This window comes from Elephas maximus, chromosome 5, assembly GCF_024166365.1.
Source record: "Elephas maximus indicus isolate mEleMax1 chromosome 5, mEleMax1 primary haplotype, whole genome shotgun sequence".
In the NCBI taxonomy this organism is placed as follows: domain Eukaryota; kingdom Metazoa; phylum Chordata; class Mammalia; order Proboscidea; family Elephantidae; genus Elephas; species Elephas maximus.
In genome coordinates, this window is record NC_064823.1 from 137,758,520 (window position 1) to 137,830,608 (window position 72,089).

The window sequence follows — 72,089 nt, forward strand, 5'->3', positions numbered from 1 at the left end:
GGACATGTTTCAGTGGAGCTTCCAGACTAAGACAGACTAGAAAGAAAAGCCTGGTGATTGTGACCCTAATACTCCCCAGCATGTTTTCTCCTTTACGAAATGGTAGCTGAGAGCTTGACATAACTAATGCCATGATGAACCTATAAATTTTTCCCCTTCCTTTTTTCTGCCTGCCTCTTCCTTCGCATACCTTTGTTAATGCTTTTGTTTTGACCTGATATTAATGACTTTGTTCATTGTTTGATCTGATGCAAATAACTTTCTTTTGTTCTGTCCAACCACCTGTGACTTACACCCCCCACCCCCCCACAGGAAAATCAGAGACCAGGTGTCTGATATGTATGTCTTTAGCCTGATAAAGAGATGTTCCGGGCATGTGTCTCTTTAGTCTGATAGTCTTTTGTCACTATCTTGTAATGAATAATTCCTCTGGCCAGGCCATCTGCAGACTACAAAGACACTTCTAACTCTTGTAAAATTCTATATAAGCTCTAATGTAAAATTGTTCTTTGGGACTCCATAGAGACAGCTTATGTTGCAGCTGGGTCCCCAGTGATGTATAAAAAAAAATACATCCCCTTAATAAACTTTCTCACTCTTTCTGACTTGTAGTACATTTCACTGGCTCAACTGCTCCAGGGAACGGACCCTAATTGGGTAACAGTGATCAGCTTCCAAAAATATACCAGTGAAAACTGTATGGGTCACAGAATACCGTCAAAGGCTTCAACTCACTTACTTTGGACGCGCCATTACGAGGATTGCTGGAGAAGGACATCATGTTTGGTAAAGTGGGGGGTCAGTGAAAGGAAGAGAAACCCTCAATGAGATGGATTTACACAATGGCCACAACAATGAACTCAAACATAACAACAATCATGAAGATGATGCAGGAACAAGCAATGTTTCCTTCTGAGCTAGAGCTAACCTGATGGCAATTAACAAAAAAGTGTTTTCAAAAGTGTGGGAGGTGAATAGCACCATTAATCAGAGCCCAGGCTCCAGACTCAGTATCTGGGTTTGAATCCCAACTCAGCCTTTTACCACTGTGGGTCTCTCCACCTGCCTCCAAATCTCCATCTGTAAAATGGAGATATCTTAGCTACCTTGTGCTGCTTTAACAGAAATATCACATGTAGATGGCTTTAACAAACAGAAATTTATTCTCTCGCAGTTTAGGAGGCTAGAAGTCCAAATTCAGGACACCAGTTCCCGGGGAAGCCTTTCTCTCTCTGTCGGCTCTGGGGGGAAGGTCCTCGTCCTCAATCTACCCCTGGTTTAGGAGCTTCTCAGAGCAGGGACCCTGGGTCCAAAGGGTGCACTGTGGTCACGGTGCTGCTTTCTTGGTGGTATAAGGACCCCCTGTCTCTCTGCTCGCTTCTCTCTTTTATATCTCAAAAGAGATTGACTCAAGATACAGCTTAATCCTGTAGATTAAGTCCTGCCTCATTAACATAACTGCCTCTAATCCTGCCTTGTTAACATCCTAGAGGTTAGAATTTACAACACCGGGATAATCACATCAGATCACAAAATGGGGACAGTTACACAGTACTGGGAATCATAGCCTAGCCAAGTTGACATACAGTCTGGGGGGACACATTCAATCCATAACAGGAGATAACGAAAATAATAGCAAACACTTGCAAATCTCTTTTCCCCGTTAACACTACTCTAAGCACTTTACATATATCAGCCCAGCTGATCCTCACAAAGCAATAGTAGAAGTCAGTACCATTATTCTCCTCCTCCTCTGCCTCCCTACCTCTCTCTGAGGATTAAATATGATCATGCCCATGAAGGGCTTGGAATAGTTCCTGGCCCACAACACTCAGTAAATCTTAGTTATTAATGGTTTGCACTTGACTACTAACCTAAAGGTTGGCAGTTCAAAAGGTTGGCAGTGTGGTGGAAGAAAGGCCTGGTGACCAGCTTCCATAAAGATTACAGTCAAGAAAACTCTATTGAGCAATTCTACTGTGTAACATATGGGGTTGCCATGAGTTGGAATTGACTCCATATTTTTTTTTTTAATTATTACACGATTTTAAAGGTCACATAGATAAGGTTTTTTAAGTCAATGATGTGCATTTATAGAAATAAAGGCTTATTAGAAAAAATATAACTTGCCCGTGATTTCATTGATATTATTGACTAAATTGAGGACAAAGGCGGTATTTAAGTAAAAAACATAGACAATTAAAAAAAAAAGATTAGGTAAACAATAGTATAGGTCTCACGAGATTCAGCAAAAATGGCAAAGCAGAATGCAAATACTCAGAGACTGGGAAATACTGATTTAGACCCAGAACAGCCAAAAAAAAAAAAAAAAAAATGCCCGTTTTTACCAGCTGTCTTCCTGCTTTCCACCCTTACAAATGCCCACCTCTGCAGGGCTCAGCATAGTCCCCGGGTGATACAAACTGTCAACAAGCTCAGCTGCTAACCAAAAGGCTGGTGGTTCAAGTCCCCCCAGAGGTGCCTCAAAAGAAAGGCCTGGCAGCCCACTTCCTAAAAAATAGTCATTGAAAGCCCTTGGAGCACAAGTTCTACTCTGACACACATAGGGTTGTCATGAGTCGAAGTCAACTCAACAGTAACTGGGTTTTTTTTTTGTGTGGGGGAGGAGGTTCAGCAGGCAAGAAAGAAGTTGGCTGAAACTCATCTCATTCCCTTCCAGAAACGAGCCTGTCCTTTCAGCTCATGCTGTTTCTGGGTCAAGGCTGTCCCTTCAGGAAGAGGTGAAGGGCATGTTTCCCCACACCCTGATCTGGGGGTGAGCTGAAGGGAGCTCCTCCTAGACCATACCTGTCAGGCAGGTGGATGATAACTGCTTGAGTGAGGAATGAAAGGAGGTGGCACCACTTGTCTGACTAATGACAGGATCCCTTGCAGCCAAAACCCCTAACTGCTCCTCTGGCCCTTTAAGACCACTCCCAACTTAACTCTTAAGAAGCTCCTTCTCAAGGAAATTGGCAAAGACACTTAAACTGTGGGTTAGAGCTCTTAGAGACAAAGACAAGGTACTGGTGGGGTTGGCTCCACCTGCCTTGAAAATATTTACGAATAGGCAATTCTTTAGCTTTTCAATAAGATACTGACATAGAAGGAAGTTGTCGAGCCTCTGGTAGACCTATAAAAACTGTGGTCAAGACTTTTGTTTCTATGTGAAGCAAACCCTTGGGTGCCTCAGTCAATCCAGACTTCTGCTTGGGACTGATTAGGAACCCAGGGTGTGCTGGTGGGTTTTCACAGAACACTGCCTCCAAGGTCTGCCTTGTAAATGCCCAGGCCAGTATCTTCCAAACTTGCATTCAATGTAATCACCTTCACAGATTTAGTTTCATTCCCAGAGGAAAACATATACAGGAAAAAAAAAAGAAATAAACTTTCTTTAAAGAGCTCCAAACCTGTACCACCCAAAAACTGGAATTCCTGGTCTCTTGGGTTTGAGGTCTCCCCACGTTGTCATTGTTTTCACTTCCTCCAGTAACATTACAATTAATCCCAGTGGTAATTGTTGTTGTTGGGTGCCATGGGGTCGGTTTCAACTCATAGTAGACCTGTATATAACAGAATGAAACGTTGCCTAGTCCTGTGCTATCCTCACACTTGTTGCTATGTTTCAGTCCATTTTTGCAGCCACCGTGTCAGTCCATCTTGTTGAGGCTCTTCCTCTTTTCCCCTGACCCTCTACTTTACCAACCATGATGTCCTTCTCCAGGGACTGGTCCCTCCTGATCACATGTCCAAAGTAAATGAGATGAAGTCTCGCCATCTTCATTTCTAAGGAGCATTCTGGCTGTGCTTCTTCCAAGACAGGTTTGTTTGTTTTTCTGGCACTCTATATTCAACATTCTTCACCAACATCAATTCTTCTTCAGTCTTCCTTATTCATTGTCCAGCTTTTGCATGCATATGAAGCAATTCAAAATGCTTCAGGCAGACCTTAGTCCTCAAAGTGACATATTTGCTTTTTAAAACACTTTAAGGAAGTCTTTTGCAGCATATTTGCCCAATTCAATACATTTTTTGATTTTTGACTGCAGCTTCCTTGGGCGTTGGGTACCTAAGAAATGAGTCTGAGCCTTAATTTCTACTGCCCTGTGGTTCAGACTCATTTCTTAGGTGCTTGTGCGAAGTGAAAGTACCAAAGACTCCATTAAGTGCTTTTCAAACATCATCTCATGCAAACTTCACAGCCACCTTGTGAGTTTGGGTATATTTCTTCCTGTGTTACAAATGAGGAAGCTAAGGCTCAGTGAGCTTAAGCAACTGGCTATAAATCATGGTTAAAAAAAGGGATGGGATTTGAACCCAAGACTGCCTACCCTCAAAACTCTTTCTGCCATGTGGATGGAATAAGGGGTCAGAGATGTCAGGGACTTGCTAGGTCAGCCTCAGAGGCACTGGCAGTACACTCGACCCACATGCCCTGCCCGAATCAAACATTTAGAGCCCAAACACAGGGAGTAACTAGGAGTCAGGATAGGGTCTGTGGATCTGCCAATTTCTTGGACCTGGCTCACACGCTACCAGGTACAGCTTGGTTCTTTCGGTTCCTACAGATTTGCTTGACCAGAACTCCAAACTCCAGACCCGCCTCAACTAGGGTTGCCCGATTTAGGAAAGGGAAAAAAAAAAAACTCCCAGTTAAGTTAGAACTTCCGATGCACAATGAACGATTTTTTTTAAGTATAAGTTTGTTTGTTTTTTTTAATAAGTATGTCCCATGCAATATTTGGGACATACACTATAAAACTACTTGCTGTGTATCAGAAAATTGTATTTAATTTTTGTTGTTGTTGTTAGGTCCCATTGAGTCAGTTCAAACTCATAGCAACCCGATGTACAACAGAACAAAACATTGCCCAGTCCTGAGCCATCCTCACAATCTTTGTTATGCTTAAGCCCACCGTTGCAGCCACTGTGTCAATCCATCTCGTTGGGTGTCTTCCTCTTCTTTGATGACCCTCTAATTTACCAAGCATGATGTCCTTCTCCAGGGACTGGTCCCTCCTAACAACATGTCCAAAGTATGTGGAACATAATTTCACCATCGTCGCTTCTAAGGAGCACTCTAGTTGTACTTCTTCCAAGACAGATTTGTTTGTTTTTTGGGCAGTCCGTGGTATATTCAATATTCTTCATCAACAATTCGAAGACGTCAATTCTTCTTCAGTCTTCTTTATTCATCGTCCAGCTTTCACATGCATAGGAGGCGATTGAAAACACCATGGCTTAGGTCAGGCTCAGCTTAGTCCCCAAGGTGGCATCTTTGCTTTACAACACTTTAAAGAGGTCTTTTGCAGCAGATTTGCCCAATGCAATGAGCCTTGATTTCTTGACTGCTGCTTCCATGGGTGTTGATTGTGGATCCAAGTTAAATGAAATCTTTGACGAAAACTTCAATCTTTTCCCTGTTTATCATGATGTTGCTTATTGGTCCAGTTGTGAGGATTTTTGTTTTCTTTATGTTGAGGTATAATCTATACTGGGGGCTGTGGCCTGTGATCTTTATCAGTAAGGGCTTCAAATATTCTTTACTTTCAGCAAGCAAGGTTGTATCATCTGCATAATACAGGTTGTTAATGAGTCTTCCTCCACTCCTGATGCCCTGTTCTTCTTCATATAGTCCAGTTTCTTGGATTATTTGTTCAGCATACAGGTTGAATAGGTATGGTAAAAGGATACAACCCTAATGCACACCTTTCTTGACTTTGAACCACACAGTATCCCCCTTGTTCTGTTCAAATGACTGCCTCTTGATCTATGTACAGGTCCCTCATGAACACAATTAAGTGTTCTGGAATTCCCATTCTTCTCAATGTTATATATAATTTGTTATGATCTACACAGTTGATTGTTTTTGCATAGTCAATACAACACAGGTAAACATCCTTCAAATATTCCCTGCTTTCAGCCAGGATCCATCTGACATCAGCAGTGATGTCCCTGGTTCCACGTTCTCCTCTGAATCGGGCTTGAATTTCTGGCAGTTCCCTGTTGATATACTGCTGCAGCCGCTTTTGAATGATCTTCAGCAAAACTTTACTTGCGTGTGATATTTATGATATTGTTTGATAATTTCTGCATTTGGTGGGATCAGCTTTCTTGGAAATAGCCATAAAGATAGATCTCTTCCCATCCATTGGCCGGGTAGCTATCTTCCAAATTTCTTGCCATAAACAAGTGAGTACTTCCAGAGCTGCATCTATTTGTTGAAACATCTCAATTGGCATTCTGTCAATTCCTGGAGCCTTGTTTTTCGCCAATGCCTTCAGTTCAGCTTGGACTTCTTCCTTCAGTACCATTGGTTCCTGCTTATATGGTACCTCCTGAAATAGCTGAACATCGATCAATTCTTTTTGGTATAGTGACTGTATGTATCCTTTCCATCTTCTTTTTGATGCTTCCTTAGTGAACCGTTTAATATTTTCTCCATAGAGTCCTTCAGTATTGCAACTCAAGACTTGAATTTTTTTCTTCAGTTCTTTCAGCTTGAGAAATGTCGAGTGTGTTCTTCCCTTTTGGCTTTCCATCTCCAGGTCTTTGCACATATCATTATAATACTTTACTTTGTCTTCTCCTGCCACCCTTTGAACTCTTCTGTTCAACTCTTTCATGTCATCATTTTTTCCTTCTGCTTTCGCTACTCGACGTTCAACAGCAAGTTTTCAGAGTCTCTTCTGACTGCCATTTTGGTCTTTTCTTTCTTTCCTGTCTTTTTAATGACCTCTTGTTTTCTTCATGTATGATGTCCTTGATGTCATTGCACGACTTGTTTGGTCTTCAGTCATTAGTGTTCAATGCATCAAATCTATTCTTGAGATGGTCTCTAAATTCAGGTGGGGTATGCTCAAGGTCACACTTCGGTTCTCATGGACTTGTTCTAATTTTCTTCAGTTTTAACTTGAACTTTGTTGTTGTTGTTGTTAAGTGCCATCAAGTCAGTTCCGACTCGTAACGACCCTATGCACAACAGAACGATACACAGCCCATCAATTGCTCATACCCAAGATGAACGAATCTGTCTTGGAAGAAATACAATCAGAATGCTCCTTAGAAGCAAGGATGGTGAGACTGCATCTGAAATACTTTGGACATGTTGTCAGGAAGGATCAGTCCCTGGAGAAGGACACAAAGTACAGAGTCAGCGGAAAAGAGGAAGACCCTCAATGAGATGGATCGACACAATGGCTGCAACAATGGGCTCAAGCATAACAACAATTCTAAGGATGGTGCAGGACCAGGCAGTGTTTTGTTCTGTGGTACACAGGGTTGCTATGAGTCAGAACTGACTTGACAACACCTAACAACAGCAACAACAGGGAAATCACGTCAGATGACAAAATGATAGACAATCATACAATACTGGGAATCATGGCCTAACCAAGTTGACAGATTTTTTGGAGGACACTATTCAATCCATGACACCAGATCAGCAAAGATGATTCATTAATATAATACTATCACAGTTCTTCTATTTTTATATTAATTTTTCTTGTACCCTAAGTGAAAGTTTACAAATCATCAGTCTCTCATACAAAAATTTATACACACCTTGCTATACACTCCTCATTGCTCTCCCCCTAATAAGACAGCACACTCCTTCCCTCCACTCTCTCTCCTTGTGTCTATTTGGGCAGCTTCTGGCCCCCTCTGCTGTCTGATCTCCCCCCCAGACGGGAGATGCCAACACAGTCTCGTGTGTGTACTTGATCTAAGAAGTCTGTTCTTCACCAGTAGCATTTTCCATCCCATATTCCAGTCCAATCTCTGTTTGAAGAGTTGGCCCTAGGAATGGTTCCTGTCTCTCTGCTCACTTCTTTCTTTTATATCTCAAGAGATTGCCTCAAGACACAACCCAATCTCATTATATTGAGCCTGCCTCACTACCACAACTGCCACCTATTCTCCCTCATGAACATCATAGAGGCATGATTTACAACATGTAGGAAAATCACACAATACCAGGAATCATGGCCTAGCCAAATTGATACATATATTTTTGGGGGACACAATTCTATCCATGACACTATGGTTCCAGTTGTTTTGATAAACACCAGTCTAGTCATTGTTACGGAAACCCTGGTGGCATAGTGTTTAAATGCTAAGGCTGCTAACCAAGAGGTCAGCAGTTTTAATCAGCCAGGCGCTCCTTGGAAACTCTGTGGGGCAGTTCTACTCTGTCCTGTAGGGTCGCTATGAGTTGGAATTGACTCGACAGCAGTGAGTTTGGTTTTTTTGAGTGAGTTGTTGTTACGGAGTAGTTACATGTAATTAAATCAGTTGGCCTTAAGTAAATCGGATTACTTTCTGTAATGTGGACTGGTCTCAATCAGTTGAAAGCCTTAAGAGCAAAAAAGGAGTTTCCCTAGGGTGTGTTCTGCCTCCAGACTATAAACAGATATTTTGGCAGAATTCTCTCTCCACTCTTTCCGTCACCTCACAAAAGGATTTTGGGACACAAGTCTGCAAGAGTCTCCAGCCTGTCAACTGGATTTGGACTTCCAGTCCCCCCAAATTGTGTGAGTCAATTCTTTGAGGTAAATCTCTCTCTTTCTCTCTCTCTCTATATATACTCAACTGCAATAGGTTTGGTATTTGTTTGATTATATATTTATAAAACCGGTGATACTGGTTCTGTTTCTCTAGAGAACCCTAAGACAGAATTTATATTAGCATATAAAAAGCCATTGCCATAGAGTTGATTGCAATTCATAGTGACCTTATAGGACCAAGTAGAACTGCTCCATAGGGTTTCCGGGGCTGTAACCCTAATGGGAGCATATTACCACATCTTTCTTCTGTGGAGTGGCTGGTGAGTTCTAACTGCCAAATTTTCAGTTAGCAGCCAAGCACTGTATCTACATTACTATATCTATCTATTTATCTATGCAGCTACATGTTAGAGAATTATCATTAACTTTTTTGACTTTAAAATGCCCATCTGTATGTATTTAACTAAATTTATAGAAAAATTTACTTTTAGCTTCCTTCGAATTATGGTATTGGCAAAGAATATTGAATATACTATGGACTGCCAGAAGAACAAACAAAGCTGTCTCGGAAAAAGTACAGCTAGACTGCTCCTTAGAGGCGAGGATTGTGAGATTTTGTCTCACGTATTTTGCACATGTTATCAGGAGGGAATCATCCCTGGAGAAGGACATCATGCTTGGTAAAGCAGAGGGTCCATGAAAAAGCAGAAGACCCTCAATGAGATAGACTGATGCAGTGGCTGCCAACAATGGGCTCAAATATTAGCAATGACTGTGAGGATGGCACAGGGTCAGGCAGTATTTTGTTCTGTTGTCCTCAGGATAGCTGTCATGGATTGAATTATGTCCCCCCAAAATCTGTGTATCAACTTCGTTGGGCCCTGTGTGGTTGTCCTCCATTTTGTGATTGTAATTTTATGTTAAGAGGATTAGGGTGGGACTGTAACACCTCCTTTACTCAGGTCACCTCCCTGATCCAAGGTGAAGAGAGTTTTCCTGGGGTGTGGCCTGTACCACCTTTTATCTCTCAAGAGATAAAAGGAAAGGGAAGCAAGCAGAGAGTTGGGGACCTCATACCACCAAGAAAGCAGCACCAGGAGCAGAGTGCATCCTTTGGGCCTGGGGTCCCTGCGCCTGAGAAACTCCTCGACCATGGGAAGATTGAGGACAAGGACCCTCCTCCAGAGCTGACAGAGAAAGCCTTCCCCTGGAGCTGATACCTTGAATTTGGAGTTTTAACCTATTTTACTGCGAGGAAATAAATTTCTCTTTGTTAAAGCCATCCACTTGTGGTATTTCTGTTATGGCAGCCCTAGATGACTAAGACAGTCCGTATGAGTCAGAACTGACTTGATGGCACCTAACAATGACAACAACAAAAAGAACTATTAAATATTAATCCGCTATTATGTGTCTAGTTTTTTTTTTTTTTTTTTTTTTAATGTGTCAGGCACTTTGCATGTATTTTCTCCCAATCTTCCAACAATGCTTCAAGGTGGGTATTATTTTATCTTTTTTCATCCAGGAAGGTTAAGTAAGTTGCTCAAGTGGACTGGAACCTGTGTTTCCCTGATGCTCGTGTTTGTGCTCTGTATATAGTAAATCACGCTAGCCTAAATGAACATAAAATAAAATAAATCATTAAAATAAAAAACATGACTTCAAGTGTTCCTTTACCCCAAGACTCTTCCTTCATGCACATTACGGTTCACAAATTATAGAAAATTTCTCTTTCATTGTAAAAAGCCGAGTGAATCTTATACTTACAGCAAGAACCATCTAACAGTGAAAGAAAATTTAGAGATTTTTTCAAGAAGATGTCAGTAAGATTCCTGGGACTTATGTCTAGTTATAGGTCTAGAAGCAAAAATGAGTGGTGGGGATGTGTTCTGAGAACATTCAGCAACATCTTATAAGGCATCTGCTTCAGGCAATACCCTAAGTAATGACTCAGACAAAGGCTCTTCAGACACAGCTGGGTTAATGTCATCAGAAGGGGATGGACAGGCTAATGGTTTTACTGGGGAGCGTGGCTTAGCAGACAAAGAAGGATTAATTTCTTCAGATGGAAGTCAGATGGCTGGTTCTGTTGACAGGAGTGATTCAATGGAATTTAGAGGCTCAGTGTCCCCAGCTTCCTGATTATCTGCCCATATGTCCCCATGCCAAGTTTCAGGATCCCATGTTTTCCCAATCCATACCTTCATTTTAACCTCAGACACCACTTGAAGTTGAGAATTCAATTGGTGTTGTAATTCAGCCACTCTTACAATAAGACTATGTGCTTGGTTTTCAGCAATATCAGCTCTGTTACTACATGAAATAAGACTTTCTTTCAAGGCACAAGTGGAAACTCTGAAGTAATTTATGAAGCACTTGAGCTGTGACTCTGAATCCCTGAGCTCATCTCTTTCAACACTTTATCTAGCAAAAGTAGGACCAACCAGCTTCCTTATACTTCTCATTCTGACAAAATTATAGAAAGGTATTAAACATGTGATCACCCAGAGCCTTGTCTCTGACCACTACCTGATCTATTGGTGGTCATATTTTGTGTATTCCTATTGCCACCTCAAAGTAGAGTCGACCTTAATGACATGAATGGAGTAAAGCTTTCAGGACCTTCATTTGCTGATGTGGAATGACTCAAAATGAGAAAAAACAGCTGCAAACATCCATTAATAATCAGAAGCTGGGATGTACAAAGTATGAATCTAGGAAAATTGGAAATCATCAGAAATGAAATGGAACACATAAACATCGATATCTTAGGCATTAATGAGCTGAAATGGACTGGTATTGGCCATTTTGAATAGGACAATCATATAGTCTACTATGCCGGGAATGACAACTTGAAGAGGCATGGAACTGCATTCAGCGTCAAAAAGAATATTTCAAGATCTATCCTGAAGTACAACACTGACAGTGATAGGATAATATCCATATGCCTACAAGGAACACCAGTTAATACGACTATTATTCAAATTTACACACCAACCACAAAGGCCAAAGATGAAGAAACTGAGGATTTCATCAGCTTCTGCTGTCTGAAATTGATCAAACTTGCAATCAGGATGCACTGATAATTACTGGTGATTGAAATGTGAAAGTTGGAAACAAAGAAGGATCGGTAGTTGGAAAATATGGTCTTGGTGATAGAAACAATGCCAGAGATTGAATGATAGAATTTTGCAAGACCAAAAATTTCTTCATTGCAAATACCTTACTTTATTAACATAAACAGCGACTATATACATGGACCTCGCCAGATGGAACACACAAGAATCAAATCGACTACATCTGGGAAAGAGACAATGGAAAATGGTCAATATCATCAGTCAGAACAAGGCCAGGGGCCACTGTGAAATAGACCATCAATTGCTCATATGCAAGTTCAAGCTGAAACTGAAGGAAATCAGAGCAAGTCCATGAGAACCAAAATGTGACCTTGAGTATATCCCGCCTGAATTTAGAGACCATCTCAAGAATAGATTTGACACGTTGAACACTAATGACCAAAAACCAGATGAGCTGTGGAATGACCTAAAGGACATCATAGATGAAGAAACCAATAGGTTATTGAAAAGACAGGAAAGAAAGAAAAGACCAGATGGATGTCAGAGGAAACTCTGAAACTTACTCTCATAAGCCGAGCAGCTAAAGCAAAAGGAAGAAATAATGAAGTAAGAGAACTAAACAGAAAATTTCAAAGGGCAGCTGGTGAAAACCAAGTAAAGTATTTTAATGACATGTGCAGAGCTGGAGAGAGAATAACAAAAGGGAAGAACCCGCTAGCCCTAGCTGTTTCTCAAGCTGAAAGAACTGAAGAAAAAAATCCAAGCCTCAAGTTGCAACAGTGAAGGATTCTATGGGAAAAATATTAAACGACACAGGAAGCATCAAAAAAAAAGAGATGGAAGGAATACGCAGAGTCATTATACCAAAAAATTAGTTCATGTTCAACCATTTCAAGAGGTAGCATATGATCAGGGACCACTGATGGTACTGAAGTAAGAAGTCCAAGCTGCACTGAAGGCATTGGCGAAAAACAAGGCTCCAGGAATTGATGGAATATCAACTGAGATATTTCAACAAACGGATGCAGTACTGGATGTGCTCACTCATCTATGCCAAGCAATATGGAAGACAGCTTCCTGACCAACTGACTGGAAGAGATCCCTATTTATGCCTATTCCCAAGAAAGGCGATCCAACCAAATACGGAAATTATAGCACAATATCATTTTTACACGCAAGCAAAATTTTGCTGAAGATCATTCAAAAGCAGCTGCAGCAGTATATCAACATGAAATGACCAGAAATTCAGGCTGGATTCAGAAGAGGACACAGAACAAGTGATATCACTGCTGATGTCAGATGGATCCTGGCTGAAAGCAGAGAATACCAGAAGGATGCTCACCTGTGTTTCATCAACTATGCAAAGGCATTCGACTGTGTGGATCATAACAAATTATGGATAACATTGCAAAGAATGGGAATTCCAGAACACTTAATTGTGCTTATAAGGAACCTGTATGTAGATCAAGAAGCACTTGTTTGGACAGAACAAGGGGATACGGAGCAGTTTAAAGTCAGGAAAGGTATGTGTCAGGGTTGTATACTTTCATGTTACCTATTCAATCTGTATGCTGAGCAAATAATCTGAGAACCTGGACTATATGAAGAAGAACGGGGCATCAGGATTGGAGGAAGAGCCATCAACAAACTGGGTTATGCAGATGACACAACCTTGCTTGCTGAATGTGAAGAGGACTTGAAGTACTTACTTATGAAGATCAAAGACCACAGCCTCCAGTATGGATTACACCTCAACATAAAACCAAAAAAAATAAACACAGTGCAGTCAAGTTGATTCCGACTCATAGCCACCCTATAGGAGAGAGTAGAACTGCCCCATAGAGTTTCCAAGGAGTGCCTGGCAGATTTGAACTGCCGACCCTTTGGTTAGCACTTAACCACTACACCACCAGGGTTTCCCTCAACATAAAGAAAATAAAAATCATCACAATTGGATCAATAAGCCGCATCATGATAAATGGAGAAAAGATTGAAGTTGTCATTTCATTTTACTTGGATCCACAATCAACACCCATGGAAGTAGCAGTCAAGAAATCAAAGATGCATTGTATTGGGCAAATCTGCTGCAAAGGACCTCTTTAAAGTGTGGAAAAGCAAAGATGTCACCTTGAAGACTAGATGCATCTAACCCAAGCCATGGTATTTTCAATTGCATCATATGCACGTGAAAGATAGACAACCGAAGAAGAACTGACACTTCTGAATTGTGGTATTGGCAAAGAATATTGAATATACCATGAACTGCCAAAGAATGAACAAATCTGTCTTGGAAGAAGTACAAACAGAATGCTCCTTAGAAGCAAGATGGCAAGGTTGCATCTTACATACTTTGGACATGTTGCCAGGAGGGATCAGTCCCTGGAGAAGGACATCGCGCTTGGTAAATACAGAGTCAGCAGAAAAGAGGAAGACCCTCAACAAGGTGGATTGACACAGTGGCTGTAACAGTGGGCTCAAGCGTAATGACGATTGTGAGGATGGCGCAGGACCCGGCAGTATTTCGTTCTGTTGTGCAGAGGGTCGCTATGAGTTGAAATCGACTCGACGGGACCTAACAACAACAGTATTGCCACCGCACACCATGGATTAGAAGTGTGCTCTTTACTACTGGAAGCAGAGTCATCAACATCTTTAAGACTACTAACCTGCCTTGAGAACCAATTTAGAAAACTCATTCTTACAATTTTGGCTCTCTAAAACCACTCTCAGTACCAACTGTCTTAGGCTGGGCTCTCTAGAGAAGCAAAATCAGTGAAGCATGTATATATATATGTGTACAAAACCAAAAAACCCATTGCCGTCAAGTCGATTCCGACTCATAGTGGCCCTATAGGACAGAGTAGAACTGCCCCATACAGTTTCCAAGGAGCGCCTGGTGGATTCCAACTGCTGACCTTTTGGTTAGCAGCCGTAGGTCTTAACCACTACACCACCAGGGTCTCCGTGTGTGTGTGTGTGTGTGTGTTCGGAGCCCTGGTGGCACAATCATTAAGAGCTCAGCTGCTGACTGAAAGGTTAGCAGTTCGAATCTACCAGCTGCTCCTTGGAAGCCCTATGGGGCAGTTCTACTCTGTCCTGTATGCTCACTATGAGTTAGAATCAACTCTATGGCAAGGGGTTATATATACATATATATAGAGAGAGATTTATATCAAGAAAAAGGCTCACAAGATTGTAGAGGCTGGAAAGTCTCAAGTTCTTAGGTCCGGATGGAGGCTTCTGACTCACGTAGCTGCAGAGGCTGGTGAATCCAAGATTGACAGATCAGATCCAGGCCACTGGCTCACAGGCTGCAGAGGCTGACAAATCCCAAGATTGGCAGGTAAGCTGCTAGCTAAAGTTCCAAGAACTGGAGATCAGATGAACAGGAGTTAGCTCCAAGATCCAGAGCAAGCAAAGCTAGTAAGCTTTGCCAGAAAGACACATGTATAGGATGCAGGCCACATCGCCAAGGAAACTCCCTTTCAACTGATTGGTTGCTCATAGTAGATCTCATCATGGAGGTGATCACATTATATCAGATCTCATTATGGAGATGATTACATCATTACGTAGCTGCCAAACTACATCATACTGCCAAACCACTGAGAATCATGGCCCAGCCAAACCGACACACAGCCTTAACCATCACAGATTCTAAAACGATGATTGAAAAGGCCTCAGGGCCTTTGAACTTTCTGTCCCTTCTGCCTGGAAAGCTCTTCCTCACATAATGGCATGACTAACTTCTTCACTCCTTCAAGTCTTTGCTTAAATATCGTCTTCATAGAAAGGTCTTCCCTGACCACCTTATTTAAAATTCCAGCCCTTCCTGACTTTATTTTCTCCATAGTACTTATCACTCTGTAATATACTATGTACTTCACATATTTATTTTGTTTATTGTCTTCCACCGCTAAAACATCAGCTCAGGGATGGCAGGTTTTTCTGATTTGCCATCAGCACCAAGAAGGTGCACAGAGTTGGCACTCAAATGAAACCAGAAGAATATAGCAGAAGCATCACTCAAAGAAGGGCCCAAGCTAACGAATTAAGACACTGGCTCAAAGGTAATCTCAAAGTGTCAGGAGAGAGGGACAGGAGAAGAGAGAGAGAAGAAGAAGAGAGGGACACAGAAGAACTGACTGGTTGTGAATATAGTCTCGTTCTACCTGGTTTTGGACTTACAGAAATGATTCGTTCTATACATTCTATACATGTTCTTCCTATGATGATTAAAGGATTTATCCCTGTTTCGTGCACAGCTGTAAATTATGTTCATTTCTATTGTGCTGTATGGAATGCCATTGTATAAATAATATGAAATTTATTTATCCATTTTACTGGATTGGACATTTGGGTTGATTCCAGTTTGGAGCTCTTTTGATGTGTGCTGGTATGACAATTTTTGTCATGTTTCAGGTGCACATGTTTAAGAATTTCTCTAGGACACCTACCTAGAAGGGTAGGCACTTCTTGTATTTTGCCAGATAATATCAAACTGTTACACAGAGTGGTTGAACTAATTTATATTTCCACCAGCAATGTATGGGAGTCACTGTTACTCCATATCGTCACCAACACTTGGTATTATCAAACTCCAATTTTTTGTCAATCTAGTGAGAATAAAATGGTATTTCCTCGCGGTTAGGTTATAATTTGCATTTCCCTGATTATGAATGAGGTTGAGAACCTCTTTATAAGCTACATTTGTGTTTTTTGTTTTCTGCTAGTTCAATGTTATCACACCTCGCTTGCACCCAGCCATCTCTATTTTCTTCATTCATATGCATTAGTGAAGGAGCACGCATATATGGAATTCAAAACTAATTTCAATTGAGTTTATGGAGTGATCAGTGTTTTGTCTCCATGGTTCCCTTTTAAATCAATTCTGCTTAGTTAATTATTAAATCTGATTTAGAATCACAGGTTTTAGAAATAGAAATAGGAATAGCTAACATATGTTTTGTTAGACAAAAACAAGGAAAGACAGTCTCTTATCTGGAAAGCCCAATTTTACTGTTCTCCTTAGTTTGATTATGCAAAGTGAATATGGAAGTAAATTTGGGACTCAAGGCTAGAGACAGCCCAATTGCTTTGCCTCATAGAGTGAGAAAAAATTTGTGTCTTAGAGTACTCACAGAGAAATGGGATGAGGAGGAGAGATGAGAGGGACAGAAGGAGAGGGAAGGGTACGTCAATATGGTAGGTGGGTGGATCTTAAATTGCAGAAATGGCCATGGGATTCTTCCATTTTAGTTCAACAATGTCTTCTATTGTGTCTGCTACACAAAACACAGTGCCTTACGAATGGCTTGTGTTTTTGTTTGTTTGCAGAGATTTCTCATGTGGTGTAATACAACGTGCTAGAGGTGCAGGAGCATGTTCAGGATGTACAAGCAATTCTTAAACAAAACTAAATCACCAGATGCTGATACTCAGAACTAGAGATGAGCAGAAGAATGTAAGCATCCCCAGTCCCACCACTGTGCTTAGAATGGGGCTTGGGGAAATTTTTAATCTAAATTTAAGGGGGTAACAGGACCCTCACTGACATCTAGGTAACACTTCTGTTATGTTCTCTAATCTTCACAACAATCCTGTTAGATAGGTACTGATATTATTTTCACATACACTTAAGGCAAACCAAGGCTCAAAATAGGCAAGTAATTTCCTGTGGACTAAATTGGAATAGTTTATCATTGGATATTTCAATCCGTTTTGCAGACTGGCAGATTCTTCCATTCCTATCACATAGAAGCTGGATAAAATATAACTCCTATCTCCAATTTTTAAATACACGATCAAGTTGGAAAACAAGTTCCAAAGCAGGAAGCAAGAGCTGAAAATAAACAGTCCATGTGGGTAGTTGAACCAGATAAATTCTACAGAGACTGTGATTAAACCCCTACCCAGGGTCTCAGGCCCCTGACTGGTAGGGAATGGTAACTGAATCCCTGCAAAAAACAGGGAGCTATGAAGGCTCTTAGCCTGTGAAACAAGCATAGAAGAAAGAAGTGCTTTCACTGGCCAGAGATACAAGAAGCTGACCACCCCCCAAGGCCATGGGAAGTAAAAGAGTCGTTCCCAAGAAAGCAGACCATTAACTTAACATCATGCACAGGTATATGGTTTGAGTCCACACTACCAATGTGGCACAGGAGCTCTTTTTGAGAAACTAACATAAAGCTGGCCTGTAATCAGTAGGATCCTAGCACAGGCAAAAGTGAAAAGACCACACAAGGTTGGCTCCAAAACCAAGGCCATGTATCTCACAGAAAACCACTCTCACTGAAGATGAGCTCACAATAAAAAATGACTAAACTTATGAAGTAAACAGCTACTGTAAGAGAAAATCAGCAAACACAACAAACGCAACAAAATTCAGAGCCAAGAACTACAGTTGTAAAACAATCTTAAAGAGACTTTAAAATCATATAATTCAAGCATCCAATAATACGAGAAAAAAAAAAAAGAGCGCTAAAAGGAATAGACTGTGAAACTTTTTAAAAGAATTCAACTGAACTCCTAGAAATAAAAATATAATTAAAATTTAAAATCCAATGAACACGTTAAACAATAGACTAATCTGAAGAGGGGACTAATGAACTGAATGGTAGATTTGAGGGAATCATCCAGAATGCAGCTCATACAGATAAAGAGATAGAAAGTCTGAAAGAAATTAAGAGATGGATAATACAGAAGGAAAAGATTCAGCATACATTTAATAGCAATCCCGGAAGAAGCGACAGAGAGCATAGAAAAGAAGTAATACCTGGAGCCCAGGCCAAATCATCACGCAGGGATGAGTAGATAAAGTTATTTGTAGACATAGAAATCTAAGAAATGTTACCTTTAACAGTCCCTCACTAAAAGAACTATCAGAAGTAAGGTGTGGGCTGCAGAAAGCAATGGTAAAAAAAGAAATTGACATAGCAGTTGGTAAATCCAAATGATATCTACTGTAAAATTATAACATTAATAATGATGATGACCTATTGGGAGTTTAAAAAATGTGCAACTAAAATATTATCCAACAAAAAAAATTTGGAAGGTGGGAGAGGGTTACTGGAGTTGAGAAAATGATAGGGATATTGATTAGATCTAACCTCTCTTAATCGTGCATGCTAACAATTAACCACCAAAAGAATAGAAATCGAATGTATAATTTCCAAACAGTTGGAGAGAGAAGCAAAAAAAATGAATGGGAAATAGAAAAATCATAAAGTAAGGTAGTAAAAACAAGTCCAGATATATTAGTAATCACGAGAAATACAAGTGACCATAGTAAAACTCTCCCATATAAGCCCAAGAAAAAATAAACCAATTTGTTCATCACAACATTATTTGTAATAACAAAAATAAATAAATGGTTAGGAACAACCCAAATGTTCATCTTTAGGGAACAAGATAAATAATTTCTGGTATATTTATAAATTGGACCTCTAGGGTCACTATGAGTTTAAAATGAATGAAATTGATTTATACACATCAACATGGGTAGAACCCTAAAGCATAATAATGAGTGGGAGAAAACGTGGGATGATATATACAATATAATGCCATTTGTTCAAATTGTTTAAACACTTACATACACATTGTTTTTAAGACTTAATTTAAACTATAAAACCATGGATGTGAAGGATACACACACATGCTTCTAGGCATGGAGGAGACAGAGAAAGGGCAGGGTTGCAAAGTGAACTTCAGTTCTATCTTTAATGTTTTATTTCTTTTTTAAAAAATCTGAAACAAATACAACAAAAGATTAACATGTTTATACCAGGTGGTGGTTTATAATACTATTCTCTGTACTTTTCCGAACATTTAAAATATTTCCTAATAAAATATATATATTGTTGTTGTTAGGTGCTATCGAGTCAGTTTTGACTCATAGCAACCCTACGTACAACAGAACAAAACACTGCCCAGTCCTGAGCCATCCTCACAATCATTGTTATGTCTGAGCCCATTGTTGCTGCCACTGTGTCAATCCAACTTGTTGAGGGTCTTCTTCTTTTTCGCTGACCATCTATTTTACCAAGCATGATGTCCTTCTCCATGGACTAGTCCCTCCTGATAACATGTCCAAAGTACATGAGACATAGTCCCGCCATCCTTGCTTCTAAGAAGCGTTCTGGCTGTTAACTCTTCCAAGACAGACTTGTTCCTTCTTTTGGCAGTCTATGGTATATTCAATATTCTTCACCAACACCACAATTCGAAGGCCTCAATTCTTCTTCAGTCTCCCCTATTCATTGTTCAGCATTCACATGCATATGAGGTGATTGAAAATACCATGGCTTGAGTCAGGTGCACCTTAATCCTCAGAGTGACATCTTTGCTTTTTATTACTTTAAAGAGGTCTTTTGTAGCAGATTTGCTCAATGCAATGCATCATTTGATTTTGATTCCTGTGTTTTCCATCCGGTGACATCCACACGTATAAAAAAAAAAGGCAATGTTTATGTTATTGAAAAAAGGTATTTGCAATGAAGCAGTAGTTGGTCTTGCAAAAAATATATTATTGATTCAAAATATATTATTGACTCAAAATATTATAGGGCCAGGCTGTCTAATAATTCAATTTAATTTAATATGATTTCAATTAAATTAAAAATTCAGTTCCTCAGTCATACTAGCTACATTTTAAGGGCTCAATAGCCACATGTGCCTAGTAGCCATCATATTGGATAGCACAGTTGTAGAACATGTCCATCATCACAGAAAGTGCTATGGGACAGCTATGGAAGCTCCAGACCATCCGGTTCACATCACTTCTTATTGTTTAATACTGTAAGTAGATTTTGATGATAGTAATATGAAAAATGTAGACTAAATATATGCTCTATGCATATTAGAACTTGGTTGAGTTTTGTTGTTTAGACAAATTACTTGAAGTTCCTGGAAAGCTGATGTTCAGTTAATTGATGTTTTCCTAGGATATTTCATTTGATAACCAACACAGTAATTTGAAGCTGGCAGTGATGATAGGGTTGTTCCAGACACCGTATATTTGATTCCCCGACTATTCCAATTCCACCTCGTGCCTTCCCAAGGTATAAATCTGATAAAATTCACACAGAGAAAGACATTTCTTGAATTTACTCATTTACTAAAGTGAGCGCTGTAGGCTAGTATCTAAATGGTCAGTATTTCACTAGGAATTTTAACACCAACGATAGCAACCAAAAAAAAGAAAAGAAAAAAATTACAAAAGCCTTGAAAAGGTTAGGAAAGCAAGCATTGGCTTGGAGAGGGAGAGATCTGAGACTTTGCCCTGAGAGCACCAAATTACTGCAGGTCATTAAATTCTTTCCATTGGGGCTTTAATTGGCTTTCTCACAAATTTCTCCTCATCTCCTCTAACTGTCTAATCAAGGATGAGCTGCAAAACATTCCAAAGAATCAGCTATATCTAGATAGGTACCAAAATACAGTAGCTCAGAGTAGTTAACAGGTTTTCATATGTTAACCTGTTTATCATCAGGTTAACATATAGAAAATCCTTTGAGCTGCGATTTTTTAAAATTGTGCTTTAAGTGAAAGTTTACAATTCAAGTTGGTTTCTTATGCGAAAACTTAATACGCACATTGTTATGTGACGCTAGTTGCTCTCCCTACAATTGGACAGCACATTCCTTCTCTCCAGCCTGTATTTCCTGTGTCCATTCAACCTAGTTTCTGTCCCCCTCTGCCTTCTCATCTTTCCTCCAGACAGGCGCTGCCGCATAGACTCATGTGTCTACTTGAGCTAAGAAGCACACTCCTCACCAGTATCATTTTATGTCTTATAGCCCAGTCTAATCTTTGTCTGAAGAGTTGGCTTCGGGAATGGTTTTAGTTTTGGGCTAACAGAGAGTCCAGGGGCCATGAACTCTGGGGTCCCTCCAGTCTCAGACCATTAAGTGTGGTCTTTTTACTCAAATTTGAGGTCTGCATCCCACTTTTCTCCTGCTCCATCAGGGATTTTCTGTTGTGTTCCCTGTCAGGGCAATCATTGGTGGTAGCTGGGCACCATCCGGTTCTTCCAGTCTCAGGCTGATGGAGTTTCTGGTTTATGTGGCCCTTTCTTTCTCTTGGGCTCATATTTTCCTTTTGTCTTTGGTGTTCTTCATTCTTCTTTGTTCCAGGTGGGATGGGACAATTGATGCATCTTAGATGGCCGCTTGCTGGCTTTTAAGACCCCAGATACCACTCACCAAAGTAGGATGTAGAACGTTTTCTTAATATACTTTTTTATGCCATTTGACCTAGATGTCCCCTGAAATCATGGTTCCCAGACCTCCGCCCCTGCTACTCTGTCCCTTGAAGTGTTTGGTTGTATTCAGGAAACTTCTTAGCTTTTGGATTAGTCCAGTTGTGCTGACTTCTCCTGTAACATGTGCTGCCCTTCCCTTCACCTAAAATAATTCTTGTCTACTATCTACTTTTTTTTTTTTATCTACTTAGTGAATACCCCCTCCCTCCCTCCCTCTCCACCCTCGTAACCATCAAAGAATATTTTCTTTTGTGTTTAAATCTTTTCTTGAGTTTTTATAATAGTGGTCTCACACAATATTTGTCCTTTTGCAACTGAGTAATTTCACTTAGCATAATGCCTTCCAGATTCCTCCACATAATGAGATGTTTCATGGATTCATGTTCTTTATTGTTGTATAACATTCCATTGTGTGAACATACCATAATTTGTTTATCCATTCATCTATTGATGAGCACCTAGGTTTTTTCCATCTTTTTGCTATTGTAAGCAGTGCTGCAACGAACATAGGTGTGCTTATATCTATTCATGTGAAGGCTTTTATTTCTCTAGGATATATTCCAAGGATGGGGATTGCTGGATCATATAGTACTTCTATTTCTAGCTTTTTAAGGAAGCACCAAATCGATTTCCAAAGTAGCTGTACCATTTTACATTCCCACCAGCAGTGTAGAAGTGTTCCAGTCTCTTCACAACCTTTCCAACATTTATAATTTTGTGTTTTTTGGATTAATGTCAACCTTGTTGGAGTGAGATGAAATCTCATTGTAGTTTTGATTTGCATTTCTCTAATGGCTAATGATCATGAGCACTTCCTCATGTATCTGTTAGCTGCCCCAATGTCTTCTTTGGTGAAGTGCCTGTTCATATCTTTTGTCCATTTTTTAATTGGGTTATTTGTCTTTTTGTTGTTGAGGTTTTGCAGTATCTTGTAGGTTTTAGAGATTAGATGCTGATCAGATTTGTCATAGCCAAAAATTTTCTCCCAGTCTATAGGTAGTCTTATTGCTCTTTTGGTGAAGTCTTTCAATGGACGTAAGTGTTTGATTTTTAGGAGCTCTCAGTTGTCTAGTTTCTCTTCTGGTGTTTGTGCATTGTTAGTAATGTTTTATATACTGTCTATGCCATGTATTAGGGCTCCTAGTGTTGTCCCTGTTTTTTCTTCCATGATCTTTATCATTTTAGATTTTATATTTAGATCTTTGATCCATTTTGAGTTCATTTTTGTGCATGGTGTGAGGCGTGGGTCTTGTTTCATTTTTTTGCAGATGGATATCCAGTTATGCCAGTACCATTTGTTAAAGAGACTGTCTTTTCCCCATTTAATGGACTTTGAACCTTTGTCAAATATCAGCTGCTCATAGGTGGATGATTTTATATCTGGATTCTCAATTCTGTTCCTTTGGTCTATGTATCTGTTGTTGTACTAGTACCAGGCTGTTTTGACTACTGTGGCAGTATAATAGTTTCTAAAATCAGGTAGTTTGAGGTCTCCCACTTGGTTCTTCTTCTTCAGTAATGCTCGACTTATCCAGGGCCTCTTCCCTTCCCATATGAAGTTGGTGATTTGTTTTTCCATCTCACTAAAAAATGTTGTTGGAATTTAAATCGGGATTGCGTTCTATCTATAGATCACTTTTGGTAGAACAGACATTTTCACAATGTTGAGTCTTCCTATCCATGAGCAAGGTATGTTTTTCCACTTATGTAGGTCTCTTTTGGTTTCTTGCAGTACTGTCTTGTAGTTTTCTTTGTATAGGTCTTTTATATCTCTGGTTAGATTTGATCCTAAATATTTTATCTTCTTAGGGGCGATAGTAAATGGTATTGATTTGGTGATTTCTTCTTCGATGTTCTCTTTGTTGATGTAGAGGAATCCAACTGATTTTTGTATGTTTATCTTATATCCTGATACTTTGCTGAAATCTTCTACTAGTTCCAGTAGTTCTCTTGTGGATACTTTGGGGTTTTCTGTGTATAAGATCATTTGAACTGCAAATAGAGATACTTTTACTTCTTCCTTACCAATTTGGATGCCCTTTATTTCTTTTTCTAGCCTAATTGCTCTGGCTAGGACATCCAGCACAATGTTCAATAACAGTGGTGATAAAGAGCATCCTTGTCTGTTTCCCATTCTTAAGGGGAATGCTTTCAGACTCTCTCCATTTATGATGGTGTTGGCTGTTGGCTTTGTATAAATGTGGGCTGCAAATTTTATAAGATAAGGTTTTGGGAACATAAAACTACTGATCATGCATGCCTAAAGAGAAAGCCAGTATCAGTACTTGATTCCTTGAATAGGTGCGATATGTTCATTCATTCACTCAACAGTTATGTTTTAAGCCCCTACTAGGCATCAAGGGTGGACACCCAGGTGACATAGTAGTTAAGAGTTATAGCTGCTAACCAAATGGTTGGCAATTCAAATGTACCAGGCATTCCTTAGAAATCTTATGGGGCAGTTCTACTCTGTCCTTTAGAGTTGCTATGAGTCGGAATCATCTTGATGGCATTAGGGTTTTTGCTGTTGTTGTTGTTTTAGGTGTCAAGGACTGTCCTAGAGGATACAGCAGTATAGAAACACGTATGGTCCTGGTCCTCATGGAGGACCACAGGAAAGAGCTCTCATCTTGGCCTGTGGTGCAGGGGAACTCGTGAGTTAATACTAGCCAACCAGAATGCTAACAGCATGCTTTGAAGACTGGTGAATTGTGGAGTCAAGTTATCTCTGTAGAGAGAATTGAGGTCTTTGAAAAGGTAAAGCTGAATTGCTTTCAAAGTTCCAAAGTCACTGGAAGTTCCAGTGAAGAAAATTTCATCCTAGTCCTGCCACCCTTTGTGCTAGCCTAATGGTTTTTACTGAACTCCAAAATCTCTTTAATCCCACAGAGATAAATATGGAATTACCATCTTAGAGACATTCTGTTAAGGACTCAAACTCTAACAGAGGGGTCTAATTACAAGGGAAAAATGAGATGTTCTGCTATAGAACAAACAAATTTGTTTTAGAAGAAATACAACCAGAATCCTCCTTAGAAGTGTGGATGGTGAGAATTTATCTTGTTTACTTTGGACACATCATCAGGAAAGACCAGTTGCTAGAAAAGGACATGGTGCTTGGTAAAGTAGAGGGTCACTGAAAACAAGGGAAGCACTCAATGAAATGGATTGACACAATAGCTGCAACAATGAGCTCAAACATATGAATTGAATTGTGTCCCCCAAAAATGTGTGTCAACTTGGCTGGGCCATGATTCCCAGTATTGTGTGATTGTCCACAATTTTGTGATCTGATGTGATTTTCCTATATGTTTTAAATCCTGCCTCTAGGATGTTGATGAGGCAGGATTAGAAGCAGTTAGATTAATGAGGCAGGGCTAAATCTACAAGATTAGGTTGTATCTTGAGTCAATCTCTTTTGAGATATAAGAAAGAAGTGAGCAGAGAGACTGGGGGACTTCATACCACCCACCAAGAAAGTAGCACTGGGAGCAGAGAATGTCCTTTGGACCCAGGGTTCCTAGGCTGAGAAGCTCCTACACAAGGGGAAGATTACTGACAAGGACCTTCCCCCAGAGCCGACAGAGAGAAAAGCTTTCTCCTGGAGTTGGCAACATGAATTCAGGCTTCTAGCCTCCTAGACTGTGAGAGAATAAATTTCTCTTTGTTAAAGCCATTCCCTTGTGTTATTTCTGTTACAGCAGCACTAGATAACTAAGACAATCATGGAGATGACACAGGACCCAGCAACATTTCATTCTGTTATACATAAGGTCACCACGAATTGGAGTTGACTCAATGGCACCCAATATCTATGGCTGAAGATAATGCTTAAGGAGTAGAGGAAAAGAAATCATACTGGATTGTATGTCTTGGTAGAGGAGTATCTCCTTGATTCCAGGGACCATTCCTTCATCACAATAATCCTGCAAAGTGGGAATTCTCATTCCTAGTATACCACTGAAGAAAATCATGTTCAGAGAGGTGCAGAGGCCCCTTCCAGGCCACAAACAAATGTGTTGAGGTCATAATCCAGCTGTACCACTTCACCTTCATGACCTATCCACCTGGTCCCCTCCAGTGTCTTGAATCATTGACTGCATGCATTCTGTGCAAAGTCAAAGGGAAGTTAAGAGAGGCAGTTAAGCTGCTGATAATTAAGGGATTTAGAACTGTAAACCAAAATTAGCATCATTTCCTGAGTCTCATTTTATTACTTTCAAGTTTTATTCACTTGATAAGTTAGTGAGAGAATAAAAACAATCAAGAAGGTCTTTCATTCTCTCAAAGGTGGCAGCGACATCTTCATCATTGTGTTTCGTGGACAGATAAAGTATTAAATTGCATAACTAATCTATTCTGATAGCAGGAATAATGTCAAATTTGACAAATCTTTGCTCGCTGTGAAGACTGCTTTCAAAATGACCTGGCCTGACTCAACGAATAATTAAACAATTGATTTTCTGACAAAAACACTAAAGAAGGAAAGACACCGTCTCTCAAGAAGAATCCTGGGAGAAAAGATGTCCATCTCCCGAGACCTTTATTTATCTTAGATTGGCCGCGTGATAAGCTGGTTTTGATGGAAACATTCCACCATTTGTCTACATTAGTTTCTGTTGGACCAGAGATTTGCAATTTTTCAAATAAATGCTACTTATTTTGATGTGAAGATATGTATCCAAATCTCTGCCCAGGATATCAAGGGAAGGAATGCTTACTGTGAGCCTGAACCTGGGCCAGGCACTAGGGATACAACAACCAACAGTACATGGTTCTTACCCTGGCAGAACTTAAGGTCTAGTGACTAGGCAGCAGACGAAAAGTCAATGCAGTCACAAATGCTCTGGGAGCCAGAAGAGGATTCCTACCTCACACTGAGATGCCAAGGATGGCTTCTCAGAAGTGTAAGGACAAGGTGTAGCAAGTACAAAGTCCTAAAGGCCAGAGACAGTATGGTACCAGGATTAGTTTCCTAGGGCTGCCATAACAAAGTACTATAAACTGTGTAGCTTAAAACAACAGAAATATATTGTCTCACAGCTCTGGAGGCTGTTATTGTCAGGTGCCATCAAGTTGGCTCTGACTCATAACAGCCCTATGTACAACAGAATGAAACACTGCCTGGTCCTGTGCCATCCTCCCAATTGTTGTTATGCTTCAGCCTAGTGTGGCAGCCACTGTGTCAATCCATCTCATCAAGGGTCTTCCTCTTTTCCCCTGATCCTCTACTCTACCAAGCATGATGTCCTTCTGTAGGGACTGGTTCCTACTAATAACATGTCCAGCGTATGTGAGACGAAGTCTCGCCATCTTTGCTTCCAAAGAGCACTCTGGCTGTACTTCCTCCAAGACAGATTTGTTGGATCTTCTGGCAATCCATGGTGTATTCAATATTCTTCACTAACACCATAATTCAAAGGCATCAATTCCTCTTTGGTCTTCCTTATTCACTGTCTAGCTTTCACATGCATATGAGATGATTGAAAATATCATGGCTTGGGTCAGGTGCACATTAGTTCTCAAAGTGATATCTTTGTTTTTCAATACCTTAAAGAAGTCATTTGCAGCAAAAAATACACCCTTTGAAAACCACTCATTTAAAGAATGGGCAAAGGACTGAATTGGAAATGTAGAAATCGAGAAATTGTTGAATTGGTATGTGTTCTATTATATATATCCTTAACAATAAAAATAAGTAAGTAGATTATTAAGAAGGGGTGGCTGTGCAGAGGAAGGGCAGCTCAGAAAGGCAAATGATAAGGATCGGCCAAATAGACAAGAGGAATGAGGAGTGTTTGCTGACCAGGAAGCCAAAGAAATAGAACTTTTCAAGAAAGAGGGAGTGGTAATAAGCACTGAAGTCTAGAGGGGAGTAAAGTAAGATGAGAACAGAAGAGTGACCATTGGGCTCTTGACACTGTGACCTTGGCAGGAGTGGTCTCAGTGGAGTGCTAAGAGCACACCCTAAATTGCAGTGGGTTAAGAGCTAAATAAAGAAGTGCAGAGAGGGCAGTGGTGGTTCATGGTAGAATTCTCACTTTCTCTACAGGAGACCCAAGTTCCATTCTGGACAATGGCATCACTAGGATTGGTGTCACCCAGTGTGGTAACTCATTGTGTCACTCCCTGCCCCATGGACCTCCTTCTGTACCAGACCATACATAATCTTTAGTAATTTTTTTGTACTGATGTTATTCATAAATCATAATTCCCATATATCACTGACTGTAATGGCAAAGTAGTGACATAAACAACTAGCAACATTAAAGTTACATCTTTAAATTATAATATCATAAAACTATCATAAGTACAGCCTAAATGTAGTTATATTTACATAGTTTCATGTGGTTAAAGTGAAAATTCAGTAAGAAAACAATAGAATTCCAAGTAAAAACATTTAAGAACTACATCAAAATTATGTTCATTTTTTACAAAGGGAATCAGAGAGGTCAATCTGCAAAGACAACAACATCAGAACAATAAAATAGGGACTAAATGGTGTAGGTATAGAACTTTCCAGTGGAAAGAAAAGCAAGGTGATATCAAGTAATAAAAGACTGGTTTAAACTTAGGAAGATGGGGTAAATTTCAAGGTAAGCACAAAGAAAGTTAACAAACTTGCTCATCAAGATAAAGAAAAAAACATAAAGTCTCAGTAAACACAAAATCTACAAAGATGAAAGAAATGGAAAAAAAAATCCACAAACAAGAAATTCAGCACAGGAGAGTAAGAGGAACAAAGAAAATGTCAGCAGCACACACACACACACACACAAACTACAAAATGACAGCAATAAACTCACACCTGTAATCACACTGAATGTAAATGGCTTAAGTGCACCCATAAAGAAACAGAGAGTGACAGAATGGATTAAAAAAAAAAAAAAAAAAAAAAAACAGGACCCATAGATATGCTGTCTACAAGAGACACACCAAAGAAATAAAGACATAAATATATTAAAAATCAAAGGTTGGAAAAAAACATATCAAACAAACTGCAATCAAAAAAGAGCAGGAGTGGCAATACTAATCTCAGATAAAATAGAATTTAAAACAAAATTCACCATAAAAGACAAGGAAGGACATTATATAATGACTAAAGGGACAATCCACCATGAGGACATAACCATAATAAAGATCGACCCACCCAAAGACAGGGGTCCAAAACACATAAAACAAACTCTAACAGCACTAAAAAGAGAAATTGACAGTTCCACAATAATAGTAGGAGACTTCAACACACCACTCTCAGTTAAAGGGCAGACTATCTAGAAAGAAACTGAACAAAGATACAGAAGATCTAAAGGCCACAGTCAACCAAATTGACCTCACGCATACATATAGAACACTCCACCCACCACCAGCAAATGACACATTCTTTTCCAACTCACATGGAATGTTTTCCAGAATAGGCCGCATCTTAGGCCACAAAGCAACCCTCAACCAAATCTAAAACACTGAAATAATACAAAGCATTTTCCCTGATCACAATGCCATAAAAGTAAGAAATTAATTACGAGAAGAGCAAGGAAAAAAAAAAATCAAAAACATGGAAACTGAATAACACCTTGCTTAAAAAGAACTGGGTAATAGAATAAATCAAAGATGGAATCAAAAAATTCCTAGGATCAAACGAGAATGAAAACACATTGTCTTAGTTATCTGGTGTTACTATAACAGAAATACCACAAGTGGATGGCTTTAACAAACAGAAGTTTATTCTCTTACAGTCCAGTAGTCTAGAAGTTCGAATTCAGGGCACCAGCTCTAAGAGAAGATTATCTTTCTCTGTTGGCTCTGGGAGAAGGTCCTCGTCATCAAACCTCCCCCATTCTAAGAGCTTCTCAGCACAGGGATTCCAGGTCCAAAGGATGCACTATCCTGCTCACACTATTTTCTTGGTGGTATGAGGTTCCCGTGTGTCTCTGCTTGCTTCTCTCTTTTATACCTCAAAAGAGATTGGTTAAAGACACAACCTAATCTTGTACATTGAGTCCTGCCTCATTAACATAACTGTCACTAATCCCACGTCATTAATATCGCAGAGGTAGGATTTACAACACATAGGAAAATCACAATAGACGACAAAATTATGTACAATCACGCAATACTGGAAATCATTGATTAGCCAAGTTGACAGGTATTTGGGGGGCCACAATTAAATCCATAACACACATCATACCAGAATCTCTGGGACAACAGCAAAGGCAGTGCTCAGAGTTCAATTTATAAAATAGATGCACACATCGAAAAAGAAGAAAGGGGCAAAATCAAAACATTAGCTATATACAACTCAAACAAAGAGAAAGAGAACAGAAAAAGAAGCTCACAGCCACAAGAAGAAAGGAAACAATAAAGATCAAAGCAGAAAAAAATGAAATAAAGAATACAAAAGCAATGGAAAAAAACAACAACCAAAAGTTGGTTCTTTGAAAGGATCTACAAAATCAACAATTGGCCAAATTGAAAAAAGAAAAACACGAGAGAATGCAAATACATCAAATGAGAAATGAAATGAGAGACATTGCGACAGACTGAACTGAAACGAAGAGGATCATAACACAGTACTATGAAAAGCTATACTCCAACAAATTTGAAAACCCAGAGGAAATGGACAAATTTCTGGAAACACACTACCTACCTAAACTAAAACAAACTGAGGCTGAAAATCTGAACAGATCCATAACAAGAAAAAAGATCAAAAAGGTAATAAAAAATTAAAAAAAAAACTCCCAACAACAACAAAAAGCCTGGCCCAGATGACTTCACTGGAGAATTCTACCAGTCGGAGAAGAGCTTGCACCAGTGCTACTTAAACTATTTCAGAACATAGAAAAGGAAGGGATACTTCCAAGTCCATCCTATGAAGCCAGCATAACCCAAATACCAAAACCAGCCAAAGACACCATCAAAGAAGAAAATTACGGGTCAATATTTCTCATGAATAAAGATGCAAAATTCTCAACAAAATTTTAGCCAATAGAATTCATCAACATATATTAAAAAAAAAAAAAAACCCTAACCAAGTGGAATTCCTACTAGGCATTCAAGGACGGCTCAATATTAGAAAATGAATCAACATAATCCACCACATAGATAAAACAAAAGAATCATGTGATCATTTCAATCTATGCAGAAAAAACATTTGATAAAGTCCAACACCCATTCCTGATAAAAAGTCTCAACAAAATAGGTATTGAAGGGAAATTCCTCAACATAATAAAGGGCATCTATACAAAACCAACAGCCAACATCATTCTCAACAGAGAGAGGCTGAAAACTTTCCATCTGAGAACAAGAAAAAGACGAGGATGCCTTTTATCACTACTTCTATTTAACATTGTGCTGGAAGTCCTAGCTGGAGCAACAAGGCAAGAAAAAGAAATAAATGGCATCCAAACTGGCAAGGAAGAAGTAAAACTGTTACTATTTGCAGATGGTATGATACTATACAGAGAGAACCCAAAGGATTTCACAAGAAAACTACTGAAAATAATAAAAAGATTCAGCAGAGTAGCAAGATACAAGATAAACATACAAAAATCAGTTCCTATACAACAATGAAGAGAACTACAAAAACGAAATCAGGAAAGCAATACCATTTATAATAGTCCCTAAAAAAACAAAATACTTAGGAATAAATCTAACCAAGGACTTAAAAGGTCTATGCAAAGAAAACTACAAAATACTACTGCTAGAAACCAAAAGAGACCAACATAAATGGAAAAACATACCATGCTCATGAATAGGTAGATTCAACACTGTGAAAATGTCAATTCTACCCCAAATCCCAAAAAACCCACTACTGTCAAGTCGATTCTGACTCATAGCGACCCTATAAGACAGAGTAGAACTGCCTCATAGAGTTTTCGAGGAGCTCCTGGTGGATTTGAACTGCCGACCTTTTGGTTAGCAGCTGTAGCTCTTAACTAGTACGCCACCAGGGTTTCCATTCTATTAAAAGTAATCTACAAATACAATGCGATCTCGATCCAAATACCAACAGCATTCTTTAACAAGATGGAAAACCTAATCATTAACTTTATATGGAAAGGAAAGAGGCCTGGATAAGCAAAGCACTCTTGCAGAAGAAGAATAAAGTAAGAGGACGAGCACTACCTGACCTCAGAATCTATTATACAGCTACGGTAGTCAAAACAGCCTGGGTACTGGTACAATGACAGATACATTGACCAATGGAATGGAATCCAGAACCTAAGTGTAAAGCCATCTACCTATGGTCACCTGCTCTTCAACATAGGCCCAAAGTTCATCAAATGGGGAAAAGACAGTCTTTTTAACAAACGGTCCTGGCAAAATTGGATGTGCATCTGTAAAAAAAATATGAAGCACGACTCACACCTCACACCATGCACAAAGACTAATTCAAAATGGATGAAAGACCTAAATATAAAACCAAAAACTATAAAGATCTAGAAGAAAAAGTAAAGTCAATGCTTGAGGGCCTAATACATGGCATGAGCAGGATATAAACCATAACTAAAAATACACAAACACTAGAAGATAAGCTAGATAACTGGGACTGTCTCAAAATTAAACACTTATGCTCATCAAAAGACTTCACCAAAAGAGTAAAAAGCGAACCTACAGACTGGGGGAAAAAAAAAATTGGGGCTATGACAAATCTAACAAAGATTTAATTTCTAAAATCTATAGGAAAATCCAACACCTCTAAAACAAAAAGACAAATAATACAATTGAAAAATGGGCAAAGAATATGAACAGACACTTCACCAAAGAAGACATTCAGGTAGGTTTTTTTTTTTTTTTTTTTTTTAACAGACACGTGGGGAAATGCTCGCAAATCCTAGCCATTAGAGAAATATGAATCAAAACTGCAATGAGCTACCATCTCACCCAAACATTACTGGTATCAATCAAAGAAACAGAAAATAACAAATGTTGGAGAGGCTGCAGGAAGCTTGGAACTCTTATGCACTGCTAGTGGGAATGTAAAATGGTACAACCATTTTGGAAAACAATGTGACACTTCCTTAGGAAACTAGAAATTAGAAATACCGTATGATCCAGCAATCCCACTCCTAGGAATATATCCTGGAGAAATAAGAGCCGTCACAGGAATAGACATATGCATATCCATGTTCATTGCAGTATTATTCACAATAGCAAAAAGATAGAAACAACCTAATGCCCATCAACAGACGAATGGATAAACTATGGTACATACACACAGTGGAATACTATGCAACACCAAAGAACAATCAATGATGAATCTTCAAAACTTCTCACAACATGGATGAATCTGGAGGGTATTACGCTGAGTGTAATAAGTCAGTCACAAAAGGACAAATACCGTATGAGACCACTATTATAAAAACTCATGAAAAAGTTTGCACACAGAAAGAAACAATCTTTTGATGTTTACTGGGGGGAGGGAGGACACACTAACTAGACAATAGATAGGTGGTAACTTTTGTCCAGGGTAAGACAGTACACGATAACTGTGCGAGTCAGCACAGCTTGACCAAGCCAAGGTCATGGAAACTTCATAGGCACATCCAAACTCCCTGAGGGACAGAATTACTGGGCTGAAGACTGCGGGGACCATGGTATCAGAGGACATGTAGCTCAACTGGCATAACGTAGTTTATAAAGTTTATAGTTTATAAAGAAAACGTTCTACACCTTACTTTGGTGAGTAGCATCTGGGGTCTTAAAAGCTTATGAGCAGCCATGTAAGATACTCCACTGGTTCCACCCTGTCTGGAGCGATAAAAAAAAAAAAAAATGGAGAATGAAAAAAACCAAAGGACTAATGGACCACAACTACCACAGCCTCCACCAGATTGAGTCCAGCACAACTAGATGGTGCCTGGCTACCACCACCAACTGCTCTGACAGGGGTCACAATAGAGGGTCCCAGACAGAGGTGGAGAAAAATGTAGAACAAAATGCTAACTCACAAAAAAAGATCATACGTACTGGTCTGACAGAGACTGGAGAAATCCTGAGACTGTGGCCACCAGACACACTTTTAACTCAGTACCGAAGTCACTCCTGAGGTTCACTCTTCAGCCAAAGATTTAAAAAAAAAAAAAGGCCCATAAAAAAAATGAGACTAAATGGGCACACCAGCTCAGGGGCAAGGACAAGAAGGCAGGAGGGGACAGGAAAGCTGGTAATAGGAAACCAAAGGCCGAGAAGGGGACAGCGTTGATATGTCATAAAATTGGCAACCAAAGTCTCAAAACAATATCGTATTAATTGTTTAAAGGGAAACTAATTTGCTCTGTAAACCTTCATCTAAAATACAATTAAAAAAATTATGTTCATTTTAACATTAAACTTAACCATTACACGAGATACATTAATGGATTAGGTTTGCATAATGAATAATGGCCCAAATAACGTAGAAGTTGTAGACAAATGCATATGGAAATATATTTGTAAATAAATAATACCATAAAAATAAACAGGAACAAATACAAAAGCATTTCAGCACTTAGTAAACATCTCAACTAAATATGTGATGGTTGTAGTTATAAATTGCTTAAATGTAGTATTTCTTAGATTTACTATTCTTACATGAATACTAACAACAAAATTGTTTCATAAAATCTTTCTACATTGAATTACAATACTATTAATTACAACATTACTAGTAAGCCTTTCTAAAATTTTTCTCTTTTTCTTTGAATTACTACTTCATTTTCAAAAAAGTTATTGACATAGGTTCACAAATACCAATTACTACAATATTGTAGCTACAACACCAGAAAATTTGACGAAATCAGTGACTATAAAAACACGGGCAACGATGAAAACAATAGCGCGTGCGTGGACCGAGTGCAGATGAAGCCATGTGATTCGAAGCATCGCTGTAATTGGATAATATTGACAGTTCTGATCAGAGCACGTTAGAAGTTTCAAAAAGTAAATTAGCATAGAGTTTTAGCCTTGTAGGTATATTGATACAAGTAAGTTGGGCTTATGAAAAATGTTTTTTGCTGTCATAACTACAGGGGTATTTTTATAAAAAATAAATTTCTGCTGAAACACTGCACAAAATTTTTATAGATGGTCCTTTTGGTGTCACCCCCTCTGAAGATGTCACCTGGTATAGTCTGCATGCACCCTTTGGCCACCCTAGTGAAGCCACTGATTCCTGGACAATGCACCTCAAGCACAGAGGCCACCCACCTGTCAGTGGAGGCTTGTGTGTTGTTGTGATGTTGAACAGGTTTCAGCAAAGCTTCCAGACTAAGACAGACTAGGAAGAAAGGTCTGACAATCTACTGCCCAAAAATCAGCCAGTGAAAATCCTGTGGATCACAATGGTTCAATCCCATTGTGCATGGGATCACCATGAGTCAGGACCCAACTTGACAGCAACTAACAACAACAACGACAAAGAAGTGAGGACATTGAGATGGTTTCAAACTGACCGTGACTAAGACGATGGCAATTACATTGTCTCAGTTTCCCCAACGGCTTGGGATTGTCAAAAGGATCCATACACACACAAATCCAGTCGTTGTAATATGCTGGACAATAGAGTAGAAACAGGGACATCCTTCTTCAAATAGAGTGGCAGAAAAAGGAGCAGAGAGTGAGAAGGAGTGCAATGGCACACCTTTGGCTTCTTCCGTGGAAGGACTGAATCTTTTTTCTTCGTATTTAATAGACTTTAATATTTACTTTAGTAGAACATTAATATTTCTGGGTAGTCCATGTATCAGATGGAAGCTGCAGTTAACAATGCCTTCTCTGTTGCTAACATATTAATGAATGTCGGATCAACAGGAGAGCAATGATTCCTCCTTCCCCCATATTCCACATCCTGCTGGTAGTAGGGACGAAGTGTTGCTGACCACCTGCCTAATGGCTCACAGCAGTCACTGAGGTGACATCACTAGTATAGGAGACCTCAAAAGGACTTCTTCCTTCGTTCTTAGACCCAGAGAAAAGCGCTGGAAAACATCAAAAGGCAACAACTAGACAAAACAAAAACCCCTTTGGTTAAGAAATGGAGACGTTACATGAAAAAGATTAGGAATCTTAACTGTCATTTTGGTAGGTGCAGCTCTGAAGTTCAAACTGTGTTTGAACTCCTACCCACAAGGGCATGGTAAGGAGTCGGAAATACATACATGACTTTCTGAACTCTGCTTAGACAAAAGACCTACAAGAGGCACTTTAGACCATTGGAGGAACAAAGACTCCTGTTCTGACTCTGGCTGTGATCTTGTGAGCAACCCTGCTTTCTACCATTTACATTCTTGGTCTTCCCCTACTCATCAGCAAAACTGACTTTATAGGTCACTGTGTGGATAATTCATGAGAACCTGCCATGGTACTTGATCAACAGAAGAGAGGGGGCTCAAGGGTCAAGTGGGAAAGAAGGTTTACATTTATTGGGGGCCTCCTATGGGAAGGCACTGTGCTGAATATTCCATGCCCTTTATTAGGTTTGCTAAAAATTATCAAAACTCACCAAAATTGAACATAAGGTTTATTCTGAGCAGTTATTCTATATGCAGATAGGGAGGCCATTTTGATTCCAGAAAAAGCAAATGGCTCGAAGAAGTTAAGTAAAATGAGGCTTATAAAGGTGGGGGGGGGGGGCGGGGAGCGGGGAGCGGGAAACAATCCATTGCTGTCCAGTCAATTCCGACTCATAGCGATCCTAAAGGACAGAGTAGAACTGCCTCATAGGGTTTCCAAGGAGCGCCTGGTGATTTGAACTGCTGGCCTTATAGTTAGTAGCAGTAGCTCTTAACCATTATGCTACCACGGTTTCCATAAAGAGAGGAGGAGGGAGAAATATAGACGATCAACTATTGGCTAATCTTAACATGATTGATTGAACCCTACCTTCCTCTTTACTGAGATCCACTGATATCACGGTTGCTTCTGGCCTTTTTTTTTTTTTTTTTTTCTGGCCTAGCTGCTGATAATTTGACCCTCCACCTACTTTTTTCCTACCTGCAGCCATTAGACTTTTTGAGATTTAAATTAGGAGGTAATGGTTTGACAACTATCCTTTTCTAGCAGGGGAAGACAAATTTACATTGCTAAGGAGTAGTTTCTAGCAGGCTTTTGCACTTTGGGTCAGGCTTTTTATGGTTAATATTTTGTTTTATGGATAAGAAAAACCTTAAACTCAAAGAGGTCTGTTATTAATTTTCCTATTCAACAGGTCTAATCCTCATGACAACCTCGAAAGGCACTATTATCCCGTTTGATAGATGGGAAAACAGAGAGTGAGCAGGTCACTGGCATAGGTCCCTTAGTTGGTAAATGGCAGAGCTAAAACAAGGGCATAGAAATGTCTAGCTCTAAAGAATATCTGTGCTATGATTAATGAATGAGTGATAATTAGATGACTGAATGAGTGATAAATAGTGAATTAGCATTATTATTTGTTTTAGAAATGCTAAGTCTCATTTAGGAACTTTGTCTTTTTCTTTGTTTACTTTGAAAGTCATTTGTTTGTCTGTATACAACTGTCAGACAGATAATCTGACAACAACTGTCAGACAGATAGTCCTGTTAAAAGTTAGAAGTTATTGCTCAAAAAGTGGTAACTAGGCAGTATTGGGAGTCCCTGGGTGGCACAAATGGTTAACCACTTGACTACTAGCTGAAAGTAGGTGGTTTGAACTCAGCCAGAGGCTCCTCAGAAGATAGGCCTAGCAATCTGTTTCCAGAAGATCACAGCTTTGAAAACTCTATGGAACACAGTCCCGCTCTGGCACACATGGAGTTGCCATGAATCAGAATTGGCTCGTCGACAACTAACAACAACAATGCAACAGCGTTTAAAAAAATTTAAAGAAGACCTAAGTAAAGGATAAGTAAAGGAAAGACATCCCATGTTCATGGACTGGAAGACTTAATATTGTTAAGATGGTTATACTCCCCAAATTAATCTATAGATTTAATGCAATCCCTATCAGAATCTCAACTAGCTTTTTTGCAGAAATTGACAAGCTAGTTCTAAAATTCATATGGAAACTCAAAAGACCCCGAATAGCCAAAACAATCTTAAAAAAGAACAAAATTGGAGGACTTGCACATCCTGATTTCAAAACTTACTACAAAGCAACAAATAATTAAAACAAGACAGACTTCTAGATCATTAGAATAGAATTGAAGTCCAGAAATAAACCTTCACATTTATGATCAAATTAATTTCCAACAAGGGTGCAAAAACAATTCAATGAGAGATATATCTTTTCAACAAATGGTGCTGGGACAAATGGACATCCACACACAAAAGAATGAAGTTGAAACCTTACCTCAAACCATATACAAAAATTAACTCAAAATGGATCAAAGACATAAATATAAGAGTTAAAACTATAAAACTCTTAGGCTAAAACACAGAAGTAAGTCTTTATGACCTGAGATTTGGCAGCAGTTTCTTAGATATGTCACTCAAAGCACAAGCAACAGAAGAAAAAATAGATAAGTTGAACTTCACCAAAATTAAAAGTTTTTGTGCTTCAAAGGGCACCATTAAAAAAGTGAAAAGACAACCAACAGAATGGAAGGAAATACTTGTGAATTGTATGTCTGATAAGAGACTTGTATGTAGAATATATAAAGAGCTTTTACAATGCAATATAAAGAGAAAAATAACTCAAGTAAAAAAGTGGGCAAGAGATCTGAATAGATTTTTCCCCAGAGAAGACATACAAATGTTCCATTGCATATGAAAAGATGTTCTACATCATTAGTCATCAAGAAAATACAAATGAAATCCAAAATAAGATATCACTTCACACCCACTAGGATGTCTATAACCAAAAGGATAGTTAACAATAAGTGCTGACAAGGATGTGGAGAAATTGGAACCCTCATACTCTACTGGTAGAAATGTAAAATGTTGCAGTCATTCTGGAAAACAACCTGTCAGTGTCTCAAAAGTTAAACATAGAGTTACCGTTTGGCCCAGCAATTCTACTCAAGAGAGATGAAAACATGTCCACATAAAAATTTGTACACGAATGGACATAGCAGTTATTCATAATACAGTAAAGGCAAAAATAACTCAAATGCCAGTCAACAGATGAATGGATAAATTGTATATTCATACAATGAAATACTATTTGGCCATAAAAAGAGATGAAGTGCTGACTTATGCTACAACATGGATGAACCTTGAAAACAGTATGCTCGGTAGAAGAAGCCAGACACAAAAAGCCACATCACGTATGATTCCATTTATATGAAATGCCCTAAAAAGGCAAACCTAGAGACAGAAAGTTGATAAGTCGTTGCCTAGGGCTGGGGACGAGGGGGAATTTGAGGGATACGAGGTTTCTTTTGGGGGTGATGAAATATTCTAAAATCGATTGTGGTGATGATTGTGTAACTCTGTGAATATACTAAAAACCATTGAATTGTTTTAAAAGATATATTTTTGCATCGAAAAGCTAAAGTGTGCAAACTTACGCTTATATTGTTGTTGTTAGGTGCCATCAAGTTGGTTCTGACTCATAGTGACCCTATGCACAACAGAACGAAACACTGCCCAGTCCTGAGCCATCCTTAGAATCATTGTAAGACCCTCAATGAGGTGGATTGACACAGTGGCTGCAACAATGAACTCAAGCATAACAACGATACCCTTAAATAAGTTATATTTAAAACAAAGTTTATAGATCCTCAAAACTTATCATTCCCTAAGTATTTTACTACGTTTTTACTATTTTCTGTGTAATTTTGTATCTGTGTGGTGGAAATGGAAACGCTGGTGGTGTGGTGGTGAAGTGCTACAGCTGCTAACCAAGAGGTCAGCAGTTCAAATCCACCAGGCGCTCCTTGGAAACTCTATGGGGTAGTTCTACTCTATCCTGTAGAAACTCTGTGAGTCAGGATTGACTCGACGGCAATGGGTTTGGTTTTGGTTTTGGATGGTGGAAATACTATATAATTGTGAGTGGAGCCATAGTGGCGTAGTAGTTAAGAGCTCACCTGCTAATTAAAAGGTCGGCAATTCAAATCCACCAGCTGCTCCTTGGGAACCCTATGGGGCAGTTCTACTCTGTCCTATAGGTTCGCTATGAGTCGAAGCTGACTCAACAGCACCTAACAACAACAACAACACTGCACATGTGTTCTCAACTCCACGTTCAGTGATCTCACCTTAATAGCTCCAGATCAGCCATGGTGGTTGCAAGGGAGATTGATAAACGCTACAAGTGAGAGTTTGGTGTTTTTGTGTTTTTGAGAGCCAGTTGTCAAACATTTATCTGCATGTCACTGATATGGTTCCATTTGTATGAAGCTCAAGAATAGGAAATACTAATACACGGTCTTGTTGGTGTTAGGTGCAGTTGGGTCAATTTTCAACTCGTAGAGACCCCCTGTGACAGAGTAGAACTTCCCCATAGGGTTTTCTAGGCTGTAACCTTTATGGGTGCAGATCGCCAGACCTTTCTCTTATGGAATGGGTGGGTGTGTTTGAACTGCCAACTTTTTGGTTAGCAGCCAAGCACTTAACCATTGTGCCATCAGGGCTCCTGCAGTACTTGTGTTAGGAGTCAGGAAAGGGATTGATTGCCTGAGGGGCAGGCCTTCTGTCAGGCATGAGATACAGGGAAATCATACTGACCGTTGTTAATGTTCTACGTTTTGATCACAGAGGTGGTTCCCAGGGTATAAACCTAAGTATACACTTGTGTAGGTGATACCTCAACTTAAAATACAATTTTTTTTTTTTTTTTAATTGAAAAACAGTTCTTCTATGGGAACTCCCTCTGAAGAAAAGTGAGAAACTTGGCATTCCCACAAAATCTGTTCTACCCCTGTGGGGCAGCTCGAGTATGAGACACCTGGAAGGAGCAAGAGTCGCCAGTCACTGCTGCCTGCAACAATCATGAATGAGCTTCTGGAGAAAAGGACCTGCACTGGATTAATGTTTAGAATTGGCCAAAAGTCCTTACACAGTAAAGATAACAATAACAATGACTAACATTCATTGAGCACTATTTTAAACGCTTTCCATGGGTTGTCATTTAATTTCCCGAAAACCTGAGGTAATTTTATTATCCCCATTTTTTAGATAAGATGACTGAGGTTAAGGGCTTGGCTCCAGGTAATGAAGCTGGGAGGTGGCCAAGTCAGAATTTCAACCCAAGGGACCTGTCCCTGGTTACCTATATTAATTGCTACACCCGTCTGAAAATGGGTAATCAAAATAAGCTACTAAGTTGTTAAATAATTAGGACTCAGATTACGTGACCTAGCAGGCACTTCTGTGTCTCCTTTATCTGTTCTGTGAAAAGATATGAACAGGAGAAGGTCCAAACACTTGGCCTCAGTGACCTGCTTTCCTGCCCTTTCTCACGTGGCAGGCACAGTATGGAACTCATCTAATGTAAAGTTAAACTTAGGAGTAATAAATGTAATTGATTGCAAATGACCCAAAAGAGGAAATTTGACTGGAGGGTCCAGGGATGCAGTTTGGTTGGCTAAGCAAAGCCACCTGTTCAGTCAAGGAAATGGAAACCCAAAGACAACACTTTATCACTGAACTAGCCAAGTTGAGGCCAGCTCCCTGGCAAGATAAAAACTGAGTCCTAATGTATAGCCCGGAGCCCTGGCGGCACAGTGGTTAAGAGCTATGGCTGCTAACCAAAACGTTGGCAGTTCAAATCCACCAGCTGCTTCTTGGAAACCCTACGGAACAGTTCCACTCTGTCCTATAGGGTCACTATGAGTCAGAATCGACTTGATCGCAATGGGGTTTTGTTTTGTTTTTAAACGTGTAGCCCATTTTCACTGGAAATTACGGTGACCACACCCTGTCTGAACGTATAGTTCTCCTCACATGTAAATCTGCAGCACGACCTGGGCATAATGCTCCCACTCGCCTCTTAACCAGTCTTGGGTGATTTATGGAGTCAGAGGTGGCCAGAGCAGGGAGGTGCTTTACAAATCAAAGGACCCCTCCTCTGATTTGGGGAGCAGAAAGGGGTGTCTAAAGGAACCTCATGAAATAGACACGAGAACTAAGACAAAAGCACAGGTCTCCAGACCCCTCATTTAGCCTACTGCCCCATTCAATGTGTTTGGTGCCAAGAAGTGTGTCTCCATGTCTCAGATCATCCCTTCCTGTTATGACTACTGCCCCATTCATGCTCCACTCCACCACGATAGCCTACCCCCTGTTATGATATTCACGAGCGCCTGTTTTGTGCTGGCACTGTGCCTCAAGTTTCTCAGCCTTGTCAATAGAAGAGCCCTGTCTAGTGCCAATGCATAGGCAGCTGTGGCGAGAATGTAGATGGTTCCAGAAAAATCTGAGAAAACAAACCAGAGGCAGTCTTGGGCCACAGGTGGTGAGGGAGGGGTGGGGGTGGGGCTCTTCAGGGCAGCCACAGAGAGGATCACGTGGATCTAGCTACTGAGGAATGAGCAAGGCTGAGCCCCACAGGACACTGTTCTTGTTAGGTGCCATTGAGTCAGCTCTGACTCATGGTGACCCCCATGTACAACAAAACAAAACATTGCCCAGTCCTGCCCCATTTTCATGATCGTTGGTATGGTTGAATCCTTTGTTGCCACCACTGTGTATTTTGAATGTCTTCCAACCTAGCGGGCTTATCATCTAGCACTATATCAGATAATATTCTGTTGTGCTCCACAGGGTTTTTATCGGCTAATTTTCAGAAGTAGATCACCACATCTTTCTTCCTACTCTGCCTTAGTCTGGAAGCTCTGCTGAAATCTGTCCACCATGGGTGACCCTGCTGGTATCTGAAATACCACTAGCATAGCTTCCAGTGTCATAGCAAAATGCAACCCACCACAGTTCAAGGAACTGACAGACGGTGGTGGCAATAAAACACTAACAGAGTAAAAGTTTTGTTTCCTCTTAGCCTTCCTCCCAACCCTTCAAAATCTTTCATCTTTCTGGACCCTCTCGCCTCTTGTCCCCATCTCTCTCCCACTTCCCTCTCTCCTCACGAGGATGCAGAAATCAGATTGACATGGGGTGGACTCTGGAGTTATATACACCGGCCTGAGACCCTGACTAACTCACTCATCCTCTCTAAGTGCTCCAGATCTATAAAATGAGGAGCCTCATGGGGCTACAGAGTCCTGGTGGCAAAGTGGTTAAGGGCTCAGTTGCTAACCAAAAGGTCGGAAGTTCGAATTCAACAGCTGCTTCTCGGAAATCCTGTGGGGCAGTTCTACTCTGGCCTATAGGGTCATTATGAGTCGGAATCAACTTGATGGCAACAGATTTGATCATGGGGCAACTACTGGGTTTGAAAGAGGTCATCATTGTTGTTGTTGGGTGCCATCAAGTCAGTTCCAACTCAGAGCAACCCTGTGCACAACAGAACAAAACACTACCCGGTCCTGCAGCATCCTCATAATTGTTGCTATACTTGAGCCCATTGTGCAGCCACTGTAATCAGTCCATTTCGTCAAGTGTCTTCTTCTTTTTCGATGACCCTCTACCTTACCAAGCATGATATGCTTCTCCAGGAACTGATCCCTTCTGACAATATATCCAAAGTACTTGAGATGTAGTCTCACCATCCTTGCTTCTAAGGAGCACTCTGGTTTTACCTCTTCTGAGACAGATTTGCTCATCCTTTTGGCAGTCTGTGGTATATTCCATATTCTTCACCAGCACCGCAATTCAAAGGCGTCAATTCTTCGAACTTCCCTATTCACTGTCCAGCTTTCCCATGCATGAGGTAATTGAAAACACCATGGCTTGGGTCAGATGTACCTTAGTCCTCAAGGTGACACCTTTGCTTTTCAACACCTTAAACAGATCTTCGCAACAGATTTTCCCAATGCAATGCGTCTTCTGATTTCCTGACTGTTGCTTCCATGGTTGTTGATTGTGGATCTAAGTAAAATGAAATTCTTGACAACCTCAATCTTTTCTCCATTTGCATCATGTTGCTTATTGGTCCAGTTGTGAGGATTTTGGTTTTTTTTATGTTGAGGTGTAATCCATATTGAGGGCTGTGATCTTTGATCTTTATCAGTAAGTGCTTGAAGTCTTCTTCACTTTCCCCTACCCCCAGAAAGAGAGGTAAGGTTTTTAATTCTCGAATTCTGTTCTGGGCCCCAAGGAACCATTTGATGTAAAGACTAGGTGATCAAATACCCTAGTCTTTACATCAGTGGGCTCCTTAGCTTGGAATTACTTTCTCCTAACCCTTTTTCACTTGGCTAATTCCTACTTATATCGAGCCCTGGTGGTGCAGTGTTAAACGTTCAGCTGCTAAACAAAAGGTCAGCAATTGGAATCCACCAGCCACTCCTTGGAAACCCTGTGGGGTAGTTCTCATAAGACTCAAGGGCATATGACGATAACAACAATACATTAAGACTCAGCTCAAATGTCTCTTCTGCCTTGAAGCCATCCCTCATATTCCCAGGGACACCTCCATCCTCCTGAGTTCCTGAACTGATCTCTAATCACAGCCTAGGACACAACCTCATAATTGGGGTTTTCTGCTGTGTGCTCCCTCTCCCCACTGCGTGCTCCTTGAGGGCAGAGACTTTGGTTCATCTCCATATTCACAGGTCTCACCCAATAAACCAAACCTGTTGCCTTTGAGTCAATTCCAACTCATAGCGACCCTACAGACAGAGTAGAATTGCCCCATAGAGTTTCCAAGGAGCTGCTGGTAGATTCGAACTGCCAATGCTTTGATTAGCAGCCAAGCTCTTAACCACTACACCACCAGGGTTCCATACAGGTCTCACAGGGCACGTGAAACAAAGTGGGCGCTTGTGAGCCAACTTCCTAACATCAGTGACAGGGTGATATCATACACTAACCAGCCAGCTGCTGTAATGTCGATCCTAACTCATGGCAACCCCACATATGTCAGAGTAGGGCTATGTTCCATGAGGTTTTCACTGGCTGATTTTTCAGAAGTAGATCACCAGGCTTTTCTTCCAAGGCACTTTGGGGTACCCTCTAACCACCAACCTTTCAGCTAACAGCTGAGGGAGTTTACAATTTATACCACCCGTTGTTGTTGCTGTGTGCTGTCCAGTTGATTCTGACTCATAGCTATGCTATGGGACAGAATAGAACTACCCTCTAGGATATCCTAGCCTGTAATCTTTATGGAAGCAGATCTCCAGGTTTTTTCTTCCATGGAACTGCTAATGGGTTAGAACTGCTGATTTTTCAGTAAGCAAGTAAGCACTTAACCATTATGACACCAGGGTTCTTTACGCCACCCAAGGTCTCCTAATTCACACAGTGCACTAATTCACATGCAATAACTGTCACAATGCGCTAATTCATACTAAAGTATTGGTGACTTCACATCAACTTTCCCACCTGCTTTGCTTAGAAGAGGATGAAGGAAAAGGTAACATGGAAGAATAAACTGCTAATGGTAAAATTTCAGGTGCTAGTGGAAGATATATAAGCACTAGAACGGGGTCCTTTCTAAGGCTCCCGAGAGAAGAGACAGAATTTTTCCAATTAGAAGGAACCTAATAGATGATCAGATTTCAGTTGTTTTTAAACTCTGCTCTGTGGATTCCTTCAGGCTCCGAAAAAGTGTGGGGAGGGAGTGGCAGGAAAAGACCAGGGTTGGAGGGATGCGGCTCCGGATCCTCCATCTCCATTCAAGAAAGGAAGCTCAGCCCCTAGCCGTTGTCTATACTGGGCATACGTGTAAGATATTGTTTGAAGAAAGGGCTTCTACGGCTAGAGCTAGTCTCACTCACCCATTTTATAGACAATCCTGTTTAGAAAATTAATGCCAATTGCACAAAATAGCACAGCGAATGGCCAGATCTTTTGATTCTCGGACCAGTGCTTATTTCACCTCCTACCCTGCTCTCCAAAGCACACTGTGCCGGTATCTGGCTGCCCCCGTTGGCGAGAAAACAACAACAAAAAAAAACCTTAGCTATCGAGTCAATTCCAACTCATAGCGACCCTTTAGGACAGAGTGGAACTGTCCCATAGGGTTTCCAAGGAGTGGCTGGTGATTCGAACTGTCGATCTTTTGGTTAGCAGCTGAACGCTTAACCACTATGCTACCAGGGATCCATTGGGGAACAAAAAAACCCAGTGCCCTTGAATCGATTCTGACTCATAGCAACCCTATAGGACAGAGTAGAACTGCCCCATTGAGTTTCCAAGGAGCGCCTGGCAGATTCGAACTGCCGACCCTTTGGTTAGCAGCCGTAGCACTTAACCACTACGCCACCAGGGTTTCCAAAAGTCCATTGGGGAGGCTTCCCTAAATACTCCAAGTCTCTGGGGCAGAGGTCCACTGGTCAGAACTTCCTCCACCCCTGTTTCCTAAAGTACCCCTCTCTTACAAAAGAGGGGAGTCCCTGGCTCGGCTAACCAACAGGTTGGAAGTTTGAGTCCACCCAGAGGTGCCTGTAAAGAAAGTCCTGATGTTCTACTTCCAAAAGATCAGTCTTTGAAAACCCTATGGGGCAGTTCTACACTGTCACAGGGGTCACTATGGGTCAACACCAACTCGACAACACCTAACAACAACAGCAACTAACCTAAAGGTTGGTGGTTTGAACTCACTCAGGGGTACTACGATCTGCTTCCACTGAGATTACAGCCAAGAGAACTCCATAGGGCGGTTCTACTCTATAATACATGCAGACACCATCAGCTGACTCGGCTTTTTTGGGGGGTTGGGGGCGAGTGCAAACAATTAATGTTCGACTGCTTACAGAAAAGTTGGCAGTTCGAGTCCACCGAGAGGCAACTTGGAAGACAGGCCTGGTGATCTGCTTCTGAAAAGCCAGCCATTGAAAACCCCTGTGGAGCACAGTTCTACTCTGACATACCTGGGGTCACCGTGAGTCGGAATCAACTCCATGGCAACTGGTTACTGGTTAAAAAGGAGAAAAACTGACATGATTTAAACCTACAAGGTTGTTGTTATTGTTAGTAGTCGTCATGTCAATTTCAACTCGTGGTAACCGGGTGTGTGCAGCGTACAATTGCTCCATAATCTTCAGGGAAGCAGATCACCAGGCCTTTTCTTCCATGTTACCACCGGGTAGGTTTGAACTGCCAATCTTTAGGTTAACTGTCAAGCAAAAACCATTGTGATTCCCCTTTTCAGGTGATGCAAGGGGACTCGGATAGATTCTGTAGCCCATAGTTGTTGTTGTTAGTTGCTGTTGAGTTGATTACAACTCATGGTGACCCCATGTGTTGCAGAATAGAACTGCCCCATAGGGTTTTCAAGGCCATGACTTCTCAGAAGCAGGTCACGAAGCCTGTCTTCTGAGGTGCCTCTGAGTGGGTTTGAACCAGCAATCTTTTAGCTAGTAGTGGAGCACTTAATGGAAACCCTGGTGGTGTAGTGGTTAAGTGCTACGGCTGCTAACCAAGAGGTCAGCAGTTTGAATCCGCCGGTGCTCCTTGGAAACTCTATGGGGCAGTTCTACTCTGTTCTATAGGGTCGCTATGAGTCAGAATCGACTCGATGGCAGCAGGTTTTGGTGCACTTAACTGTTTATGCCATTCGGGGACCCCTAGCTCTTTGTTAGTGGAACCAAAGTCTTCTTGCCTCCAGTATCTCTCTCTGACACACACACACACATCCACCCACCCACACACCCACCCACCCAACCACACACACATAGAACTATGTTCAAGGCTCACAGTGCAACAGGGTCACTACATACAAAAGGAATTTGGACGGGACTAATTTCAAGCTGGAGTCCTCAGGGAACCACAGGGAGGAGTGATTGCTAGATAAGGGGGGAGGGGGCAGTGTGAGCTTCAGAATTACGGCAGCTGTTTCTTGATCCTTCAGAAAACTGTCTTTGATCATTCGTTCCTCCTGCTAAGACCATTTGTAGTAATTCTCTCCCTCTCAAGTGCTTAGGTCCTTCCGGGTCCTTCTATCAAATTAAATATTACCTACTGACTCAGGCCTGCCTGAGACTGAGCCAAAGGAGCAACACAAATAAAAGACACAAAGGCTTCTATCATCGCAGGGGGATGTTTTCTTTATTCACGTCTTCAGGAAACCAGCTGACAAAGACAATAGTCCTTTAAGGATTTACCATCAACTGGGACTGCAAATTACCGTGGGTGCTTCTGGAAAGCCTAAGACAAAACACTCTGCAGGGAGAAAATAAACAAGAGCTGATTCGCTTTGTGTGCATCCTGACTCTTAAGGGGCCCTTCTCCTCTAATAGGATTTTCTGCATTTTGTTGCCTCCAGTTAGTCTGCATTATTTTTACTGTGGGAAGCATGAGCCACCAGAGGTATGTGAAGCACGTTCAAAGCGCAGAGTGCTGGCCACATGTCAGATACTACTCCAAGTGCTTTAACCGAAGAAGGATTGGTGGTTCAAACCCACACCAAGGCACCGTGGAAGAAAGGCCTGGTGATTTGCTTCTGAAAGGTCACAGCCTTAAAGACCCTAGGGAGTGCAGTTCTATCCTGCACACATAGGATTTTCATGAGTCAGAATCAACTCAACAGCAACTGTTTGGTTTTTTTTTGGTCTGGTATTTAATCCACACAAGAACTCTATGGGGTAGATACTACCATCACTGGTCCTCATTTTACAGTGAAGGAGACTGGGGCACAGAGAGGTTTAGCAATTTGCCTAAGGTCACGCAGCTTGTGAAAGGCAGAGTTGGGCTTCAAACCCAGCAAGGCAGGATCCAACACCCTTAACCACTGTGCTACACTGTCTGAACATTTAGTAAAGCTATAAAAAAAAAATTTTTTTTTTTTATAGATAGGTCGGAAACCCTGGTGGCATAGTGGTTAAGTGCTATCGCTGCTAACCAAAAGGGCAGCAGTTTGAATCCGCCAGGCGCTCCTTGGAAGCTCTACGGGGCAGTTCTACTCTGTCCTATAGGGTCGTTATGAGTTGGAATAGGCTCGATGGCAGTGGGTTTGGGTTTTTGGTTATAAATAGGTCAGAGTACCTAGGCTGGAGCTAAGCAGAATACACTAAGAACCCAGATGTTTGGGCATCAGGAGCTTTGCTGGCCTGATTTAGAAAGGTGAACAAACATTCCTTAGGGCAGGGACTTATTTATTCTAAATTATAGGATAAATTTCACAGAGCAAATCAAAGACTTGGAGCTGGGAGGACAACAGAGGCCAGTCTGTCCCGCCTATTGCCACAAGACGACTCGAGGCAAAGAAAGGACAGGACTTTGCTTTTAAGCAGACTGCAGCCCTGTTTCTCCACTCACTAACTGCGAACTTCTTGTAGGCTGTGTAATTTTCGGCATCTCAATTTTCTTATCTGCAAAATGAGAAAAATAAACCTGTATGCCAATATTCATTGCTGCACTTTTCACAACAGCCAAAAGGTTGCTGTTGTTAGGTGACGTCAAATCAGCTCTGACTCATAACGACCCTATGTATAACAGAACGAAACGTTGCCTGATCCTGCACCATCCTCACAATGGTAGGTATGTTTGAGCACATTGCTGCAGCCACTGTGCAAATCCATCTCGTGGAGGGTCTCCTTCTTTTTCACTAACCCTCTATCAAGCATGATGTCCTTCTCCAGTGACTGGTCCCTCCTGATAACATGCCCAAAGTACTAAGACGAAATCTCACCATCCTAGCTTCTGAGGAGCATTCTGGCTGTGCCCATTCCAAGATAGACTTGTTCACTCTTTGGCCGTTCACAGTATATTCAATACTCTATGCCAAAAGGTGAAAACTGAAATGTCCACCAACAGATGAATGGACAAACAAAATGCGAAACATATATACAACGGCATACTACTCAGTCATAAAGAGAAATGAAATTGTGATGCCTGCCACAACATGGATGAACCTTAAAAAGACCACGTTAGTGAAGTAAATCAGTCACGAAAGGAAAAGTACTGTATGATCTCACTTATATGAAATAGGCAAATACATAGAAACAAAGATTATTGGTGGTTACCAGGAGTGGGAGGGAAGGGGAAAGGGCGGCAGATTGCTTAGGGGGCACTGAGTTTCTGTTAATGGTGGTGGAATAATTTGGAAAAAGGTAGTGGTAATGGTTGCCTAGGAAACCCTGGTGGCATAGTGGTTAAGAGCTACATGTGCTAATCAAAAGGTCAACAGTTTATATCCACCAGGTGCTCCTTGGAAACTCCATGGGGCAGTTCTACTCTGTCCTATAAGGTTGCTATAGGGTCTCTGTGAGTCGGAATCAATTCACAGCAACGAGTATGGGTTAATGGTTGGCTAACATGATGAAAGTAACCGAGGTCTCTGAATGATACATGTAAAAATAGTTGAACTGGCAAATGTTCTGCTACATATATTTTTACCACAAAAAAAAAAAAAATGGGGAAAATAATACTAATCTCAAAGGGCTGCTATAAGAACTAAAGAAGAAAACACATGTAAAAGCCTTAGCCCCTGTGAGGTGCCCAGAACAGGTGATTGCCCCTCCTGTCTATCCAACATCAGTGGCTGGAAAGGAGGCCTGGGAGTGAGAACCCCAAAGCCCCAGGAGAACAAGAGGGAAATGCAAGTGCCACATGTTGTGAAGAGAGTATTGGAAACCATGTATTGAGAGGCATGGAGACAAGATAAAGAGAGGGCTACTCAGGACAACAAGGCAGTGGTGGTTCAGGAGTAGAATTCTCTCCTTCCATCCAGGAAACTCAGGTTCGATTCCCAGCCAACGTGCTTCACGCACAGCCACTGCCCGTCTGTCAGTGGAGGCTTGCGTGTTGCTACGAAGCTGGACAGGTTTCAGTGGCGCTTCCAAACTAAGACCAACTAAGAAGAATGGCTTGATCCTCTGCTTCCAAAAAGCAGCCAAAGAAAACCCTATGATACAGTGGTCTGATTCGCAGCCCATCATGGGTGGGGGCCACTTCGATAGCACCTAACAACAGCAATAAATCAGGTCAACACTAATGACACCTCATTCCTCTTACAGTAAATACCCTGATCCAGACGTCATCAGCCTCAATTTGAATCACCTCAGCTCATCTCATGAGCTCTTCACTTCTTTGTTCACTGTCCCACAGACACCACAGGACTTGATAGTAAGAACGTGGACTTTGAAATCAAGCTAATATAGCTGTGAAGCGTGACTCTGACATTTACTAGCTATATAACCTTGAGCCAGTTGCTCTCTCTCTTGAAGCCTCCTTTTCCTAATGAGTGAAATGGAGATGCTGAGAACATCTTTTTCTGGGTAAGGATGAAGGGACAGTTAATATTCAGCTGCTAACCGAAAAGTCAGAGGTTCAAATCCACCGGACACTCCTCGGGAGAAAGATGTGGCACTCTGCTTCCTTAAAGATTCAAAAAAACAAACCTGTTGCTGTCAAGTTGATTCTGACTCATAGAGACCCTATAGTGCAGAGTAGAACTGCCCCATAGGGTCTTCAAGGCTGCAAATCTTTATGGAAGCAGACTGCCACGTCTTTCTCCTGTGAAGCAGCTAGTGGGTTTGAATTGCTGACCTTTCAGTTAGTAGATGAGCGATTAACCGTTGTGCCACCAGGGCCCCTTTCCATAAACATTACAGCCTTGGAAACCCTATGGGGCAGTTCTACTCTGTCCTACAGGGTTGCTGTGAGTCGGAATTGACACAGCAGTGGGTTTGGTCACGGGTAAGGATAATGGACTCACTATGCTTCCTACTGGACGTGCCGCATATGGAAAAACATGTTTTGTTCTGAGAATGGCATTTTAAAGGGACTCCACCAACGCACTGCAAACAGGTAGTGCCTGTGAATTTCCCCTTTCACCATGGCCCCTTCACCCCCCGTCACACTCCCCTATGCCTAGCCTTATTAAACTAAAAACTGCTTCCTTGAAGCTCGTACTCATTGACCCTACTTAAGCCCTGTGGAATTATGCCAAAGAAGTAACTTCCTGCTCCAAGTCTTAGCACTTGGTCACAGTTATTATGTCTCCGCTAGCCTCCCCCTCCCCTGTCTGCAGAGACCTTGCTTCTGGACCACAATTTCTAGATGGCTCAGAGTCTCAGGCCCTCTGCTCCGGACACCCTCAACTTTGGCGGGGTCCCTTGTAAAATGCCATTCACAGAACAAAACAGGTTTTCTGTATGCGGCATGCCCAGTGTGGAACATGGTGAATCCATCACTTCCCACGAAAGGCAAGCTCCAGTCAATTAACGCAGCCTGTCAGACTGGTTTCTCCCAGCCTGTCCGTGCAACTGAATTTTTGAACCTGGTTGCAGCAGTTTACATTTAAAACTGATTGGTTGGAATTGAATGATCCAAACGGTTCAGTTTTGAATCTTAATTCTATCATCTCTTGTATCCCCCATACCTCCCAAAACTGTTTCATCTGCCTTCTCTGTCCTCCTGTCCAAGGCATCAGTGAGAATAACTAGAACATGCATTCTCAGCAGGAGTGATATTGCTCCAAGGGGGCAAAACAAAGGACTTCTTTTTTTTTTTAATGTATGAAGCACAGATACACATACAGTATGTAGTCAGATATACAGTGTATCTATGTTGTTAAAGGAAACCCTGGTGGCGCAGTGGTTAAGTGCTATGGCTGCTAACCAAAAGGTCAGCAGTTTGAATCCACCAGGCGCTCCTTGGAAACTCTATGGGGCAGTTCTACTCTGTCCTATAGGGTCACTATGAGTCAGAATTGACTTGACAGCAACGGGTAACAGGTATGGTGTTAAATTTTCTTGGGGGAAGGCATTAGGGAAAAAGTGTCTAAAAAGGCTCTTAAAAAAAAAAAGAAAGAAAAAAACAGTTGCTGTCAAGTCAAATGTGACTCTTGAGGACTCCATGTGTGTCAGTAGAACTGTGCTCCATAGTGTTTTCAATGGCTGGCTTTTCAGAAGCGGATCACCAGGCCTGTCTTCCAAGGCACTTCTGGGTGCACTCGAACTGCCAACCTTTCAGTTAGCAGCCAAATATTAACGGTTTGCACCATCCCTACCCCTCCCCACCAAAAAATAGAGTCAGTTGATGGTGACTCCATGTGTGACAGAGTGGAACTGCCCCATAGAGCTTTCTTGGCTTACTGCTAGGTAGGTTTGAACCACCAACCTTTAGGTTAGCTGTTGTTGTTGTTAAGTGCCATTGAGTCAATTTTGACTCATAGTAACCCCGCGTGACAGAATAGAACTGCCCCATAGGGTTTTCTCAGTGATAATTTTTATGGGAGCAGATCCCAGGTCTTTCTCCCAGGGAAGAGCCACTGCATGGGTTGGAACTGCCAATCTTTTGGTTAGTAGCTGAGTGCTTAACCATTGTGCCACCAAAGCTCCAATGCAAATCACTTGCACCACAGCCAGAGACTTCCAAAAGACCCCTTAGGAGAATGATGAGGAACCCTTATGGCGCAGTGGTTAAAGCACACAGCTGCAGACAAAAGGCCGGCGGTTCGAATCCACCAGTTGCTCTGCTGGAGAAAGATGTGGCAGTCTGCTTCCGTAAAATTTACAGCCTTGGAAACTCTGTGAGGCTGTTCGACTCTGTCCTATAGGGTTTGCTTCCGGGTCATTGTGAGTAGGAATGGACTGGATGGCAACGGGGTTTAGAGGAACGATAATGAAGAAAAGGTTGAGAAACTGGCCTAGAGGATAAGGCTCTGGACACAGCATTCCATGAGCCCACTGCGGATCTCCCCAGAGCCACTGACACTTGGTCAGCATGACTCAGCTGCAGAGATCTGACACATTGTTTTGATACATTGACATACACTGTGCAACAAGACTTTCAACAACTAACAAAAAGGTCAGGTAGATTAACAATGCACTGCAGCTCCAAACTGTCCCTAAAGCATTTGTTTGTGTATCACTCACTCATTCATCAAGTATTTATTGCCTGCCTACAATATGCCAGGCAATAGTCTAGGGGCTGGGGATACAACAGTGAACAAAATGGATAAAATTTCTACCTTCTTTGAACCTACATTCTAGAGGAGGCTGGGGTAAAAGGAAAACAGACAAAAAATAATCATAATTAAACTAGGTTGTTGTTGTTAGTTACTGTTGAGTTGGTTCTGATTCATGGCTACCCCATGGGTGTAGGGTAGAACTGGATTTTCAAGGCTGTGACTTTTTGGAAGCAGGTTCCCAAGCCTTTCATCCAAGGTACCTCTGGGTGAGTTCGAACTGCCAATCTTTTGGCTAGTAATTAAGTGCTTAACCATTTGCATCATCCAGGGACTCCATAATTGAACTCTACAGTGTTCTCAAATGGCAGAACCCACCAGGTGTTCCTTGGAAACTCTGTGGGGCAGTTCTACTCTGTCCTCTAGGGCCACTATGAGTCAGAATCGACTCAAAGGCAGTGGGTTTTGGTTATAGTGTTGGAAGATGAGCCCCTGAGGTTAGAAGGCACTCAAAACACACAGTGGTGGCAACAATGGATTTAAGCATACCAACCACAGTGAAGATGCTGCAGGGCCGGGCAACTTTTCATTCTGTTGTACATGGGGTCACTGTGAGTCAGAGCTGTCTCGATGGCAGCTAATAATTGTCAAAGTGCTGTGGTGAAAAAAAGCTTCGGAAAAGCTATGGTCTGAATGTATGCAAAAATACAGAGAAAGGAAAGAGGGCACCACCAGAATACTTGGAACTGGAAAATTTGGTCAGGAGAAAGAGTTGGAAGGGAGGTGAGGGTGAGTGCAGTTGACCTGGGCTGAGTGAAACAAATCTATGTGCCAAGAGCAGTCAGGTGAAATAGCCCGACTAGGAAGAATTAGGAGTAATCGATTCTGAGAGCCAATGTGGAGCAATGCAAGCAGGAGAGCTCAAAGAAGCCGCTCAAAGCAGTTTCTGAAGACAGCTTCAGTCATAAGATATCAAAGCCACAACTGTACAAGGAGGGGAAGGAAGGAATGAAAGCCAAATTGTGATCAGTTTTCAAGGGAAGTTCAGAGCTGGAAACAAGGAAGATGGCAATCAATACACAGAGTACTTTCAAAAAACCCATTGCCGTCAAGTCAATTCCGACTCATAGAGACCCTATAGGACAGAAGTAGAACTGCCCCATAGAGTTTTCAAGAAGCGCATGGTGGATTTGAACTGCCGACCTTTTGACTAGCAGCCATAGCACTTAACCACTACACCACCAGCGTTTCCAATACACAGAGTAGAGGCTAGGAATTAAGACTTGAGAGGAAATTACAGCCAATTTTTAAACCCTTCTCCCAGATGCAATTTCCACCTTGCAACTAATTATAATTAGGTTTATGAGCTTTCCTACCTGTATTATGAGAAATAATAATGAAGAAAAGGAACACTTTATTGCATCTCAATTAACTTATCATAGGAGTCTGGCCAGCAGACAAGCTTCTCATTGCAAGGACTTTAAAAGCCACACCATTACCAGGGCTGTGAGGGATGGGGAAAGGAGGAAGCCAGTGTTTAGGGAACATCAAGTTTTTGTTTGTGGAAATGGAAAATTTGGCAATAGATGTTGGTGATATTTGCATAACATGATTGATATGATTGGTTTTATTGAATTGTACTCATGAAAAATGTCAAATTGGCAAACGTGAAACCACACGATGAGGTTCCGACCTCATCAACTCATGAGCCACACAGGTAGACACTGAGTCTCTATTATGTGTCCAGAAAGTGCTAGGGACTGTTAAATATGAAATAAAGAGGCACAGCCCCTGTCCCTGTCCTTAGAGAGACAATAGTCTTATTAGAAAATCAATACTTGCTTACCTGAGATGAAAAGAGGATAAAATAGAATAAAATAGTGCTCTATACAACAGAACAGAAAGTGCATAAAAAAAAAGGCAAATTTTCAAAAAGTAAATACAAAGGCAGGAGAGCACTTGGCCTTGCTAAGAGTTCAAAACCTCAAAATATGTATCGATAATGACTATAGGTAGTCCTTAGATGACGAAAACGGTTAAGTTCTCAATTGCTAGCCAAAAGGCTGGCAGTTCGAAACCACTCAGAGGTGTCTTGGAAGACAGGCCTGGTGGTCTGCTTCTTAAAGGTCATAATTTTGAAAGCCCTGTGCAGCAGTTCTACTCTGCACACATGGGGTCATCATGAGTCAGAATCAACTGGACGGCAACTAACAACAACAACTCAACAACCAAAGGGAAAGAAAGGGTAAGGGTATGGGAGGCAGGGGTCTTGACAACTGCCTGGCTGGCTCCTCCATACGTCAGCTTCACGGAATTAGAGGCTGTCCTCCCACCTCCATCCTTAACTGACTGTCATATTCCCTTGTTTTAATTTTCTTCATAGCTCTTACTCAACACAATCGAAAATTATCCTACTGTTACTTGTTTATTTACTTGTCGAATGCCTGTCCCCCAGAACCATGAGAGCAGAGATGATGGCATCTCTCTTGTTTGCAAGATTCCCCAGTCCGGCACAGTGACTCATTCACAGTAAGCCTTAATTAATATTTGTTGAATGGATGCAAAAATGAATGAAGGGAAGAATGGAGATGCAACAATTAGTACCACAACCAGAAGAATAAAGAGAAAGGGAGAGAAAGAAAATGAATGGCAACTGCAATTTACTGCTGCAGATTGTTTGCTTGTTACATAAAAAAAATTTCCTAAAGATGGTAAAGTAGACAATACTGAGATACATTTTCAGCAAATGTATATTGAATCTGGTAAGAACTTTCAACAGTCAAAAAAGGCTTGGTGAAAAAAGTTGTGTAAATTAACAGAATTCAATTTTCAGCAAAAAAATTTTAAACAATTTTTACCAGGATATACATTTATAACTTTGGCCAGCTATAAAACAGGTTGGATTTCTTGCACACTACTCCATCTGCCCCCACCACACACACAAAAATGACTCTTAGAATAAAGAGGTGGTAAAATAAATTATTTCTCAGTAATGGAAATTTTGTTAGAAAATTCAGAGGAAAAGAGGTATTTTACAAAAAGTGAAAGCTCTTCAATTAAGTCACCAAATAATGGCCCGTAAAATACAAGACTCTTCTAACAATGTTGTTATTGTTAGGTGTCATCAAGTCAGTTCTGATTCATAGTGACCCTACAACAGAACAAAACATGACCCAGGCCTGCGCCATCCTCACAATTGTTGCTATGATTAAGCCCATTATTGCAGCCATTGTATCAATCCATATCATTGAGGGTCTTCCTCCTTTTTGCTGACCCTCTACTTTACTAAGCATGATGTTCTTCTTCCAGGACTGATCCCTCCTGACAACATGTCCAAAGTATGTGAGATGTGGTCTTGCCATCCTTGCTTCTAAGGAGCATTCTTGTTGTACTTCTTCCAAGATAAATTTGTTCTTTCTTTTGGCAGTCTGTGGTATACCCAATATTCTTCTCCAACACCACAATTCTTCTTCCTTATTCATCGTCCAGTCTTCACATGCATAGGAGGCGATTGAAAACACCATGACTTGGCTCCTAGGCACACCTTAGTCTTCAAGGTGACATCTTTGCTTTTCAACACTTTAACAAGGTCTTTTGCAGCAGATTTGCCCAATGCAATGCATCTTTTGATTTCTTGACTGCTGCTTCCATGGGTGTTGATTGTGGATCCAAGTGAAATGAAATCCTTCACAACTTCAATCTTTTTTCTGTTTATCATGATATTGCTTATTGGTCCAGTTGTGGGGCATTTTTTTCTTTATGTTGAGGTGTAATCCATACTGAAAGCTGTGGTCTTTGATCTTCATCAGTAAGTGCTTCAAGTCCTCTTCACTTTCAGCAAGCAAGGTTGTGTCATCTGCATAAAGCAGGTTGTTAATGAGTCTTCCTCCAACCCTGATGCCCTGTTCTCCTTCATATAGTCCAGCTTCTCCGATTATTTGCTCAGCATACAGATTGAACAGGTATGGTGAAAGGATACAACCTGGACGCACACCTTTACTGACTTTAAACCACACAGTATCCCCTTGTTCTTTTCGAACAACTGCCTCTTGATCTGTGTACAGGTTCCTCATGAGCACAATTAAGTGTTCTGGAATTCCCATTCTCCACAATGCTATACATAATTTGTTTTGATCCACACAGTCTAATGCCTTTGCATAGTCAATAAAACACAGGTAAGCATCTTTCTGGTATTCTCTGCATTCGGCCAGGATCCACCTGACATCAGCAATGATATCCTGGTTCTGTGTTCTCTTCTAAATCCAGCTTGAATTTCTTGCGGTTTTACCTGTCAATATACTGCTGCAGCCACTTTTGAATGATCTTCAGCAAAATTTTACTTGCGTGTGATATTAATGATATTGTTCAATAATTTCCACATTCGGTGGAAACACCTTTCCTGGGAATAGGTATAAATATAGATTTCTTCCAGTCAGTTGGCCAAGTAACTCTCTTCCAAATTTCTTGGCATAGATGAGTGAACACTTCCAGCACGGCATCTGTTTGTTGAAACATCTCAATTGGTATTCTGTCAATTCCTAGAGCCTTGTTTTCACCGATGTTTTCAGTGCAGCTTGGACTTCTTTCTTCAGTACCGTTGGTTCTTGATCATATACTACCTCCTGAAATCGTTGAATGTCGACCAATTCTTCTTGGTATAATGACTGTGTATTCCTTCCCTCTTCTTTTGATGCTTCCCGAGTCATTTAATATTTTCCTCACAGAATCCTTCAATATTGCAACTTGAGGCTTGAAATTTTTCTTCAGTTCTTTCAGCTTGAGAAATGCTGAGCATGTTCTTCCCTTTTGGTTTTCCATCTCCAGGTCTTTGCACACGTCATCATAATACTTTACTTTGTCTTCTCGAGCCACCCTTTGAAATCTTCTGTTCACCTCTTTTACCTCACCATTTCTTTTTTTTGCTTTAGCTACTCGATGTTCAAGAGCAAGTTTCAGAGTCTTTTCTGACATCCACTTTGGTCTTTTCTTTCTTTAGTGTCTTTTTAATGACCTCCTGCTTTCTTCATGTATGATGTCCTTGATGTCATTCCACAACTCATCTGGTCTTGGGTCATTACTGTTCAACCCATCAAATCTATTCTTAAGACGGTCTCTAAATTTAGGTGGGATATACTCCAGTTACTTTGGCTCTCATCGGCTTGTTCTAATTTTCTTCAGTTTCAGCTTGAGCTTGCATATGAGCAATTGATGGCCTGTTCCTCAGTTGGCTTTTCCACTCTCTCTTTATACAGATGTAGTCGATTTGATTTCTGTGTATTCCACCTGGCAAGGTCCATGTGTATAACTGCAGTTTATGTTGGTGAAAAAAGGTATTTGCAACAGAGAATTCATTCGTCTTGCAAAATTCAATCATGCGATCTCCAGCATCATTTCTATCACCAAGGCCGTATTTTCCAACTACCGATCCTTCTTTGTTTCCAGCTTTCACATTCCAATCTCCAGTAATTATCAATGCATCCTGATTACATGGTCGATCAATTTTGGACTGCAGAAGTTAGTAAAAATCTTCAATTTCTTCATCTTTGGCCTTAGTGTTTGATGCATAAATTTGAATAATAGCCATATTGTATTCCTTGTAGGAGTGTGGATATTATCCTATCACTGACAGTATTGTACTTCAGCATAGATCTTGAAATGTTCCTTTTGATGTTGAATGCAATGCCAATCCTCTTCAAGTTGTGATTCCCAGCATAGTAGACCATATTGTCTGATTAAAAATGGCCAATACCAAATGGCTAATACCATCAGCTCATAAGGATATCAATGTTTATGCATTCCATTTCATTTTTGACGATTTCCAATTTTCCTAGATTCATACTTCGTACATTCCATCTTCTGATTATTAATGGATGTTTGCAGCTGTTTGTTCTCATTTTGAGTGGTACACATCAGTAAACGAAGGTCCCGAAAGCTTGATCCTATCCACATCATTAAGGTCAACTCTATTTTGAGGAGGCAGCTCTTCCCCAGTCGTCTTTTGAGTGCCTTCCAACCTGAGAGGCTCATCTTCCAGCACTATATCAAACAGGGTTCCTCTGCTGTTCTTAAGGTTTTCACTGGCTAAATCTTTCAGAAGTAGACTGCCGGGTCCTTCTTCTTAGTCTGCCTTAGTCTGGAAGCTCAGCTGAAACCTGTCTCCCATGGGCAACCCTGCTGGTATTTGAATACTGGTGGCAGAGCTTCCAGCATCACAGCAACACGCAAGCCCCCACAGTACAACAAACTGACAGACACATGGGGGTCTAACAATAACGAAGAGCAATTAACTCCAAATTTGAAAACTTTCAAGTGCTATTCTTTAGCTTTAGATGAGTCATGTGACTTAATAGACACCACTCAGTTAGTACTAGTATACATTTTATTTCAAAGGACTTCCTAACGTACAAAGAAATGTTGTCAATCATGGCATAATTTTAATATTTCACATTTGTCAAAGAAGAATTCCAGCTAGATAAGAAAAAAATTAGTTTTTATGACAATGAATGGTGGTTCCACTTCATTAGGCCCAAAACTCAAATTTATTAGAATTTTAAAACAAGAGACTGATATTTTCCTAATTGCTTCTTTCCACTGTATGACACACATGGAAAATATTCGTGCTCAGTTTTCTACAGCAGACTCTATGAAAAGCAGCATGGATATAGTTGTTGAATTTGTTCAGTATAAGCTATGGATCATCTGCAGTGTATGGGTCTACTGAAAGAAATAAAAGACAGTGTATTTAATAACTTTATGTTCTTTGCCAGTGCTCATTGGTTGAGTAGTAGAAGGGTTTTACAAAGATTTACTTGAATTTAACTCTAATTTAAGACTTTCTTGAAACAAAAGGAATGCTTCAAAATATTCAATAATCAAAGACAGACAGGACAGTGGGATTTGTATTTTCTTACCAAAATTATACTGTACGTGAATGAGTTAAATATGGAAGTCCAAGGTAAAGAAAAGCTTATTTGTGACTAGGCTAGGTAGAGAATTTATGTTGAAAAGGAAATTTTTTATAATACAAACCAATAATAATGACTTTATACCTTTTTCTAACATGAATCAATAGGCAACTGATTTTAATTGTAATTGAGTATATTAAGTAACTAGCTATAAAGACTATAAGAAAAATTTTAAAACACTTTGTTGTCATTGAAAATTTTTGGATTGCTTTTCAATGTACGCAATATGCCTTTGAATTTGATGTCTATACTCCTGAGTTGACCCAAGAGATACAAATTAACTTGGATAGATGAATTTTGAAACTGATAAGCTCTTGCTCCAAAGTCATATCAGCTCTAAAAAAGATGAACCTGTTTTGTCAATATACATGCAAATGTTAAAAGAAAAAAAAAAATTTCGTACTGGATTCAGTTATTGGAAAACTTTTTAATATGTTCAGAACATCTTAGGTATATGAATCTACTTTTTCAACTGTAAATTTCACAAAACCTAAGAACAGCTAAAGTATTTCCCATAAAAATTAAGTGTCCAAATTAAGATGTGCTATAAGCAAAAAATAAACACTGAATTTCAAAGACAGCATGAAAAAGGCCTATAAAATATCTCACGAATAATTTTTATATGAATCACATGTTGAAATTTTGGATATAACAGGATAAATAAAATACATTATTCAAACTTCACTTTTTTTTTTTTTTACTTTTTTTAATGTGGATACTCAAAATTTTTAAATTACATATGTGGCTCCCATTATATTTCCATTGGATAACTCTGATCTAAAACACAACCACGTGAGGATAGGGCCTTTGTCTTGTTCACTCTTGTATTCTCAGAACCTAAAACAGGAGCCCAACACGTACTACATGCTAGTAAATCGTAACTAAATAAATGAAGCTAGGAGCACCTTACTAGTATGGGTTCAGTAGCTGGAAGCAGAAATCACTCCATTTTAAGCAGAAAGAGATTTAGTCTAGGGAATTAAGAATTTACAAAAATCATTGGAAAGACTGGAGCACTGGGCTGTAGAAGGGGCCTCCAGGAATGGCCCCCAGAACAACACTCCGGAACCAGCCAGCCAGGGAAGCTGCACCTTTGCCCCCATCAGAAAGGCAGGCGGATGGAGGCCACACCCTACTAAGACCGCTGGCCCAAAGGACACATCTCCTCAGCTGCCACAGATTCAAGTGTTGGATTTAGAGCCACGCTACACTTAGGAGATTCAGTCTTGCAAAATTAGACGTCCTGCACCCTGCCTCTCCACTCCCAAGAGCTGGTGCCTGGACCTTGGAGCACTCTGCAGAAAACCAGCAATGCTATTCCCTGCACAGTGCTTTGCAGATGCCTCCCAAATCCCATGCCACTGCATCTAGTTTTTGAAACCTAAATCACATCCAAGAACTGAAGCAGACAGGCAACTAGGAGATGGTAGCCTCAGGCTAGGGGGCAGTGGTGGTTCAGTGGGGGAATTCTTGCCCTCCATACAGGAGAGCCAGGTTTGATTCCAGGTCAACGCACCTCAAGCACAGCCACTATCCGTCTGTCAGTGGAGGCTTTCGTGTTGCTATGATGCTGAACAGGTCTCAGCAGAGCTTCCAGACTAAAATGGAGTAGGAAGAAAGGCCTGGCAATCTACTCTCGAAAAACAAACGAAAACCCTACGGATCACAATGATGTGATCATGGGGATGGAACAGGACTGGACAACATTTCCCTCTGTTGCGCATGGGATTTCCATGAATTGGGACCGACTCGATGGCAGCTAACAACAACAAAATCACATCCAGGAGCCACTACAAAGAAGTCTCTCCCATCTCTCCACTCCTTCAATGGGTTAACTCAGATTAAACATTTTTCCTTCTGCCAGCCTTCCCCAAACTTCCCCAAAACTATGTCACGTTGGTTTTTCTTACACTTTTATGATGCATTCTTGGCTCACTTTATTAAATGTATTTATTCTAAGTGTTTAATTGCCTTTTCTCTCTGATAGGGCATTAGCGCCATGAGGACAGGGCCATCTGCTTATCAACCATCATATCCTCCCCCACCTAGTGGTAGAGACTAAATTTATATGATGAATGAATCAATGACCACATGAATGAAGTGCCAGAGGTGGGATTTGAACCCAGCTTTTCCCATGCCACGAATCTTCTCAAGACATACCCATATGCCCACGAGAGATGCCCAGCACCTGCCAGTGGAAACACCATGGCTGGCACAGTCTCCACCAGGATGCCAGCTGCTCTCTCTGGAGGATGGCCTGAGGCCGTTTCTAAGAAACAGGGAGGGACTATCGTCTGTTCGAAAGCTTTGAAGAAAATGCCAGAGGCTCTTGGGTGTTGGGCACAGGCCCAAGGGAAGATAGCGCCAAAGGGCTGTATTGGGTATTGCACAAAACACCCCAGCCAGGGCCCCTGACATCAAAGAAGATGTGTAGACACTTAAGTGAGGGATCCAGAAGAGGACTGGAGTCATTAAACAATGACACTTTACACAGAAGCATTTTCACAGCTCATGAAAGTCATACAGTGGCTAGTTCATCATAATCACCCCCATTTTATAGATGAGGAAACTGAGGCATAGCAAGATTAGCAACTTTTCCAAGGGCAAGTGTCATATCCAGGTCTTGAGCCAAGCAGCATAGCTCTGTGATTACAACACACACTTTAGAGTCAGACAGAGCCAAGTTTGAAGTCATCTTTTGCCACACCTCTGCTATATGTCCTTGGGCTAGTCACTCTCTGAGTTTCACTTTTTTTTTTTTTAATGTGTAAAATGAAGATGATATTATCTACTTCAAAGAGTTGTTGTGAGAATTAAATGGAAAGCTTCTGCAAAGAATTTAGCTCAACGCCTTGTGCAGAGTGAAAACTAAAAATAAACCAAACTAGTTGCTGTCAAGCTGATCCCAACTCATGGCAACCCCATGTGTGTCAGAATAGAACTGTGCTTCACTGGGTTTTTAAAGGCTGATTTTTTGGAAGTAGATTGCCAGGTCTTTTTTCTGGAGCACCTCTGGGAGGTCTCAAACCTCCAGGCTTTCAGGTAGCAGCCTAGAGCTTAACCATCACACCACCAGGGATCCTATCGCATATTGAGGACTTTTTTGCCTGTGGCTTTGACCTCTCCACTCAACTCCAATTACAGATATCCAACTACCCACTTGACATGTCCAACAGACGTTCTCAACTTGCCGTAACCAAAACACAAACTTTGATCTCTTCTCTCCCAATCCTCACCCTCCACCGTGAGATTTTCCTGTCTCAGAAGATAGTACTTCCATCCACCCAGATACCCAGGCCAAAGATCTACCTGTCATACTGGACCCACCAGTCATCCTTCCTTCCTCTCTTTCCTTACTCTCCATCAGCAAATCCCATAGGCTCTAGCCCCACAACGTGCCCTCTCTCTATCTCCCCTGTTACTACCCTGGTCACCATCACCTCTCTCAGACAGCAGCAGCCTCCTAACTGGTCTCCCTGATCCCTCCCCCCTCCACATCAGTAGCCTTTTAAAAATGCAAATCAGGCCATGCTACTCCTTGCTGAAACCCTCTAATAGCCATCCATCACTCTTAAAATAAAACCCAAGCTACCTTCCAGTAAGACCTGCTTCCACTCTCCTTCTCTCTGATCTCACCTCTGACACCTTCACCCTTGCTCCGTTTTACTCCAGTCACGCTTTATTCCATCCCAGGCTCGGCTCTTTGCTTCAGCACCAGCACATCACTCTCAACCCTGCTTTATGCCCGTGGAGCCAGTTGTTCCCTCCTCTGGATCTTCATCTGCTTGGCATCTTTGTGTCACTCCAATGGCAGCTCAGTCACCTCCTCAGAGAGGCCTTTCCTGGCCGCTCAATCTAAAGAAGGCTCCTTACAAGCCACTCTGATATGCTAAACCCGGTTTTAACTCAAATTTAATATGTTCACAGCACTTTTCACCACTTGGAACTGCCTTCTTCATTCCTTTGACTAATTGCATATTGTTTTTCTCTCTCACTAGTTAAAGTCTCATGAAGTCAGTGGTGTTGTCTTGTTCACAATGTCTCTCAGCACCTAAAACAGTGCCTGGCATAGAATAGTACTGGAAAAATATTTTTCCAATTAATAAATGAATGATTTACTTTATTACTACCTGTACATAAATTGCTGTTGTTAGGTGTTGTCGAGTCAGTTCTGACTCATAGCCACCCTATGTACAACAGAATGAAACGCTGCCCGGTTCTAAACCATCTTCACCATCATTGCCATGTTTGAGCCCATTGTTGCAGCCACTGTGTCGATCCATCTTGTTGAGGGTCTTCCCCTTTTTCACTGACCCTGTACCAAGTATGATGTCCTTCTCCAGGGACTGATCCCTCCTGACAACATGTCCAAAGTGTGTGAGACAAAGTCTCGCCATTCTCATTTCCAAAGAGCGTTCTGGCTGTACTTCTTCATTCTTTGTTCTTCTGGCAGTCAATGGTATATTCGATATTCTTTGCCAATGCCATAATTCAAAGGCATCAGTTCTTCTCAGGTCTTTTTTATTCATTGTCCAGGTTTCCCATACATATGAAGTGATTGAAAATACCATGACTTGGGTCAGACACACCTTAGTCCACAAAGTGACATCATATAGAAGTATAAAAAACTGATAAACAAACTGTGGTACATTCATACAATGGAATATTACTCAGCAATAAAAAATAATGAGCTGCTAATACATACACAACAACATGGATTAATCCTGAACGCATGATGAGTGAAAGAAGCCAGGCAGAGAAGAGTACATGCTGTACCCATACGAAATGTCAAGAACAAACAAGACTAATCTATGGTGTTGAAATCGGTACAATGGCTAGTTATCCCTGGGGATGGGGACTGATAACCTGACTAACCAAAAAAGGGACTCAAACTTACCAGTGATCACGAAGATGGTGCAGAACTGGTCAATGTTTTTTCTGTTGTACATAGGTCAATTCCGAGTCAGAGCCAACTTCACTGCACCTAACAGCAACAACCCACCACTCGTCTGTCAGTTTGTCATACTGTGATGGCTTGAGTGTTGCTATGATATTGGAAGCTATGCCACTGGTATTTCAAATACCGGTAGGGTCCCCATGGTGGACAAGTTTCAGCAGAGCTTCCAGACTAAGACAGGCTAGGAAGAAAAACCTGGTGCTCTACTTCTAAAAAAACTGGCCAGTGAAAACCTTATACATAGCCTCAGAACATTGTCTGATATAGTACCAGAAGATGAGCTGCACAGGTTGGAAGGCATTCAAAATGTGACTGGGGAAGAGATGCCTCCTCAAAGTAGTCGACTTTAATGATGTGAATGAAGTTTTCAGGACCTTCATTTGCTGATATGACACAACTCAAAATAAGAAGAAAAAGCTGCAAATATTCATTAATAATCAGAATGCAGAATGTACAAAGTATGAATCTAAGAAAATTGGAAGTTGTCAAAAATAAAATGGAACACTTGAAGATAGATATTCTAGGCATCAGACTGCTGAAACCGACTCTATTGGCCATTTTGAATCTGACAATCATATGATCTACTATTCTGGGAATGGCATCATATTTATTGTCAAAAATGACATTTCAAATCTATCCTGAAGTACAATGCTATCAGTGATAGGATAATATCCACATGCCTACAAGGAAAACCAGTTAATATGACTGTTATTCAAATGTGCATACCAACCACTAGTACCAAAGATGAAGAAACTGAAGATTTTTATCAACTTCTGAAGTCTGAAATTGATCAAACATGCAATCAAGATAATTACTGGTGATTGGAATGCAAAAGATGGAACAAAGAAGAAGGATCAGTAGTTAGAAAATATGGCCTTTATGAAAGAAACAATGCCGGCCGTCACATGACAGACTTTTCTAAGACCAACAACCTCTTCATTGAAAATACCTTTTTTCAACAATACAGACGGTGACTATACACATGGACTTCACCAGATGGAATCCACAGGATTCCATCTGTGGAAAGAGACAATGGAGAAGCTCAAAATCATCAGTTAGAACAAGGCCAGGGGCCAACTGCAGAATAGACTATCAATTATTCATACATAAGCTCATGTCGAAGCTGAAAAAATTAATATAAGTCCATAAGATCCAAAGTACAACCTTGACTATATCTCACCTGAATTTGGAGACCACCTCAAGAATAGATTTGACCCACTGAACACTAATGACCAAAGACCAGTTGAGTGGTGGGATGACATCAAGGATATCATAAAACCAAACCTGTTGCCATAGAGTCAATTCTGAATCATAACAACCCTTTAGAACAGAGTGGAACTGTCCCACAGGGTTTCCAAGGAGTGGCTGGTGGATTCGAACTGCAAACCTTTTGGTTAACAGCCAAGCTCTTTAACCACTATGCCACCAGTGCTCCAAAGGACATCATACATGAAGAAAACAAAAGATCATTAAAAAGACAGGAAAGAAAGAATGGGCTAAAATACATGTCAGAAGAGACTTAGAAACTTTTTCTTAAACATAGAGTTGTTGTGTGTTGTTAGGTGCCACTGAGTTGGTTCTGACTCATATTTACCCTATGTACAACAGAACAAAACACTGCCCAGTCCTCATGATCATTGTTATGCTAGAGCCCATTGTTGCAGGCACTGTGTCAAACCATCTCGTTGAGGGTCTTCCTCTTTTTCACTGACCCTCTATCAAGCACGATGTCCTTCTCCAGGGACTGATCCCTCCGGATAACATGTCCCAAATATGTGACATGTCTCGCCATCCTTGCTTCCAAGGAGCATTCTGGTTGTACTTCTTCCAAGACAGATTGGTTCGCTCTTTTGGCAGTCCATGGTATAGTCAATATTCTTTGCCAACACAGCAATTCAAAGGTGTCGATTCTTCTTCAGTCTTCCTTATTCACTGTCCAACTTTCACATGCATACAAGACAATTGAAAACACCACGGCTTGGGTCAGGCGCACCTTAGTCTTCAAGGTGACATCTTTGCTTTTTAATGCTTTAAAAGATCTTTTTCCCCAGATTTGCCCTTTTGATGCGTCTTTTGATTTCTTGACTGCTACTTCCATGGATGTTGATTGTGGAACCAAGTAAAATGAAATCCTTGACAACTTCAATCTTTTCTCAGTTTATCACGATGTTGCTTATTGGTCCAGTTGTGAGGAGTTTTGTTTTCGTAATCTAATCCAGACTGAAGGCTGTGGTCTTTGACCTCCATCAGCAAGTGCTTCAAGTCATCTGCATAACGCAGGTTCTTAACCAGTCTTCCTCCAATCCTAATGCCCCATTCTTCATATAGTCCAGCTTCCTGGATTATTTGCTCAGCGTACAGATTGAACAGATATGGTGAAAGAATACAAAACTGACACATACTTTTCCTGACTTTAAGCCATTCAGGATCCCCTTGTTCTGTTCGAATGACTGCCTTTTGTTCTGTTCAAATGACTGCCTCTTGGTCTATGTACAGGTTCCTCATGAGCACAATTAAGCATTCTGAAAATGTCACAACCTTACTCTTTAAAGTGTTAAAAAGCAAAGATGTCACTTCAAGGACTAAGGCGTACCTCATCCAAACCACGGTATTTTCAATTGCCTCATATGCACGCAAAAGCTGGACAATGAATAAAGAAGACATAAGAACTGATGCATTTGAACTATGGCGTTGGCAAAAAATATTGAATATACCGTGGACTGTCAGAAGAATAAACAAATCTGTCCTGGAAAAAGTTCACCCAAAATACTACTTAGAAGCAAGGATGGTGAGACTTCATCTCACATAATTTGGACATGTTATCAGGAGGGACCAGTTCCTGGAGAAGGACATCATGCTTGGCAAAGTAGAGGGTAAGCAAAAAAGAGGAAGACTCTCAATGAGATGGATTGACACAGTGGCTGCAACAATGGGCTCAAACATAGCAACGACTGTGAGGATGGTGCAGGACTGGGCAATGTTTTGTTCTGTTGTACGTAGGGTTGTTGTGAGTAGGAATCAACTCAAGGGCACCTAACAACAATTACAAAAACAACAACAACAATCCTTCTTAGGGTCATCTTTATCCAAGTCTGGCTGAACAACCCCTACTGCCACCCATGAGAGGTAAATGCCATGCACCCAGTAGCCTGCCTTATAGACCGGCAAAGAGGACCTCGGGGTAGTTGAGTGGCTGATGCTGAGTGTAATAGTTACAGAACAGGGTTCTGAGATTGATTCATCTGTCTTGGCCAGGTCCCTCCTTTCTAAGGAGTAGAGGACAGTTCTGTTCCTGAAGAATACGCTTAGTGAAGGTGAAATAAATTATCCAACATGCACCCTGAAGGGAAGTCCACAGTCTGACATCCTCCTCCTGAGCAGCTAAAGACAATTACTAATGATTTTCCTGTGCTTGGCATTAAAGTTAGGTCCCTGGGTGGTGCTGTTTGCAGTTGACTCGATGGCAATGGTTTTTTTTTTTTTTTTTCCAACAACAGTGGATTACTAACTCACCCAGCTGCTCCTCAGAAGAAAGGCCTGGCGATCTGCTTCTGTGAAGATTACAGCCAAGGAAACCCAATGGAGTAGTTCTACTCTGTAACAACACATGGGATTGTCATGAATTGGAATGAATTCACAGCAAGGGGTTTGGCTTTTGTTTTTTTGGCGTTAACGTTGGAATTTCAAATCACGTCCCATCTTAAGTTAAAAACATATTTTTGCCTCTTACGGCTTGACCTAGAAGATTAAACCATCTCAGATACCTAGAGGAGAGTTGCTGGGTTGTCTGTGTGGTTGGATTGGCATTATTTTTGTGGTTGACATAATTTCCGCCCCAGTAAGCCCTTGTGCCCTGAGCCTCATTTCAGGGAAGCTTTTCTCTGGGCAAGCAGGCTGGCTGTGGACTGGAGTATCTGCTGAGAAGTCCCACAGGGCCACCCAGCTCTGCAGCCTCCACGTGGAGACATTCCTGCCCTGGGTGCAGAAACCCCCCTTCCAAACCCAGGGTGGCTCTTTCCCCACGAGGTTCCCCCAGGAGCCACCCAGCAGGGAAACAAGTAGGAGGTGACCCCAATTTATCTGGGGGGACCAGGGGGAGGAGAGGGAGGGATTCCACACCAGTCTTACTACAAGCCTACAAGCAGCTGGAGAGTTGGGAAGTGCGACCTTCCCGAGGGAGGGAAGAAGCAGGATATGGAGTGGGGAAGATACAAAGTTTTCTCAGAAGGAAAATCAAACTGCTGTGGAGTCTGATGAGACTTAGGTTGATTGGGGGTGTCTGTTGTGTGTTCAGAAAATTCACTTTTTGCTTGAACAGGGAACGTTCCAAAGGCAAAGAGAAATTTTCTGCAATAAGTAAGAGAAACCAGCCCATGCTACAACCACCTTCTCTTTCTCTCTCCTTGGGATAAAACACTACCACAGGAGGTGATGCCAACATGATGAGCATCTGAGCTCAGAGTCAGACAGACCGGAACCCAAATCCCACTGTGCCACTTCCCGGCTGCATGATCGTGGGCACTTTCTTAACCTAGCTGAGTCTCAATTTCCTCATCTGCAAGATGGAAATGATAATAGCACTTATGTTTGTTTTCAGGTTTATTGCGAGAACTAAGTGCATGCAAATCACTTAGCACACTGCCTGGAACATAAAATAAAAACCTCCATAAATGTTATGCATTTCCTAAGTAATTATTTTAGTAAGCAGCATAGGTGATTAATTTAACTTAAAAAAAAAAAAAACTAGATGATTTAATTTAGCTAGGTGATTTAATTAACTAGCCCAAAATGGCTCTTCTTGAATTATTGATCTAGGAACCCAGAGTCTTTAGCTTTTCTGCAATGTAGCCAGACTTGCTGTAATTTCTGAGGATATTGTTTATTCCTAAAGGGACCTTCTCAGTAAACAGTGTGTTGTGAAGCCTAGGGTTGAAGTGGTGAGGGGAAAAAATGGGTATGATTTTTTTAAATTATTTCAAGAGCTAGCCTACAGATTAGGGATTAAATTTATTCTGTGACAACACCCCCCCCACCCCCACCCCTCAAGGGCAGAATTAAATCTTGTAGGAGGAAATTGGAGGGAACAGATTTCTGGTCAGAGTAAGGAAGGACTTTTTATCTCTCAGAGTTGTTCCAAGTAAGAGTGGCTATCTCTGGAAGTAATGAGCTCCCCGACACTGGAAGTAACCAACCCTTGGTTGCACACACCCTTGATAAAATGCTAAGTCTTATGTCTGTGTAGGATTTTACAGGTTCATAGGCACATGTGAGCTATCCTTATTCTCTCCTTCTTGTTGTTGTTAGGTTGGTTCCAATTCATAGCAACCCTACGTACGACAGACCGAAATGTTTCCCCATCCTGTGCCGTCCTCACAATCGCTGCTATGTTTGATCCCATTGTTGCAGCCAGTGTGTCAATCCATCTTGTTGAGGATCTTTCTCTTTTTCGCTAGCCCTCTACCAAGCATGATGTCCTTCTCTGGGAACTGATCCCTCCTGATAACATGTCCAAAGTACATGAGGTAAATAAACAAATTACAGGGAATTCCCTGTAATTCCCTCCCTCTCAATAAATCCCCTCCTTACAGATGAAGAAATTGAGGGTCAGGATGAATAAGTCCCTTGTCCAGTGTCAGCTGGAAGGTGGCACGAACAGGGTTGGAACTCTGGTATTTTAACTCCAACTCCAGTAAACCGAGCCTCAGTAATAATGGGCATCCAACAAAATCTGGGTCATCCCTGAAAACACTTGGGGAACTTTTTAAAAATACAAATTCCTGAGCTCCACACCAGACCTACTAGCTCAATACCTTCAGAGATGGGACTAGGAATCAGTATTTTAAAATTGTTTCCCTAATCAGCATGATAATTACCAAAATCAGGATGTAGTTACCTCTGGGATGGGGGAGGCCAGATTCAGTGGTGGGAGGCAGGGCAGAGGGCACCCAGGGACTTCAGCTACACTGGTTACGGTGGGTAAAATGTACAAAGATGTTCTTTCTTCTGTTATCACTTACACTGTTGTATATGTCTGAACTATCTCATAATAAAAATTGTAACGCTTCCCATCGATGAGGCAGTCAGGTTTGGGAACCACCAGATGGTTTCTGGAGTCTTTGAGTGGTGGAAATGGTTAATACACTCAGCTGCTAAGTGAAAGGTTGCTGGTTCAAGTCCACTCAGAGGTGTCTCAGAAGAAAAGCCTGGCCATCTACTTTCAAAAAATCAGCCATTGAAAACCCTGTGGAGCACAGTTCTACTCTGACACACATGGGGGCACCATGAGTCAGGGCTTGATGGTGACTCAGTTGGTTAGATGGTCTGTAAGGTCTTTTTCAACCGTGAAGTGATCTGACATAAAGCGGTTGAAATTTGGGGGCAATTTCTGTAGATTCGCATCTCTTTTCAGTTACTAGACCCAATTCCTGCCTGGTTTACTATTTCTGGGAATTGTGGGGTTGTTAAGGCAGCACCTACCAGCCCTTCACTGCACAGAGAGGCACAGGTCAGCTGTCATTCCCCCTGTACC